This window comes from Helianthus annuus, chromosome 3, assembly GCF_002127325.2.
Source record: "Helianthus annuus cultivar XRQ/B chromosome 3, HanXRQr2.0-SUNRISE, whole genome shotgun sequence".
In the NCBI taxonomy this organism is placed as follows: domain Eukaryota; kingdom Viridiplantae; phylum Streptophyta; class Magnoliopsida; order Asterales; family Asteraceae; genus Helianthus; species Helianthus annuus.
Window position 1 is genome coordinate 84,894,465 of NC_035435.2, and position 72,089 is coordinate 84,966,553.

Consider the following 72,089-nt stretch of genomic DNA (forward strand, 5'->3'; position numbering starts at 1 on the left):
TTTCCCAGCCGTTGCCGAAATCGATGACACATGCCCGAAGCATGTCTTCAAGAGTTTGGATCGTTCGCTCAGACTGCCCGTCCGTCTGAGGATGATACGCTGTGCTCATGTCTAACCGTGAGCCGAAAGATTTGTGCATCGCTTGCCATAGCTCTGACGTAAATCGTGCATCACGATCCGAAATGATGGAGATGGGCACCCCGTGCCTTGAAACTACTTCTTTAAGATAAATGTCTGCGAGGGTGGAGAACTTATCCGTTTCCTTTATCGCCAGGAAGTGTGCAGACTTGGTGAGTCGATCCACGATCACCCATATCGTATCATTTCCGCGCTGAGATCTAGGTAAGCCCGTAACGAAATCCATGGAAATTTCTTCCCATTTCCACTGTGGTATCCTGGGTTGTTGAAGTAGGCCTGCGGGTTTCTGATATTCAACCTTGACTCTCGCACAGGTCAAACACTTGCCGACGTAAGTTGCAATGTGGGCCTTCATGCTAGGCCACCAATATGTAGTCTTGATGTCGTGGTACATTTTATCCGACCCTGGATGTATCGAGTAGCGAGACCTGTGAGCTTCATTCATTACAAGCTCTCGTAGACCGCCATAAAGTGGGACCCAAATACGCCCCGCTACATAGTAGGCGCCGTCTTCCTTTTGTTCCATTTGCTGCCTTGAACCACGTAAAGCTTCAGCCTTTACGTTTTCTGGTTTCAATGCTTCCACTTGAGCATCTCGTATCTGTGCAGGAAGACTAGACTGGATCGTAAGCTGTAACGCCCGCACGTGCTTAGGTAAGGTGTCCTTTCGACTGAGGGCGTCGGCCACAACATTGGCCTTGCCTGGATGATACTTGATGGCGCATTCGTAGTCATTTAGTAGTTCAACCCATCTTCGTTGACGCATGTTCAGATCCTTTTGCTTAAGAATATGCTCGAGACTCCTGTGATCGGTGTAAATCGTGCACCTGGTACCGTACAGGTAGTGTCGCCATATCTTAAGCGCGAAAACAACAGCTCCCAGCTCTAAATCGTGCGTCGTGTAGTTACGTTCATGAATCTTGAGTTGACGCGAAGCGTAGGCAATAACTTTATCCCGCTGCATCAATACGCAACCAAGTCCCTGTATCGATGCGTCACAATATACTACAAAATCTTCCGTGCCCTCTGGCAATGAGAGAATAGGTGCGTTGCAAAGCCTATCCTTTAAGTACTGAAAGGCGGTTTCCTGGGAATCTCCCCAACGGTAGGTGACACCCTTCTGCGTCAGCATGGTAAGTGGCTGCGCGATCTTCGAAAAGTCTTTGATAAACCGTCTGTAATAACCCGCCAAACCCAAGAATTGGCGTATTTCCGTTGGTGTACGCGGTGCAGGCCAGTTCCTGATCGAATCTACCTTAGATGGATCGACATGAATCCCATCCTTGTTCACCACGTGGCCTAAGAAGTGGACTTCACGAAGCCAGAAGTCACATTTCGAAAACTTGGCGTACAGTTGTTCCTTTCGAAGAAGTTCCAAAATCAATCGTAGGTGCTGCTCGTGCTCCTCCTGATTCTTGGAGTAAATCAGAATGTCGTCGATGAAGACAATGACGAACTTGTCGAGATAGGGTTTGCACACCCTGTTCATGATATCCATAAATACGGCAGGCGCTTTCGTTAACCCGAATGGCATGACAAGAAACTCGTAGTGACCGTAGCGAGTTCTGAAAGCGGTTTTAGAGACGTCCTCATCCCGGACTCTCAGCTGATGATAACCAGACCTCAAGTCTATCTTGGAGTAGTAACTCGACCCTTGCAACTGGTCGAATAAGTCGTCTATACGCGGAAGAGGATAACGGTTCTTCACCGTCACCTTGTTCAGTTCACGGTAGTCGATGCACATCCTGAAAGTGCCATCCTTCTTTTTCACGAAAAGTACTGGAGCTCCCCAAGGCGATGAGCTTGGACGAATAAAGCCCTTTTCCAAGAGCTCTTGTAGCTGCTTCGACAATTCTTCCAGTTCGGTTGGAGCTAAACGATACGGTGCGCGGGCTATTGGTGCTGCTCCAGGAGCTAACTCAATCTGGAATTCAACTTGACGATGAGGAGGTAATCCGGGTAGATCTTCAGGAAACACCTGAGGAAAGTCACGTACAACTGGAATATCCTCCAGCTTCTTTTCCTTTGCTGATGCGTCAGTGACTAGTGCCAGAATTGCAGTGTGCCCCTTACGTAAACATTTCTGCGCCTTTAGGAAAGAGATGATGCCAACCACAGCACCACTCTTGTCGCCTTGGACTTCGAGAGGTTCCTGACTAGAGCGTGGAATACGAATAACTTTTTCCTTGCATAAAATCTCTGCGTGATGTTGGGATAACCAATCCATACCGATGACGACGTCGAAACTACCCAAAACTATGGGTATAAGATCAATCGAGAAAGTCTGACCAGCTAGAACGATGTTACAACCCTTGATTACATGAGCCGCTTCTACACTCTTACCATTTGCTAGTTCTACGACGTGTTTGGTGTTTAGGGGTGTTGGTGTACGTTTTAACAATTTACTCATTTTCAATGACATATAGCTTGTATCAGCACCCGAATCAAATAAGACAGTAACATAAATATCGTCGAGAAGAAACTTACCCATAACCACGTTGGGATCATTCACTGCGTCACCCCGACCCAGCACGAACATACGACCACGAGCTTCGTTGCCATTGTTGTTGTTGTTTCCCCCGTTGTTGTTGTTAGTGTTGTTCCCGTTGCCCTGGTTGTTGTTGTTGTTGCGATTCTGGTTCTGGTTCAGTTGAGGGCAATCACGTTTGTAGTGGCCTTCAGCCCCACACTGGAAACATCCCCGGTTTCCACGCTGTGGCTGCTGCTGCTGGTTCTGTGGAGCTGGCGGTGGGAGTTGCTGGTTCTGGTTTGCTGGTCGAGAGCTTCTACAATCCTTAGCCTCATGACCCGGCTTGAGGCATCTTTGACAACGTTCCCTGCGACACCTTCCACTGTGGTGTTTGTTGCACCTGTTACACCACGGGTGAGTTCCCCTATAACCACTCTGCCCCTGACTGCCCGATGATTGCTGATTCGGACTCTGGTAATCGTTGGTGCGACGCTGCTGTGCTTGAGACTGAGCAGAAACTGATCCCTTGCTGGAATCCCCATCCCACTTTCTTTTGTTCTCGCTGGGTGTAGCAGAAGTAGTAGCTGGAGTAGCTGAAGGAGTGACTGTAGCAGTAGCGTTGACACGCTTAGGCAGTTTATTCTGGTCCACTGCCTGGTCGGTGATGCGATGAGCGAGGCGTTGAATAGCCTGGATGTTGTCGAGATTAGCCGATGTTACGTGGCTCTGGATTTCCGGTGCCAACCCTTTGAGATACATCTCGATGCGCTTGTATGGAGGGTCCACCATAGTTGGGCATAGCACAGCCAGCTCATTTGACCGTTTAGTATACGCTTCAATCTCTGACCCAACCATTTTCAGATTATACAGCTCGTCTTCCAGCTTGTGAATATCTTCACGCATGCAATACTCCCTCTTGATAAGTTCCTTAAAGTCGTTCCAGGGTGTGGCGTTAGCAGCTGCCAACCCAAGAATTTGCACCTGCGCGTTCCACCAGGTTAGCGCGATTCCTTCCAAGGTGCCAGTTGCATACTTGACCTTGCGAGCCTCAGGGCACTCGCACATTTCGAATACCGACTCTAGCTTTTCAAACCAATGGAGGAGTCCCACTGCCCCCTCGGTGCCACTGAAAGAATTTGGACGACAGTCCATGAAGTTCTTGAAAGTGCAGACAGGCTGCTGCGCGTGTTGACCTATTGTGTACGAATAGAACGAAGTTAAATACGAGAGTTAATGTAGGATCTAAAGATCCTAGTGTGTGCCTATACTGCAGGATATACTACCTGCTTGAGCGGCTGCAACTGCCGCAGCAACTTGAGCTTGAACGAGAGCCTCTAACTGGGCTTGAGTTATGTTAAGTCGTCCAGACATGATCTTCATAGCAAATGCAACATAAGTGAGAAAGGTTCGCAAATAGTGCGATGACAGAAGAGTGTAAGCACATAGGTGTTCTTAAGCAATAACAGGTAGTGAGCAAGAGTAAGGTAAGCATACTACGAGCAAAGTTCTAAGCAGTTCTAGTAAACAGGTAATAAACATAAACCTTGTTACCTAGGATGTCGAGTCTTGCACGTGGAGCGAAGCGTCGTTGTGGATCGTTGAGAGCACTGTTCTGGTTATAGTCTGGTTTTAATAAAAACGTTTTCCCATATTAAAACCAAGTTCTCTATAACCAATGGCTCTGATACCAATCTGTCACACCCCCAAAATCCACCTGCGGAGCACCACCGCTTGGGAGCGTGACGTGACCAGGATCAAGCCATCAATCATATTGAACATAGCATAATATATAAATAAATTAGTTCGTAAACCCAATTCAATACAATCGATGTTCTAAACCAAACATAGTATCAATAGCGGAAGCATAATCATGTAAACCCATAGTAAATCATAAGTTCAAATGTTCAAAACGTTAAACACAGTATTCTTGATCCGTTGCCCACAACGACCCGCTCCTCCAGTGCAAGCTCCATAAGTACCTAAGGTCCTGCAAGGCATGCAGCAGATAGTCAACAACTAGTTGAGCGAGTTCACAGTTAACAGTTTAGTAATAATACAGTGAGTAATAGTTTGTTCGTTCGTTTATATCATGTATCGTATTTCCATCGCGGCCTCCCAGGCAGGTGTGCGAAGATATTAGGGGATGTTCCTCCCAAGTGTTCTAGACTAGGTTTACTAGTATCGCGGCCTACCAGGCAGGTGTGCGAAGATGTTAGTAGGTTTAGTTCGCGGCCTTCCAAAGGCAGGTGTGCGAAGATGTCATAATATCGCGGCCAACCCTTGGCAGGTGTGCGAAGATCAGTTCAATAAGTGTTACTAGTCTAGTCGGTTCGTATTCGTTAGGTTCTACCGTCTGAGTATACACAATAATCCATTAAACCCCATCCCCACCCGGGAACCCATGCCTTGGCTGTGTGAACTCACCTTGGTTAGCTCGGTATGCTAAGTAGGTGCTCAAAGTAAATCAATCACGTCCTAGAGTATGCACGTATACAATCAGTTTGTATCCATGGAGTTGGCACGTAGGTATAAACACAGAAGTACTAGCATGTATCCAATATCACATAAGTCATGCACATCACTTAACAGCAGTTAGATAATCCAGTTAACATTTAACAGAGTTAAATCATGTTACTGTGCGACGTATTCAAATCGACGAAACACATTATTGACGAGACACTCCCTGTTTCGCCAACCACCCTTGGCGAAACACAACCCTGTTTCGTTGACTACTCTTGGCGAAACACAATCGTGTTTCGTCAAAAATCCCATCTCGTCAAGCATTCTAATTCGTCAAGTCTGTTTCGTGGTATCATTAGTTACGTCAAACATACAGTTACACGAGAATCATGCAGTTAGATACAGAAACCCTAATCATAGTTACTAGCCGTCATCAATCATCATCGATCATCACTATCATTCACCACACAGTAATCATACAGAAATCATCATACGTAATCATCATCATCATGTAGAATTATCATTATAAAGAAATCGATCCATACCGCACATCATTATCCATTTAACACAAAATCAGCAAGGCATAACTATGTAACAGATTCATAACATGTAACGTGTATTCATTCCGTATACATCAACGAGTTTTGCAACACTAAATCGATACTATAGACCATAGCCTAGTCAAACCATCAACCAACACATGAATACGGTCATAATCTAGCATGCTCCTTCATGGTTACAACAAGAACAGTAATGGATGATATAGACAAGCAATCACACATAGAGGAACACTAACCGTAAAGAACAAGGAAGCAACAAGATCGGTTCGGGGTTTCGGGTATGCGGGATCGCCGTCACAGAGAAAGGGAGTTCTAGGGTTTCAGTAGTTTTGACAAAAGTGACGAATGAATAGAGAGTTCGGTACATATATGATTACGTAACGTGTTGGGCCCTTACTGGGCTTCGGCGAGACTAGGCTCGGCGAAACACCCTGTCTCGTCGAGATTGGGTTTGGCGAATCAAGTTTCTGTTTCGTCGAGATGTTATTGGCGAGACACATTGTTTCTTTGTGAAGGTTATCCAGGACTTAAGGAGATCAAGTGTTTACTAGCAGGTTCACACTATAACATTAACACATATCCATATAATCATCACCATGCGTTTTATCATATATCACGTAATATATCCAACAATCATAATACGTTTCATTATAACATAACGTATGCAGTTACAAGTCAAACAAGTCAAACAGTCAAAGTCCATGGTCAAAGTCAACGTGCATTAAATACGAGTCAAAAGTTCGAGTTGTCACAGTGATACCTTTAGGAGTACGTAGTCACCAACTTCAAATTCAAGGGGCTTGCGTCTTTTATCGGCGTAACTTTTCTGTCTGTTCCGAGCTTTCACCAAGTTGTCTCTTATCTGGTGGATTTTGTCAGTCGTTTCTTGTAGAATCTCGGGACCGGTTAACTGGGAATGACCAATCTCATGCAACACAATAGGCGAACGACATCTACTACCATATAAGGCCTCGAATGGTGCCATCTGAATGCTGGAATGATAGCTGTTGTTATACGAGAATTCGACCAATGGCAGGTGTTTGCTCCAACTACCGCCAAAATCAATAACACACGCACGGAGCATGTCTTCAAGAGTACGGATCGTTCTTTCAGTCTGTCCGTCGGTTTGTGGATGGAATGCAGTACTCAAGTTCAGCGACGTACCAAGGGCCGCTTGAAATGTTTCCCACAATCTCGAAGTAAACCGAGCATCACGGTCAGAGATGATGTCTCGAGGCGTACCATGATTTCGAATGATCTCGTCGGTGTAGATTTGGGGTAGTTTGGCCACCTTATAGTCTTCTCGTATCGGCAGAAAGTGGGCTGATTTGGTCAGACGGTCGACTATAACCCAAATACTGTCATGACCTGATGGCGTGGTCGGAAGCTTAGTTATAAAGTCCATAGCTATGCTCTCCCACTTCCATATAGGTATCGGCGGTTGTTCGAGTAAGCCGGAAGGTCTTTGATGTTCAGCCTTAACTCTTGCACAGGTTAAGCAGCTACCAACATAAAGAGCGATATCCCGTTTCATCCCCGGCCACCAGTACTTGTAACGAAGATCCTGGTACATCTTTTCAGCACCGGGATGAATGGAGTATCGGGATTTGTGGGCTTCATTCATGATAATCTTTCGCAAATCGGTCCTCCTTGGGATCCAGATTCGGTCTAGATAGTAGAATATCCCATCGGGTTTGCTTACAAGTTGAGCTCCATCGTGATGAATCCTCTCTTTCTTAAATGTACGCTCATTAAAGCAAGCATGTTGAGCTTCACGGATGAGAGTTTCGAGATTATGCTGCGCTTGGATATTTCGGACACCAAGCACATAATTCTTTCTGCTGAGCGCGTCGGCAACCACATTCGCTTTGCCTGGGTGATAACGAATCTCACAGTCGTAATCGTTGAGGAGTTCTACCCATCGGCATTGATGCATGTTGAGTTCTCTCTGATCAAAGATGTGTTGTAAACTCCTGTGATCGGTGAAGATCGTACACTTGGTGCCATACAGGTAGTGTCGCCAAATCTTTAATGCAAAGACAACTGCGCCTAGCTCGAGGTCATGGGTTGTATAGTTCTTCTCGTGGATCTTGAGCTGTCGAGATGCGTAGGCTATAACCTTGTCTCGTTGCATGAGGACACAGCCAAGACCAAGGTTTGAAGCATCACAATAGACAACGAAGTCATTGCTTCCGTCGGGCAGCGTAAGAATCGGTGCATTGCACAGCATATGTTTGAGGGTTTGAAAGGCAGTCTCATGCGTGGTTCCCCACACAAAGGGCTTGTCTTTATGAGTAAGAGCGGTAAGCGGCACAGCGATTTTGGAGAATCCTTCGATAAATCGTCGGTAATAACCCGCTAGTCCGATAAAAGAACGAACTTCAGACGGGTTCTTAGGCGTAATCCAACTTTTAACTGCTTCAATCTTCGTGGGATCGACGTGTATACCTTGACTATTCACGATGTGACCCAGAAATTGAACCTCCTCCAGCCAAAATTCACACTTGGAGAACTTGGCGTAGAGTTGATTCCCCTGAAGTAACTCGAGAACCAAACGTAGATGTTGCGCGTGTTTGGTCTTCGACTTGGAATAGATTAAGACATCATCGATGAACACGATGACAAAACGGTCTAAGAAGGGCTTACACACGCGATTCATCAGATCCATGAAAACCGCGATCGTAATGGCCATAACGGGTTCAAAAAGTGGTTTTAGGGATGTCTTCCTCTTGAATCCGCAACTGATGATAGCCTGGGCATAGATCGATCTTTAAAAAACACTGAGCACCTTGCAGCTGGTCAAATAAATCATCGATTCGAGGCAAGGGGTATCGGTTCTTGATGGTTAGCTTATTCAACTCCCGATAGTCGATGCACATTCAGAACGACCCATCCTTCTTTTTGACGAAAAGGACTGGCGCGCCCCAAGGAGAAGTGCTCGGGCGAATAAAGCCTTTTCAAGCAATTCCTGGAGTTGGTTCGAGAGTTCTCGCATTTCGGATGGAGCGAGTCGATAAGGGGCTTTGGCAACAGGGTTAGCTCCAGGAATAAGGTCGATGCGAAAGTCGATATCACGACTTGGAGGTAATCCAGGGAGATCATCAGGGAACACCTGAGGAAACTCACGGACCACTGGGACATCTTTGACTTCAACTTTCTTTTTCATTCCCTCCTCCGCTACTACAATGTTGGCCAAGAAGGCTCGATATTCCTTGCGGAGATACTTGCTGGCTTGAATACACGACAGGAGTTTGAGGCCTTTCGTAGCAGTTTCACCATATACACATAGGAGATCACCATTGGCGAGTACGAATCGAATCATCTTATCGAAGCACACAACTTCAGCATGGTTTTCACGAAGAAAGTCCATGCCTACTATGACGTCGAAACTTCCGAGTTGCATCGGAATTAGGTCGATTGGGAAGATGTGATTGTTGAGCTCGAGAGTACAATCACGGAGTACAGAGTTAACGGCGACGGTCCTTCCAGTAGCGACTTCGACCTCGAATGATGACGAAAGATAAAAGCGCTTACGACTAAGGAGCTTCTCGAATTCAAACGACAAAAAGCAGTTATCGGCTCCAGTATCAAACAAACATGATGAATATATACCATTCACAAGGAACGTACCATTGACCACGTTGTTGTTAGCTTGAGCCTGACGGGCGTTGATGTTGAAGGTTCTGGCATGGGCTGCTTGCTGCTTTTGCTGAGGCTGCTGTTGTTGTTGCTGCTGGGGCTGTTGAGGCTCTTGCTTGACTACCCTGTTCGGGCACCGGTTTGCAGAGTGGTTAGGGTCACCACATGCAAAGCAGACTCGAGCATTGACTGCTGGTGCTTGAGCTGCTGGTTGACCTTGCGGGGCAGGGAGTAGAGCCTGGTTGACAATGGCTTGAGCTGGAGCCTGGCGGGGACCATAGCGACAGTTCGCAGTGAAATGCCTGTAGAGGTTGCAGTGAGCGCAGAATCGACAAGCCACACCCACTGGGTGGTGATAAGAACACGTCGGGCAGAGTGGGTGGGGGCCTGTGTATGCACGCTTCGCTGGCGGTGCATTGATCACTGGAGCTGAGCGCTGTGGTTGCTGCTGCTGGATTGGTACAACCTGGAGAGGAGCAGCAGTGGTTGCGGCAGCACAACTCTTGTTCTTCTTCCTCCTTCTTGAAGACTTGGAGGTTTGAGCAGTGGTGTTGTCGGTGGATGCTGTTGTGACTTGATGCAGAGACTTGGCTTGCTTATCCCAAAACCCAGACTTCACCCGCTTGTCGTTAATCTCAGCGGCAAGAAGGTAAGTCTCCTCGATTGATGCTGGCTTAGAAGCTTGAACAAAATCCGCTACACAGTCTGGAAGAGCGCGGATATACTTCTTGATGGTCATTTCTGGAGTCTTGACCTGATCGGGACAGATGATGCTTAACTGCTTGAAGCGAGCGGTGAGACCTGCGTTGTCTCCTTCCTTCTGCTTGATAACCCAAAATTCATCCTCCAGCTTTTGGCGTTCGTGGGGAGGACAGAACTCGTCGATCATGATTGCCTTTAGTTCCTCCCACGTCAACTCATAGGCTGCGTCGTTCCCACGCTTGTATCGTTCCGCAGTCCACCAGTCTAAAGCACGAGACTGGAAGACGCCAGTAGCATTGAGAGTGCGGAGATTTTCGGGGCATCCGCTTTGTCGGAGGGTGACTTCCACCGAGTCGAACCAATGAAACATGGCTGTAGGGCCATCCTCACCGGTGAACTCCTTTGGTCCACACGCTTTGAACTGCTTGAATCTAAAAGCAGTCTTGTTGGAATCTTTCGGAGGGTCAGCATGGGATACCTCAGACGACTTGCTAGATCGGTTAGCCCAACCGATCGGTTAGTCGCTTAATATGATCCCTTGGTAAGGTGTCACTCGATCGGGTGGCATGCTCGATCGGGTGGCACTCCAATGCTTTTAAAAAAAATGGTTAAGTGTTGAAGTATAGTATCTCATGATCCGAAGAGTAATGTCACAAATCGAGTGGTAGGTTCGATCGAACATCACTTCGTCAATACTACACTCCATGAAATTGTGGGTCCATGTGTTAGCCGATCGGCTGGCCCGGTCGATCGGCTCGGAAGTCCGTTCGGTTGGGCTGTCCGTTCGAACAGCCTAACCGTTCGGCCAGCATTTCTGACCTGGTTAGCCTATCCTCTAACACTTGGCCGTTTTGTTAACTTGTGGTGATTTTGAGATAGCTTGATAACGAGTTGAACCACAGGACATGAGTCCTTACTTGGTTCACTGGTTCGGGCAGGAATCACCCAAGTCCGGCCAGTGAACTGTTCGTAACTTCCGTTTAACGTTTAACCCGGAATCGGTGAACCTCGTAGGTAGAATCCGAATCTTGAACCATGTGTTTGTTTAGGATGATTTGTGAGTTGGTTCAAGCTCCGTTTTCACCGGTTTTAAAGTGTTGAGTGCAAAAGAGTTGAAAGATAGTTGAGAAATCCGTCTTTCAATCTTTTCCACCGTGAAATGTTAAGATCCTTGGTAGATTTTAGGTTGTTTATGTGGAAATCGGCTAGATCTAAGCTAATCATAGTGGAATGATGCCAAAATTTGATGTTCTTGAAGAACACCATGATGACATCACCCAAGAACACTTAGATCTTGGTGATTTCACGGTTAAAATCCAAGTTTTGAAAGGTAGAAAGGTGTAGAATCATTAAATGAACAAGATCGTACAAGAATTAGAGTGAAAACTTACCGAATCGGAGAGAAATCTGAGAAATAGTGAAGAATAAGGGCTGGTCGGTCAGAGCTTTCCAAAAGTGGTAAAGATGACAATGACAGCCCTATTTATAGGCTTCCAAAAGAGGAAAGGTGTAACCGATCGGCCAGGGTTGCACTGATCGGATGGGCTGGCCGATCGAACAGGACTGTTCGATCGGTTGGCCTGTTCGATCAGGTTGCCCTGTTCGATTGGCACAACCTTTTGAGTGTTTCGCGACGATTTTTGATATTTCGATTTCGATGAACGATGATTTGGGTATGATAGAGTTCCTAGTCAAATTACTTTAATCCCAACCACTATACTTAACATATAATCATCCTTACTTCATAATTCGGGCTCGATTTCGATTGAGTTCGATTACCTTTCGAGTTTCGATTTGATTCGATTGATTCACCACACATAACAACGTAAAATAAACATGCACAAGTAACACGTAAGGCACACACACACACACGTATAAAAGTACCAAATTCACATATCCGAGTTCGATGATTGATTCGATTAGCTTGATTATTGATTGATTAACTTTATTGCATTGTTACTTCCTGCTATTCAAGTCGATTATCGGTTCACATTCGATTAACTTTCGATTTATTTGATTATACAACACTTACTCCACATAATACAAAAATTAAAATAAATTAATTCCAATAACAGTCAATATTTGACTTTGACTTTGACATTTGGAAAACACGGGGTGTTACAACTACTTCGTCTACGTACAACTTGGCCAATCTTTCCATGCTAAAGGTTTCTTTCATCGGTAGAAAATGAGCTGATTTGGTTAATCGGTCCACAATTACCCAAATCGCATCATTACCTTTTCTGGTTTTGGGTAACTTAGTAACAAAATCCATTGTTATGAGTTCCCATTTCCATACAGGCATCTCCAATGGTTGTAGTAGTCCTGAAAGTCTCTGATGTTCGACTTTTACTTGTGAACAGGTTAGACACTTAGATACGTATTCAGCTATATCTTTTTTCATTCCTATCCACCAGAAATTGTTTCTTAAATCTTGGTACATCTTATTATTTCCTGGGTGCATAGTATACCTAGACTTGTGGGCTTCTTCTAAAATCTTATTTCTTGATTCTCCCTGCTTAGGTATCCAAATTCGTTTCTTGTGGAATCTCCAAATTCCATCATTTCCTTGTTCTAGTTCTTTTATATAACCTTTCATTCCTTCAGCATCATCCTTGATTGCTGTTTCCTGAATTTCCTTGATTTGTTCCATTAAATCTACTTGTAGATTTAATCTAAGAGCACGGACTCGTTTTTGCTTCTCATGATACTTACGACTTAAGGCATCTGCGACTATATTTGCTTTTCCTTCGCGATATTGAATATCACAGTCGTAATCGCTCAGGATTTTCATCCATCTTCTTTGCCTCATATTTAATTCTTTTTGCCCGAATATGTACCTTAAACTTTTATGATCTGTATAGATGGTAAACTTACTTCCATATAGATAATGTCTCCAGATTTTAAGGGAAAAAATTATGGCTCCTAATTCTAAATCAGGAGTCGTATAATTCTCTTCTTGCTTTTTCAATTGCCTAGAGGCATACGCAATTACCTTCTTGCACTGCATCAATACACATCCGTATCCTAATCTTGAAGCATCACAATATACTTCGAAATCTTCTGTTCCCTCGGGTAAAGCTAAAATTGGAGCATTTGACAATCTGTGCTTTAAAATCTTAAAAGCTTCTTCTTGTCTCGGTCCCCACTCAAACTTAACGGCCTTACAGGTCAACTTAGTTAAAGGTACAGCTATCTTAGAAAAATCCTTAATAAATCTTCTGTAGTATCCAGCTAAGCCTAGAAAACTTCTAATTTCCATAGCCGTTTGCTGGACCTTCCATTTAGTGATTGCTTCTATTTTAGCAGGATCTACATGGATACCTTCGTGATTTACTACGTGACCTAAGAATTGCACTTCTTGTAGCCAAAATTCACATTTTGAAAATTTAGCATAGAGCTTTTCTTTTCTTAACAAAGTTAAGAGTGCGTGTAAGTGCTCACAATGTTCCTTTTGACTTTTGGAGTAAATAAGTATATCGTCGATGAAAACGATCACAAATTTATCCAAGTATGGTTTACAGATTCGATTCATCATGTCCATAAATGTTGCTGGGGCATTTGTTAGTCCAAAGGGCATGACTGTAAACTCATAATGACCATACCTAGTTCTAAAAGCAGTTTTGGGTATGTCTTCTTCTTGTACTTTCAACTGGTGATATCCGGATCTTAAATCTATCTTTGAAAAATATCTAGCTCCTTGAAGTTGATCAAAAAGATCGTCAATCCTAGGTAACGGGTATCGGTTCTTAATGGTAACCTTATTCAATTCTCTATAATCGATACACATTCTCATTGATCCGTCTTTCTTTTTTCACAAACAACACTGGTGCTCCCCAAGGGGATGAACTAGGTTGTATGAATCCTTTACTTAGTAATTCATCTAATTGTTTTTTCAATTCTAGCATTTCAGTGGGTGCTAATCGATAAGGTGCTTTAGCTATTGGTGCAGTACCCGGAATTAAATGAATTCTAAACTCTACTTCTCTATCGGGTGGTAATCCAGGTAGTTCTTCTAGAAAAACATCTGGGTATTCTGAGACCACAGGGATGTTCTGAAGTTCCTTACCTTTAGCGTTAATGATTACGGAAATCATATACACCATTTCTTGTTTTCTCGAATAACTAGCCAATTTCATTACTGAGACGAATTTCAGTGGCTTTCGAGGTCTATCTCCTGTAATTAAAATTACCTCTCCTGTGGGGGTACGAATTTCTACAGAATTCTTATCACATAGGATTCGAGCATGGTTGGCTATTAACCAATCCATTCCTAGTACTATATCGAATCCGGCTAATTTCATAGGTAACAAGTTTGTAGAAAACTTATGGCCTAATAGTTCTATTATTCCTTCTTGCAAGACTTTATCTATGTTAACAGAATTTCCTTCTGCTGTTTCGACCGTAAAAATCTGCTTAAGAGTGGTTAAGGGTAGCTTAAGAGCTTGGCAAAATGAAGTATTAATAAAACTTTGGTTTGCACCAGAGTCAAATAATACTTTTGCAAATACGTCGTGAACTAGGAATGTACCAGCTATCACGTCTGGGATGAGTTCGGCTTCTTGAGTGGTCAGCTGGAATGCTCGTGCATTCTTCTTGGTTGTTCCGTTGGCCGTTTTAGCTTTATTGTCTGCTGGTTTAGCTAACTTAGGACATTCAGATTGGAAATGTCCCGTTTCTCTGCAGTTATAACAAACTCTTGTTTTCCTTCTGCAGTCTTCTTCACGATGTCCTCTTGCCTTGCAGAAGTTGCAAATTATATTGCATTGTCCATAGTTTTTCTTCTTGCAATTTCTGCAGAAAGGAGGTGATGAGGATTGTCCTGTTCCTCTTTTCTTAGTATTACCCACACGAAATCCTTGGGTAATCTTTTGAGCTAATTCCTTCTTTCGATCTTCTTCTCTTGTGCGCACCAGTTCATCTGTTAGGGTATTAGCTAATTCCACAGCACCGTCAATAGTACGAGGTCTCACAGCTTTAACGATGTTACGGATTTCACTAATTAATCCCCAAATGTAACGGGAAATGAGTACCGGTTCTGGCGAGGCCAGTGTTGGTACTACTCTAGCGTATTCAAAGAATGTCGAAGTATAACCGCGACAATCTACTCCCGTCATACGATGATTTAGGAACTTATTTGCCATTTGATCTTTTTCATATTCGGGACAGAATTTTCTTTCTACAAGACCCTTAAATTCTTCCCAGCTCATGGCATAGGCTATTCTTCTTCCCTTTGCCTGTAATACTGTGTTCCACCATTCTAGTGCCCCTTCTTTGAACAGATTTGAAGCATATATGACCTGATCTTCTTCGGCACATTTGCTTATTGCAATTACTGCTTCGGTTTTCTCTAACCAACGCAGTGTTGCAGTTGCCCCTTCGTTACCTGCAAATTTAGTGGGTTTGCAAGCAAGAAATTCTTTGTAAGTGCAACCAGGCGTTGCAGCTTTCATTTTCTTAGGAAGTGGGGCTTGTTGTGGATCATTATCATGATTGTCATGATTGCTTCCTCCATTTACACTATGGCTAAAATTGTCTTTCTGAGTACGTTTACTAGGAATGATTTGTTGCGGTTCAACAGGTTTCCTAGCAGCAGCCATGATTGCTGGAATAGCATTGGCTATCCCTTGAGTAATGATATTTTCAATATCTTGTCTAGTCATATACTGATTTTCCTGGTTTTGCTCAGATTTATTCTCTTCATTAACCGGCTCATTGTTAGCGTTTTCCATCTAATAATTTTTATAGATATCGACTTATTAGTTGATTGATAATTTAACAAAACAATTGCACGTAATCACATAATTTTATCACACATATCTATAGCCAAAATTGTCGATTTCTCGACTTCTATTTTGTGTTGTATATTGTATATGCATCCATACACACTGTATCTTACAAGGTTTTATTGCCCATTTTACAGAGTTCTAATTTTACTATTATGCTATTATACAACATACTTCCCCCGACTCCACCATTTTGTTGGTTAACTGACAGTTCTAGTAATGATGCTCCCATTCATCGTACTTCCAGGAAAGTTGTTCCCCCATTTCCCTGATCCTATTGCCTGTTCCTATCAGCTCTTCTCCGAACTGTCTAAGTTCGGCTAAGTTTTCATCGCTCATCGGAGGATTGGGGATAGGTTCTGGATCAAATTGTGGAAGGAAGGTGTAGGGACTATTAACTATGCTTTGGAATTGCCAGTCATTTGTCCACCATTCTTCCATTTCGCCGAATGGTCGGGTGTGGATTAAAGGGTCCGGAATAGCTGGTTCTAAGTTTAAGGGAAATTGAACTGTGGCCGGGTAAGGGTGCAGATTATTGCGGATAGGGCTTATGACATCACAGTTTGCCAGTAGACGGTCTATTTCGTCTTGGAACGTGATTCCTTCAGGTTGTTTTGAGCTCTCTCCAATCTCTATTCCCTTTTGCCTAATGTCTATCTCTGGCTGTTTAGAACTCTCTCCGGTCTCTATTTCTTTCCCTTTACTCACGGGATTTTCTATTTTAGGAGTCTCCTAGTTGTTGGTTTCCTCCTGCGCACTTTCCTCCATCCTACATATCTTCTTCTCTTTTTACGTTTTGCTTTTTCCAGCGGTGGAGCTTGGAATTCCAGGGGTTCCTCTATGTCAGCAATATAACCAGTAAAGTCGTGGGAGACTTCAATTGGTACTGGGTAGAGGTTGAGATTCTGGAACGCTTCCGATATCTCATTCATGCTGCATAGCATATATGCAAAATGCACAAAAATGCTAAGTTAAAACTTTGGAACAAAGTTTTACAAATAAACACTGAAGTTTTATTGCATATTAATTTGTACAGAGGACAACAGAAAGAAACACACTAGGATTTATTTATTTACTGGGTAGTAATTTTCTGCTAGGCCAGACTTATTGAAAATTTAGAGGTTTGTATTTTCTGCTACGGTAGCTAGCATATAAAGATCCCATTTTTCATCTAACTTATCTTCCCAAGGTGGACTATTGCCTAATTACTGGATTTCTGGATTAAACCTCACTTTCTTGACTTGGGGTTTCCGACTTTTCCTAATAATCGAATTTCTTTTCTCTGGGGTAAGAGGATTTTCATATTGTGCCTTTCGGACAAAAATCCCTTCTTCTAGGTCTGCTGGGTATTTGGAGGAAGAGGTTCCTTTTTCTGTGGATGCAGTATCTAATTTGTGGTAGATAGCAGAAAGCTTTTGTTTACCCATATTATATCTAACAATAATCCAGTTAATAAAACACATAATCACATAATGGCAATTAATAGAATTAAGTATTTTGTTAAATACTTAATTTATAGGCTTAAATCAGTGGCTCGATCAGTGGCTCTATTAGTAGCTCTGATACCACCTTTTCCTGTCACGACCCTCGGCCCCGGTTTGACCCGGTTCAAGAGCCGCGAGGCAGGAAACCCGTGGTATCTAATTTAGGCGACAACGGAAGTCTTTTAATACAGGATCTTTTAATACTGAAAATGCTCGTTTAATATATTACAGAAAGTTTTAGGGATAAAATCCCATAATTTACAAAAAAGTGATTTCACCGGGAAATCTTTATTTCTCAAAACATGTTTCTTTATTTGTTCATATTGAGCCACTTCTCTGAGCTTGTAGTGCTTCACGGCACTTTTCTTGGATCACAACAGATCACCTGAAACATGTTTGAAAAAGGTTTTGTCAGCAGGGAAATACTGAGTGAATCATTCAGTTTACTAAAACGACCCATTGGTTATAATTTACAGTATTAAGGGCGATTACAATGTTTCTGATATCAAACCAACTACCCACAGTATTTGTCACTCGACCATCCATTGGCTAGCCCATTTGTCCAATGGTGTCTGTGACTGTGGTCAGATCACCCCTTGGCCACCCGTTTGTCCAAGTGTGATGGGAAACAAGTAATGTATACAAAACCCCACATACCGGCTGTAATATGGTGATTACAAAGACTTAATCCCTGTAATTATAACTTCTGAAAATAATTTGGAGTTTTGTAAAACAATTGATAAAAAGAGAATGACTCACAAACTGTGAGAAAAGAGAATGACTCACATTGCAGTTTTAACGAGCAAGGTATAAGCCTACTGATTAACCGTGATTAACCTAATTTAAACACAATGCACACACAAACGGGTTAGTAACTAATACAGCAGTTACGACAATTCACGAGATCAAACCCACACAACGATTAACAAGTGCAATACTTAACAATTCAACGGATTCACGACGAATAACAGAGCATAGTCCGAATTCGAACAGCACTCAAATATTCAAGTCGAAATCACGATGAATAACAAAGTATAAGCTCAATTTGAGCAGCACTCAGACAATCGTTGGATAGTTACAATCGATCGGACGTTGAATCGTAATAGCGATTGAGTTATTACCCTGATTGCGGCAGCACTTCGTGAACTAGTGTGTGGTGTGGACTGTTGTTACTATAACTCGACGTACGTTCATAGAATTTCCGTCGTTTCAAACACATAAATCAAGTGCCAATGTCTGCTATTTATACTGATTTTTGGACACGCTTACGGACCGTATGCCTTATCCCTTACGGTCCGTAAGGGAAGCAGTCTAAATATAGGGTAGCTAGGTTTGGGACTAGCTATGCTGAGTTGACAGATTCTTCAAACGAAAATTAGACAGCGAGAATTATAGATAATCGTCACTAGGGTTTACCCCCCTTGAGTTTTAGGGGCCCTGATCCTGATTCCGATTGTTCTGGAAATTTTAGGGTTAATGCAGAATTACTTGGGTGTCTCAATTAGGGTTTCCTTAATAGATAATTACCATCCTAATTATGGATTTTAGTGAGAGTTGTTACACTAGTCGAAGGTTGTGTTTTAAAACTTAAATAACAAGTGTTTGTAATACTCAAATTTTATGAATGGATGAACATCGTTTGATCATGTAGTTGTTTATTACGATTGAATGCAATGATATTAAACCAGTCACACATCATACGCTTCCGCAAAAGTCAGAATGTGACATTGAAAGCTACGCCCCTGCTGGTGTAGTGGTAAATCCCTTTCTTTACCAACAAGAGGTTATGGGTTCAATTAGAGGTGTACAAATCGGGTTTTTTTTAAACCGGTCCGTTTTTTAACCGAACCGGCTTTTTTTCATCCATCCAAAACAAAAACCGGTTTTTTTTAATAACCGGTTTTTCAAGTTCAAAACAATAACCAGTGTAACCGGTTGGGATCGGTTTTTAACCATTTTTTAAAACCGGTTTCGGTTATTAACCGGTTTTTCAGATCAAGAATAGTAACCAGTCACCAACCGCCGGTTCGGTTCGGTTTTAAAATCGGTTAAAAAAACCGGCGGTATTTTTTCCGGTTACGGTTCTAAAACCGCTTTTTTACACCTTTAGGTTCAATCCTTTATAGCTCACTTTTCTCTTTTTTTTAAATTTAGTTCAAACCTCGCTATGACCCGATCCGAACGAGGACCGACCCGAAAAATTTAACGTTTTGTTATGAAAATTTTGAACATCGAAAAAAATGGACCTGTCGAAAAAAAAATTTGGATCCGCCACTGATTATAACATGGTATTAAACTAAAGTATTAAAATGGCCGGAGTGTTTGATTTTGCATAAAAGCCATTCTGGTTGGATCCTTAATTTAAAGTTTTGAACTATAACTAATATTTCAAGCAAGAAGGGTGATGGTTGAGTAAAATAAAATGGAACCTTAGGCCACTGGGGTGGCAAGTTATACTTCTGTGATAAGCCAAAAATAACGCGTGGAACACCTTTGTACACCGCCGCCACCACCTTATTTAACGCGTGAAGAATTGTGGAAACCATCACGCGTGGAGAAGAGATGACCGTTTTATTTTTTGACCGTTTGGCACAATATTACCGTTTGGGGTTTAATTTTTTTAGAGGTTTTTTATATAAAATCCAATTCATTCCCTCATCACTCAATCAAATAAATCAAAAAACTCTCCAATTCTACTAAAAAATTCTCCAATTCAACTCCAAAATTTTACATCTCAGTCTAAATAATTTAACAACAAACATGGAAGGTTCAAGCAAGAGAGGTGGGAGCTCGAAAAAAAGAGGTTCGGGTACGAAGAAAAATCCCGTAAGACCCAAGGTTCGAGCGAATCTTGGCGAGCCGATACGCTTTAGGTTGCAAGACGAACCCGAGCAAGTCACACCCTTTCAAACCCAACAATATCCACCCTTTCAAACCCAACAATATCCACCCTTTCAATCGCAAACGTATCAAAACCAACCGTTCGTTCCACTGTTTCAACCTCACCAATTTCAACCCCAATCGTTTCAACACTTTCAAACCCAACCCCAACAACTCGACCCACTACTAAAAGATAACACCCACATCCGTCAATTTGCAAATGCGTATCGTGAACCACAACCAAGTCTCGACGACGATGAAGATGATGATTACGTTCAATAACAACAAGAAGAAGAAAAAGAAGAAGAGGAAGAGGAAGAAGAACAAAATGATGATGTTCAAGAAATTGTCCCAACCATCCGACAACATTGGACGAGCGAGGAGGAAGTGGCCTTGTGAAGGCGTACTTGCACATCTTCGAGAACAAGAAACATGCCAACGAGCAAAGAAAGGATACGTTTTGGAGACGGTTCATTAATCATTTTAGCCGACTTCCCGATGCAAAGGAACGAAACATGGACCAAATGACGTCGAAATGGACGGATTTGAACGGGAAAATTAGTAAGTTCAACGGTTGTTTCATTCAAAAGGTATGTTCTTTTTATAAAGTTTAAATCTTTAAAAAAATTGTTATTTTGTAAAAAACTGTTATTTTAAAAAAAATCAAAAAAATGTTATTTAAAAAAAAAGAAACTGTTATTTTTTATAAAAACAAACGGAAAACAATTTTTTAAAAAAAACAGAAACTGTTTTATTTTTAAAAAACAGAAACAGTATTTTAAAAAAAAAACAGAAAACAATTTTTATTAAAAACATAAAACATTTATTTTTTATAAAAAAAGAAATTGTTTTTGTAAAAAAACAGAAAACAGTAATTTTTTTAATAAAAAACTGAAAAAATAATTTTTTTTAAATACATAAGTTTTTATATTTTTTGTAGAACCGTAATCCACAAAGTGGAGCGAGCGAGGCGACAATCATGCGACAAGCCACCGAAGAGTATTGCGAACTCTACAAAAAGAGGAGTTTTCCTCACGTGGCAGCATGGAAGGTTGCGAGGAATCACCCGAAGTGGGTCCCAGTTGATTTGGTCGACATGCGTGGTCCTACGGCTCCAAAAAAAAGAGGAGGTCCGAAAAGATCAAAGACATCCGATTCGGGGAACTACACGACTTCCGCGTCGGATAACTTGCCCCAAATGAATTTAAACGATGACCCCCTTGACGAACCCGATCAACCCATTGACGACCCTGTTGAAGAAGATACACCTACAAGGCCACGTCGCAGGAAAAGTGGTGAATCGTCAAGCAAAGGAAAGGAAGTGGTGGCAGAGTCGATCTTCAGAATCGAAGAGGCGAAAATGGCGCAATACAACGAGGCCAAACAAAGAAAAGAAAAAATTATGTCCATAAAAGTTGAACGTGAGCAGGCGTACATGGGACACTTGAAAACGATAGAAAGACAAAATGATTTAAAAATCTTGTGTGAAAAGCACGTTAATGTGTGAAATGTGTTTTAATTAAATTCAACAAGTTTTTAAAATTGGAAAAACCCGTAAACCACACACTACCGGCAAGTGTACCGGTCGTAAGTAGTAAAACAAGTAAGTCCAATGTATCGAACCGTGGACACAATCTAGCGACTCTTGATACTAAACCTCTACCGAGCCCTAGCCTAATAATTTGTTTGTCTGAAAGATTGGTTTTAACTAAATACTAAATAAACAAATAAATAAACTCAGATAAAACAGAGCAGAAGACTCAGGGAACTGAAGGAAAACTCAAATGCTAGGAAAAAACAGCTATCTAGGTCTAGAATCATACCCGTAACTTACAACTCTCGGAATTGGATAATGGAATGGCTACCAGGTTCCTAAAAATACGACTAACTCAAGAAAACCCTAAAGATTGCTAGATCACCTCCCGGTCTCACTAACACCTCTCGGACAATCCTAAAGTGGACGTGTAAATCACCGGTTACTAGATCAGATCACCTCCCGGTCTCACTTCACTAGGGAATGCTAAGGTACCCAAATGACTCGCTCACTTCCCGGTCTCGCTAATCACAACACACCCTAAGGTATGAAAGGGTAATCTAGGGTTGATGATAATAACTCAAATTTGCTAGGAGCTAAGGAAATCAAGCTAGGTTCACCTCCCGGTCTCACCTTTACCCAAAACCCAAGAACTAGACAAACTGACACTCTATCTCTTCCCGGTCTCAAGAGTGGCAAAACACTAATTTCAAAGACTCACAAGGTTGCTTATAGGGTTATCTAAGACAAGAAACCTCTAGATTATACCACTAACACAAAGTCTATGGAAAATCACGTGTAACACTAGATATGAGACTACCAAAGTAACAAATGTAGAGAAAACGCAAAGCAACAATCAAGTAAACCGATTACTATAAGCATTCATACGCATTATCATCAACAACACAAAGATATTTACCAAAACATTAAGCCAAAAAAAATATATTACCCAAAACCGAAAGTTATAAGTCACAAAATATTCATCAATACGATCTAGGTAGCATAAATATTTAGCTACTCATGTTCAAGAACGAAACAAGCATAGATTCTAAGTTCAACATAACAAAAAACATGTCCAAACAATTTATCAAAACTAGGTTCAACATGAAAGCTATGAAGAAACTATGGAAATACGCGTGTAAATTCGAACCCGTGACGTCTCTAGTTTTAATCTTTGACCTCCTAGCTTTTTCTTCTCTTTCTTGCGTGCCTTCTGCCGTCTGACCTCTATTGCTTTTCGAAAAACAAAACTAAAAATCCACCAAGTCCCGTCCACTTATATCTCCCTCATGGCCTTTAGGTTTTTTTCTTCTTTTATAATATTCAAAGCCCACAAATAATGTTTTCCAAATAAATTCAATGGGCACATGGGCTGTCATGCGCCCCCCCCCCCCCCCCCCCTCGTAATCAACAACTGACCCATTTTTTTGTTTATAATCCACTAGGTTCTTGGTTCAAGTAAATCTCTGATGTTCTCCTTTTCTATTCCCTGTGTGGTCAGCCCACCAATTATATATAAGCTGTCGATTTGTAGATTTTTTTTAAAGTAAACTTCATTAAAACACACCTCCAACCCAAGCGGGCAAAAGGCCAAACAACAAGACAACACCCTCGACCCAAACGGGCAAAGGGCAAACAATTACAGCATATACATCGGGTATTTACACCAATCCATCCAACTAATATCTATACAAGAAGATCTATTTTTAATCCACCCATAACCCCTCGACTTTACCTGTAACAACCCTCATTAAAAATTTCTATTTCTTATGATTTATTGTCCAAAAGGAAACCCTAATTAAGATCCCCAAGTGATTATGCACAAACCCTAAAATTTTCAGAACAATCAGAATTAGAATCAGGGCCCCTAAAACTCAGGGGGTATTCCCGACTTACGATTATCCTCATAAGTTGCTGTCAAACTCGAATTTAACATTTCCGTCGACTCAGCTAAGCTAGTTGCACACGTGGCTACCCTATGGTAGATTGAGACCCGTCGCGTCACGCGTAGCCCCAGGGTAACCCCTCGCGTCACGCGAGGAGGTCAAATTTTCAGTATAAATAGAGGGCATTGGCACTTAGAATTCTGCGTTGGAACGACGTACAAATTCGCTCTGTACGCTGAGATATCAATTGTTTACTCCAAAACACACACGATTACGAAACGTTGCCGCAAAACAGGGTAATAACTCGATCGCTATTACGATTCAATATCCGATCGATTGAAACTATCCGATGAATGTTTAAGTGCTGCTCAAATTAGGGTTATACTTTGTCATTCGTCGTGATTCCGACAGGATGTTTGAGTGTTGTCCGAACTCGGGCTATACTCTGTCATTCATTGCGAATCCGCTGGATGTTTAAGTATCGCACTTTGTCATTTGTTGTGAGGGTTTGATCTCGTGAGTTATCGTAAATGTGGTATTAAGTTACTTACCTAAGTTTCGTGTGCATCATTGTTTAAAATAGGTTATTAGCCTTATCAGTAAGCTAAACTCTACCCCATACACTTACAAATCAAAGTAGATAGCTCAAGTGACCATTTTGTTTATCTACCGAGAAAAGCAAAGGTGAGTTCACACTTTCTACAAGGCAAGGCCATCCTCCGTGGGTAGGATGCCAACAGTATTAATTCCTGCATATTCTCCTTGGGTAGGATATGTACGGCCATCCTCCATAGGTAGGATGCCAATATAAATCCTGCGTATTCTCCTTGGGTAGATTACGTACGTTCGTTCTCCTTGGGTAGGATAACTACAACTATGGGGTAACCCCCACGGCTAGTAAGCCAGCGAACCAACCGTGAATTCACTAACTTTGTTGTTGACTCGTTGTTACATGCCTTGCAGGTCGTTAGGTCCCTAGCTTAAGGAGCTTGCACGAGGAGGCGTGGTCGTTGTGGGAAAACATTTCAACTTATATTAAACTTATGTTTTGGTTTTATGCTTCCGCTGTAAACTTAAAATATGTTTTGACACCAATTGTATTGTGTTGAATTTTATAAACTACTTACATGCTTATTCAATATGATTGGTGGCTATGATCCTAGGCATGTCACGCCTCCAAGGCGGGGTGGGGTTTTTGGGGGTGTGACATTACCTCCCCTAAAATATCTTGCGGGCTTCGTCGAATCTGCTTGAAAACCAATTCATTTCTCCCTTTCCAGATACACCAACACGAAATAATTACCAGACCTTGAATAAGACTCTTAGCTTTCTTACCTTGTTCCGTGAAATTGTGTATCTCCATAATGTCTTTGAAGTTGAAAGAATATATCTGCGGCAATTTACACCAAGCACTGAAAGCTGACCAGACCCTCTCCACCACTGGACATGCAGTAAATAAGTGCTCCACCGTTTCCTCGAAGTCTTCACAATAAGGGCACATAACCGAAGTAACATTCACATTCCTTCTTCTCAAGTTAACTTTTGTAGCTAATCTATCCACATTACCTCTCCACGCCATAATATTGCATTTGAGTGGGACCCATTTACACCATTCAAAGTTAGGGGGTGACTAACTCCTCTATCCTCAATGAGAGCCAATTTGACGGATTTCACCGAGAATCCTTCCTGATTGTCTACATTCCACAACCATATATCCTCATTATTTGAAAAATACGTCCCACTGAGAACCTCCTGACATTCCTGCCATTCCTTAAGCTCTACGTCCAACTCTGGCTACCTAGACCAATTCCATACAAATCCGTTATTTCCTTGGTTCGCATCCGTTTTTTCAGCTACCCTACACATTTTAAACAATTTCAAACCAAACAAGTGTGGCCATCTTTCCACAAAAGGCATATCACCCATCCAAGTGTCCAACCAGAAACGAATCTCCTCCCCATTCCCAACCTTACCCAAAATCAGCCGGTTTATACCCTTCCCGTTAATTTTCAATTTAGATATCGTATTCACAATATTTTTCCAACAACCCTTAATTTTTCCATTAATCGGAAGGAAGTTCCTATGACTGTTTTTACCATGACACGCTTCCACCACCTTTCTCCACAAATTCTGATTTTCGACTCTGTACCTCCATCCCCATTTAAAAAGAAGCGCTAAATTGATCTCTTTGAGTCTGTTGATACCCAACCCCCTTTTTGATTTGGGCTATGTGATCCAATCCCAAGCCACCCAGTTCATTTTGTTATTTTCATTTGTTCCCGCCCAAAAAAAATTCTCATTTTCGCTTCAAGAATCTTAATAATTCCCACCGGAGCCTTATATAATGAGAAGTAATATACCGGGAGACTTTCCAACACAGAATTAATCAGAGTGAGTCTCCCCCCTATCGAAATAGATTTAGTTTTCCACACCGACAATCTTTTGTCGAAAACCTCAATAATCGGAGTCCAATTATTGATTATGTTCATGTTAGCTCCCACCGTAATCCCCAAATAAGATAGCGGGACTTTATCATAATTACACCCCACCACTGTAGCCATATCCCTTATCTCACAATCTTCCACTCCCAACCCGTATAAGTTAGATTTATGAAGATTAATTTTTAAACCCGAACATAAATAAAATATTCTCAAGCATCTTGTCACATTTAAAACATTATCCATATCCCAATCCCCCATCAAAAGAGCATCGTCCGCATAGAACAAATGAGATATTTTCGGACCATTATTAGGAGTTTGAATTCCTTTGAATAAACCTTCAGCCCCAGCTTTGCAAAAGATGCCGGATAGAGCTTCCATAACAAGAAGGAATAAAAATGGTGACAACGGATCTCCTTGCCTAACTCCTTTGGAACAACTAAACTCAAAGGTAGAAGACCCGTTCACAAGAAGTGAGGATCTAGCCATTATGTGTGCAGCCCATTTAAATAATTGTTCAAGCACAATTTCAACAACCACTTCAATGCAGACGTTTCCTCCTATAATTCAATTTCACTAGAAGTTAAATTTAAAAATCAAACTTAATTAACTCATAAAACTCATTTAATTTCATTCAATGGGTTTTTCCATGTGGATACGTCACTTTTGTTTCTACCCATTAAGCCTTCTAGCAAATTAGTAAATTTTACTAATAGTTAATTCTATCAATGTTGAAGACAATTCATCAGTTTTCTATTTTTTTAATCACCAACAACTTTTTTTATATATTAACAAACTTGATTTTTCAAATTACAAAGCATTTACTTCGTTTGTCAGTATGATCCAACCATTTAATCTTATATTTTTCACAACCAACCCAATCACAAATAATTCAATTTAAGAATAGAATTCCAACACTTTTGTCATAAAACCCATTCAAAATTCAAGGATAATTGTGTATAAAATATATATAAATTTAAGTATATCACACGTCCATCTCGACGAACCGTTTAAGTCAATTGTAATTCAACAAAAGCGCGAGATTTGCGAAAGGTGGGGTTGGGAGACGCCACCCGTTTAATTTAAGTTTTTTTCCAATGTTTAGTTGTTTTTTTATTTTGCTATGTAATTTGTTTTTTAATTTTAATGAAATTTATAATTCAGTGTTTTATTGTTAATTTCTAATTTTAAAATAAAAATTAAAAAAATTGTGAGTGATGAAATTCTATCACTAGTGACCACCGCTACTACAAAATGCTTGTGAGTGATAGAATAGTGGCTGATGACATGGCAGGAGATGATTGGATGTTTGTGACTGATAGAATTCTATCACTATTGACAGGGGCGGATGTAGCATGTACCGGGGGGCAACCCCCGCTACGGCTTGGCGCGAAAAAATTTGACGTTTTTAGTGTAAATTTTGGAAAAAATTGATGTTTTTTCGATTTCGTTACGGCTTATTTATAAAACGTTACGGCTTGGCGTGAATCCTAGATCCGCCACTGACTATTGACCACCCCCACTCCCCTTAGAGAAGAAATGGGTGATAGGTGGTATGGTTTGTACTAATGGGGTGGTGGTCCATTGCAAAGACAAAACCTTTAGAAACATCTAAGTTGGGAAGGAGAAGGTCTTGAGTTCATCAAACTTGTAAGCCTTTACAAGATAATCAGCTGGGATAAACTAGTGTTAACCAATATTTTATCAAACTTGTAAGCCTATTTATAAGCAAGCATGTTTTATCTTTTGATTACGAATGAATATATGAATAACGTAAGTGTATGGTCTCATAAAAAGTTCAGAACAAGATGTCAACCAACAATTAACCAAAGTAACTATCGAAAATTAACAAAATAAGGTATTAAATAATAAGGGGAATTGGCCTGTAATAATCCCACCAAGACCTTATTGGCCATTAATAATCCCATCTCAGAATATTCCTTCCACCAGTCCCACCTTTCACCTATTTTTCCTACAATGGTCTCCCGTTAAAAAAAAACTTAACGGAGTTAAGCTTTTTTCCAAATTACAAACAATTTTTTAGGGCTTTTGATCAGAACGATGATACGAATCCATTGATGTAAAACTTACTTCGAATTGATGTTCCAAGTGACTTGATTTTGGTTAATTGAAAAATTAAACACCCGAATTGAAGCGTCGTTTTCATCGTTTGGAGCATCGTTTCGAGGTAAGTTTTACATCAATGGACTCGTATCGTCGTACTAATCGAAAGCCCTAAAAAATCTGTATGTGATTTGGAAAAAAGCTTAACTCCGTTAAGGTATTTTAACGGGGGACCATTGTAGGAAAAATAGGTGAAAGGTGGGACTGGTGGGGGGAATATTCTGAGGTGTGATTATTAATGGCCAATAAGGTCTAGGTGGGATTATTACAGGCCAATTTCCCAAATAATAATAAACAAAAGCAAACAAATTAATAGAACAAGAAATTGAACTAACCTGAGCTAGAAGAGTCAAAGGCTCGAACAATTGAGTCCAAGAGGTTCTTCGTTCAACTCGATTCCGTGGTTTCGCCTAGGGTTGGCATAACGGGTCAACCCGATCTGTTAAGACACGAACACAATAAGACATAAACCCGAAACACGTAAACACGAACACGACATGAAATCTTATCGTGTCAGATTTTCGAAACAGGAACACGAACCTGTTAATATATAGGTTACACGAAACGACCTGTTAAGACACGAAAAAATTACCAACGTATCATACAACATGTTTAAGACACGAACACAACCTGTTAAGACACGAACATGTCCTGTTTAAGACACGAATACCACATGTTAAAACACAAACACGAACATGCCCCAGCCTTTTAAATCATTCTTTTAATTGTTACGTGAAGTGCATGCTCTCATATCTTCTAAACCTCAACCTACTCTGCGATCGAGATCGAAATCGAACTTCTGGCTATCCTCACATCTCGAAGAGTCCATGGAAACGAACTCAAGACTTTCGGTTGGCCCTCACCACTAGTATAACTCGGTAATTACATAATTTTGATTCTTGATATATATATATATATAGGGTAAGGATAGTGTAAAAAGGGCCTAAAGTGTGAGAAGTGTATTATAACACTATATATAATACTATATAACACCATATAAACACCGTATAACAATATGTAACACCATATAATACCATATAACACTATGTAACACTATATAACATTATATAACAAATATAACACTATACATCTATCATAGACATGCTATCAGACAAACTATAGTGTTATATTTGTTATATAATGATATATAGTGTTACATAGTGTTATATGGTGTTACATATTGTTATACGGTGTTTATATGGTGTTATATAGTATTATATATAGTGTTATAATACACTTCTCACACTTTGAGCACTTTTTACCGGATCCTCTCCCTATATATATATAGGGAGAAGATCATGCGAGAACCACCTCTTATTGTGAGAACCGCGAGAACCAATGTGAACACAAAAAATGCCTAAAAATAGCTAAAATCACACAAAAAAAAAAATTTTTTGAATTTTTTATAAAAAAATCGCTACTTTTCGAAGCCAAAAAACTTTTTTTTTAAATTTTGTTTTTTTTTTTTTAATTTTTTTTTGCTTCTAAAAGTAGCGATTTTAACATAAAAAATATAAAAGAATTAAAAAAAAATTAGATTTTTTTTTTTTGATTTTTTTAGGTTTTTTGGGGGTTTAGTTTTTAGCATTTTAGCTTGGGGGGGTGGTGGGGGGAGGGGTTTAGGTTTTTGGGGGGTGGGGGAGGAGGGTTTAGGTTTTTTTTTTTTTTGGGGGGGGGGGGTTAGGTTTTTTTTAGGTTTTTTTTAGCATTTACCTTGGGGGGTGGGGGGGGGGGGTTTAGGTTTTTTTTTTGGGGGGGGGGGTGGGGGTTAGGTTTTTTTAGCTATTTTAGGTTGTGTTCACATTGGTTCTCAAGGTTCTCACAATAAGAGTGGTTCTCGCATGAGTCCCTCCCTATATATATATATATATATATGTGTGTGTGTGTGTGTGTATGTGTGTGTATCTTGGATGCAATTGTTTGAATTACATGATGATCTGGTGATTACACGATGCTAGAGATCATGTGTTTATAATGTTCGGATCAACGAGAGTTCGGTTAAGCCACTAGGGTTTTTATTTTGGGTAAAAATCTTGCTTGTTGTGATATATATTAATGTTTAAGCATGATTCTATGGAGTGATAATGGCTGTGTATGCGGCTGTGTTCTATGATTAGTTTACTATAGTTGAAGTTGGGATGAATAGCGGGTTCGGGTATATCTCTCGGGTGTGGTTTATGGGTTTAACCCGGTGATTGGTGATAAATTAGTTACTATATGATCCTATTTATGTGTGAAACCTGCTGTGGATATTGGTTGTAAGTGGTATAGGGGGCATAAATAAATCGTTTGGTATATAAATGTCTCCGTCTTTGATTTGCATTAAGAAATATTTGTTATATAGTTTAAATTGTTCAACCCTATAACACAAGAGGAATTAACCTAGTATAAGGGATAAAGAAAAGTATCTAATCTAAATACGTAAATATTTTTCAAACTACCCAAATAGGTAAATATATAGATATTTTTTTGTATTTACACTAGTTTGAGAGACTATATTCGTTTTTAATAACACACCATATACTATAAATCTCATCAGTTTTGCTATATTTTTTTACATGAATAGCGAAAATCTGAGTTCAAAGTAGATTTGCCCTTGGAAAACTATAAAAAAAGAAACCGTCTGGTCATCTTCTCGACGCAAAACACATATGTATGTTATTAGTGGTTTCTACTCCTATTATAAGCAAGTGTTAATTGTGTAAGTTATTTATGTGTGTAAGTTTTGGTTTGTAGGTTGAGTGTGTATGGATTTCAATAGTTCTGTAGCTATGAGGAAAAGAAACAGGGTATGTAAATCATACACTTTAGCATACAAACCTACAGTTTGTGATAAAAAGAAAAAATAAAAAAATTTCTATTTTTAAACTACCGTTGGTCTGCATAATATTCAAATCGATGTTAAACATGATGAATAAACAGTACCTGAGGGTCGAGATTGGCGACGTAGGCTGTGAAATGACCTCAAGCTCTGATGAGAAACAGAGAGAGAGAGAGAGGGAAAATTGAAACCGTGGAGAGAGAGAGAATTAGAGTTTATGTTTGTTATGAGAATTTGAAATTGAAAAGAGCTTTATATACCTATATGGTTTGAATTTTAAATCTGGAGCCAGAACTTTGAAATTTGAATCTGGCCAGATGTTTGAAGCATGAGTGGAAGGCAGAGGTTTAAAACATGAATGAAAGGCAGATGTTTGATGAATGTGAGCCAAAGTTTTAAATTTTAAAGTGTTCTAATATTAAGCTTTATGATGTCACTATGGCTCCTTTATGGCTGCCACCTCATCGTTGATGACATAAGAAAAACATTGTTGGATAACCTCTATGGCTGTCACATAAGCTTTTCTTATGTCATTGATGATTCTTCTTTTATAGAAAGTATAGATAGAAGATTTGTTATATAGTTTAAATTGTTCAACCCGTGTAACACACGGGGAACTAACCTAGTATAAGGGATAAAGAAAAGTATCTAATCTAGATACATAAATATTTTTCAAACTACCCAAATAGGTCAAATATATATATTTTTGTATTTACACTAGTTTGGGAGACTATATTCGTTTTTAATAACACATCTATACTATATAATAAAAGAAACCTGTTTTGGAACACTTGTCATTCTCTCATTTAATTGATTAAAATTATTAATAATACTAAAAATAATAATATTTAATCTAAATTAATACAAATTCTTATTATTAATAATATTTAATCAAATCTAAAATCTTTCAATAATTATCATTTAGTTTAATATCTTCTAATTAGTTATAGATAATCTCCTACGAAATATTATTATGCATTCTCACAAATTTTTTCCCCGCCCTTTTTTCTCTAATTTAGATAATATCCTTAAATTACTCATAATCTTTTATTTTTTTAAATAAGTAATTCTTTTTCCACAAAATAATTAAAAGATAATTATACAATTGCATTGAATTTAATATAAATTTAACTATTAATTTACACTCACACACAAAAGTTTATCCCTATTATAATAAATTAAATAAGTATGGTTTGTCATTCTCTCATTTAATTGATTAAAATTATTAATAATACTAAAAATAATAATATTTAATCTAAATTAATACGAATTCTTATTATTAATAATATTTAATCAAATCTAAAATCTTTCAATAATTATCATTTAGTTTAATATCTTCTAATTAGTTATAGATAATCTCCTACGAAATATTATTATGCATTCTGACAAATTTTTTCCCCGCCCTTTTTTCTCTAATTTAGTTAATATCCTTAAATTACTCATAATATTTTATTTTTTTAAATAAGTAATTAATTTTCCACAAAATAATTAAAAGATAATTATACAATTGCATTGAATTTAATATAAATTTAACTATTAATTTTACACTCACACACAAAAGTTTATCCCTATTATAATAAATTAAATAAGTATGGTCTAGAAAAAAATTGTGGTTATTGCATTACGGTAATATTTATTAATACATTTTATGTGTTTCATAATGCTAAATATACATCTAATCTGTATCATTTCTAGGATGGTTATTAAATATCATGGATTTAATAGTATAAATTTTGTATAAATATCATTAGTTTTGTAATTTTTTTTCTAAACGGCAAATTTCTTTACATATGACGTCTTTAGGAATTGAACCCAAGACCTCCCCCTCTCCAAGTGTTTAAAGTTTTGTCTTTATCAATTGACCGTGTTCTTTATGTTTAAGTATTATTTATATATTTTCTAATTGATAGGTGTAGCACACGGGTACTTAAACATGTTATTTATATATTTCCTAACTAAATTCATAAAAGATAGCCGGCTTATAGCCTAGCGCTATCACGACGTCTAATAAACGTGTTTTTACAAAATATCTACAGAGCTACATAAAATACTGTTTCTACAAATTATGTACAAAACTGCATAAAATACTTTTATTGCTATTGTTGTTATCATCATTATTTTGCATCATATGTTATAATTTAGTGAGCCAAGATTTATTTGCCCTCTTATTTTACTCTGTTTCGGATTTTATTATTATTCAATTTTAAAATTTTTATTAAAAATCAATAATATCTTATCACAAAAACCATTTTATCATATTTTAATCTTCATTATTAACTATACGTATTTTATTTAACCCGTGTAATACACGGGGTTCTAACCTAGTCATATATATATATATATATATAAATCTCATCAAATTGGGAGACTATATTTATTTTTCATAACACATCATATACTATAAATCTCATAAGTTTTTGCTATATATTTTTTTTACATGAATAGCAAAAATCTCAGTTCAAAATAGATTTGCCCTTGGAAAACTATATATAAAAAAAGAAACCATCTGGTCATCTTCTCGGCGCAAAACACATCTGTATGTTAGTTGTGTAAGTTATTTATGTGTGTAAGTTTTGGTTTATAGGTTGAGCGTGTATATATGGATTTCAATAATTCTGTAGCTATGAGGAAAAGAAACAAGGTATGTAAATATTGCTTTTGTTTCTAATATACACAAACAAAACCTATCATCATGTATTTGATAATTGTGTTTAGTGTCAGGCTGACTTTGATGAAATAGCGGACAGAGTCAAAGAGGTACAAGCTTTTTTCGTCATGCGTTATGCTTATTTCAGTTTTGTCTTTGATAAGATCATGTCTTACAAACTACTCAATATATATAATCACAGATCGACTTATGTGATGAAGACCTCAATGATGCAGTGGACAACATTTGTAAGGTATAAATAACAAGGATTTTACTCATAAGTTGCTTTTGTTTTCACCCTTTGTATCTTCTATAAATTTTTTATAGGGTATCATGGATTACATCTGTTTGGTATGGTCGCCCGCTTTTCGTTATGATTTTGATCCTTACTTTAGAAAGAAACCCTGTTTTGATACTCGAGGAGGCAGCGGGTCAAGGTGCTCTCAGTTTCTGGCATTTTCCCAACACTATAGATCAAAGTTTGACAAGTTTATGAAGATCTATTCAAGAGTTGGTATTTACCCTAAAGAGGATGTGTTACCGGCTGCTAGACTTTCCCCCCCGATTGCAATTGACGAAGATGTGCTCGAAAGGTATAAAAGCTTCAAGAGGTTTGATACCGTTGTGGACCATTCAGATCATCTTTTTTCTAAGTTACCTATTGAGCAGGCAAGTTGTTGTCACTGAATTGCTAATGTTGCCTAATCAGTTTGACACACATACACATGATATGTTTCAGACAACAGAAGGCTGGGCTAAAAATATACGGGAAGAGTGGAGGATTCTTAGAAATGGCTTGCCTGGTATGCTTTTATTTATACTTGATCATGTTCAAATATAATTTTCTATAGTTTGGATACAGAGACAATATTTGTGAGGGCTTATGAATCAAGGATGGATCTATTAAGAGCTGTAATTATTGGAGCAAAGGGGACTCCGTATCACGATGGTCTCTTCGTCTTTGATGTGTATATTCCAAGCATGTATCCTCTTGTGTCGCCTGTATGTTGTCTTTTTTGTTCTTATATACATGTGTATATTTTGTCAATGGTATGATAATATTTATTATTATGTCTTATTTTCTTTAAGCTTGTGCGCTATCACTCTTTTGGCTTTGCTATCAATCCACATCTGTTCGAGTGTGGCGAACTTCGCATATACCTTAGCGAATCATTTGGCCAGTTTAGCAAGACACTCTGGCCGTCTGACGATTTAACTATGCTCCAATTTCTGGTCTCCATACAGGAACGGGTTCTGAACGCAGATCCTTTGTTCCACCAACCTGGATTTGTAGATTCTGGACCCTCTGTGGCTGCAAAATACTTGTCTTTACTATACAACGAGGACATCCTGATAAAATCACTCAAGACAATGATTTATATCATGAATAAACCACCCAAGGTTGTAAGTTTTTTTGTGTTTTTGTTCTTCTTGTGACTAGTGTGTGTGGTTGGTTAACTAATGAGATGTTTTGGATGATGCAGAACTTTGAGGCTTTTGTAGTTGGGCATTTTCGCAATCGTGTGGTTGATATTCTAATGGCTTGTAATGCTTATAGGGATGGCCTGGCGCAAGCCGGGGGTGGTGGGGGTAACAAGGAGGAGAGCTGCTGCTCAATGGAGTTCCAGAAGAAAGTTCATTTATGCATATATGACCTTGGAACTGCTTTTAGAAAGATCGGAGCAACTGAAGCTCTCGAGCACTTGTCGCCTCGCGCAACTTGTACCTGGCTTTATGGATATCGGCGCAACTGAAGCTCTCAAGCACAATGAGTGGACCGTTTATTGTTTTGTTTAGGTATATTTTTTGAATGCTTCTTCTTGATTAAGTGGAACTGGAGAGCTGCTCAATCAATTCTAAGTAAAGTAGTAGACACGAATTGATTATTAAACTGCTATTATGAAACTCGTACCTTGCTGAAACTTTAATTTGTTAAGCGCAACAATGTATTTCTCTTTTTTGCAATTCTTTATTTGGTATCCCCCCTAAGACCATGCGTAGTGGGTAAGATCCTGGGCGTTTTCCCCCCAATCACGCCTGAAAACGCCTAAGCCCCACCCCCGTGGGCGCGTTTCAGCGTTTTTTTGCAAAAAAAAAAAAAAAACCCTCCGGCGTGTTTTGAATCACGCTAGGAGCAAGTTTGAATAACCAATCACATTTAATCTTTCTTTTTTTGCCCAATAGATTTTTTTGTTGGTTTTTTTATTTTTAATTAATTCTCTACAACCTTTTAACATAATGTCCACATCCCCACTACACCCATTTTAGAAAAACGCCCAATAATGGCCCTTGCTGACTGGACTGTCACTTGGCAGAAAACGCCCAAGAGTGGGGGCATTATTCACCCAAACCACTACACATGGCCTAAGGATTATATATCTTTTTATTTTTACCAAACATGATTCACCATAAAGTGTATCTTAAATCTTTTGTCAAACTTACCTTACAATAGTAAAAGCAGGTGTCAAAAGTATATACTTTTCACAACCAAGTCATTTTTTCTGTTGATTTTGTGTATATGGACTATGGTGACTCAACGCTTTCACCTGCTAAGCCCTTTGCTTCAAACTACTAGAAATTTGTCCCTTTCTAACGCGTTTTTTCATCAGAAATGCGTTGCAAACTCCGGTTTGCTACACATGTGTGACAAAACCTTGATGTTGAAAAAAGCCCCGTTGGAAACAATTTACTACGGATTTACAACGCAATTTTTAACGTATTTTCAATGAAAAAATTGTGTTGGAAATTTGCAACGCATTTCCTACGCTATTTGCTAATTGTTATTTTTTGATTTGTGTCGCATTTGTGGCAGAATGAGTATATTTTTTGACGCATTTGTGACGGAATATAAACAAAAATAATAAAAATAAAATCTGGAAAATCCAGATTTTTTCTTTTAAAAATCTGCAGGAAAGATCACTAGATAAATTACAAAACCTGTATTAAATTCACCATATAACATCACAAATTAAACATAATACAAATATGACCGAAAATAACCGAACCAAACCCGTTTACAACTTGACCCGTAAACCAACAAATAGTCCATATGAACAAAACCTCAATCTCTACTATGACTAAAATGCCCCTTGCAAAGAGTTATTTCCTTGAATTCTCTCAGTTGTTCTTTGTTTTCAAGCATTTGTAACGTGTGATTTAAAATAATATTTCTATTTGGTGCAGGTTGTGAATAGTCACAATATCCTCAAAATTAATTGTTTCTGAAGTGGGCAGTAAGTACCCTGATTAATTTGTTGATTAATGTGAACCTCTATTGTAGGCTAAGGTTAGTGATGAAACACTGGTTAACACTAGGGCTAACCAGCTGGGTCGTCTTGTATGTGGGGTTCAATCTCCTTCCCTACTCGCTGATGACTGATATCCTGCAAAACAGAACACCAGTGACTCGCCACAAGGAGGAGAATAGGGGGGTTCTCCTTGTGACCACCCTCCGGCGTGAGCTGCTTTGAGGAGGAATAGTGTGTTTTGTAGGTGAAACGTAGTGAAAGCAGAATGTTTAACCTGAATGATGAAGGGTCCTATTTATAGCCGAAGGATGAAGGAGGGAGGAGAGACCTTTCCAGCTGCCACCGGGCGCCAGCTGTTCGACCAAGAGGAATATCCCGTTGGTCTCCTCTGTTGTGGTCAAGATAGTGGATGACGTGGCGCGTCGTTATTTGCCCAGGTAGGAGAATTAGTATTGCAGCTGTCGGTCTGCCCCTGGATCGTGCCGTAGGTCCACATGCGTCCGATTACTGGTGACACGTGTTGTCATTTTTGTCTGGAGGAGCATCTTTGGTGCCACCTTGATATCTTCCAGAAGCTTCTAAAAGCTTCTGGATTCGCTTGCTGATGTAGACGCCATGTTGGATGGAAAAGATGGTGTGGTCCCTCATGTGTGCATGGAATTGGGACCATACCTCTTCAGTTAGGGAACTTGATTCTGCATATGCTCATGTTAGCAGGCAGAAACACTTCTTTCCATTTCTGGGTGTAGACTCTTGGTCTTCAAATCTTTCCCCGTTAGGTTAATCATGAAAATGTTTGTGTTTAGCTATCTAATTGGATAAAACTGCAATAATCACTTGGTTTGAAAAGTTCACACCCATTGCATTCATGGTCTAATATTTTTCAAATACTAGTTAGTTGTGGCGCATCATGTAATGGCATCGCGCGATGCGATCTCAATGTACCATGTGATGTGTGCGTTATAATAAAACCAAGCCTGTTCATACGCAAGTGGCAAAAAATATTATTAAACATGCACGTATAATGCACTCTTCATCGGTTGCTTCAGCTTCTTCTGATAAAGGTGTCATTATTTCTCTCAACATAGAGGGTGAGCTAATTGTTCCCCCACGAAATTAATTCATTACGTTAGGGGGTAAACCCCAATAAAGTTTTTCACAACGTTACCCCCTCACCAAGTGTCACCCTAGTGTCGACCCCAGACACCACCTCACCCTCTACCGGTAAACATACGCATTTGCATGTAAGAAGTACAAATTTAAAATATGTACCATTGATAAAAAAAAAATGAAACGATTTAGGTTTATTGTGTGTGTTTGTTCACACAATAATATGTTGTTCTGTAATGAACCTCACCCATGAATAACGTTGTGAAAGAAGAGAATGTGACACTATCAAGTTTACCTATAAATGCTTAATCTACTTAAATTCATCGCGGGTCACCCTTCTTTTATGATAGCAAGACATGAACAGCTTCCGCATTTTCAATATGTCACTTCTTGAAATGCTTTAAAAACCAATCACATACAGAGACATCAAAGTGTATTCAATTGATTGATCACTGCTTCCACCTCACTGAAACAGCAGATGCAAGCATAATCTTTACCCGATGCCAGATAGATTCTAACTTATCTTGCCCAATTAACTCTCATTCAGCCCATTCTGATGAACATTCATGTCATCAAGAATGTCTCTGACTTCATCAATCTTTAAAGATGAAGCGCACAAACTTATCCATATAAAAGTGTAAATATCTCAAGAAACATTCTGGCTTTTTGCTTCTTTAACAACGTTCCACCTGCCCATCTGACATGTGTAGTGTGATCATCTCATGATCTCATTGTATGTTGTGGCCTTTGAAGTAAGTTTTGATGCAGCATACCCATTTGGTTGTTTTAGCATTAAGAGGTAAACTTTCAACCTAACGTTCGGCAGCATCTATATATACTAAATACTTTGGTCGATAAATCGATACAGATAATCATAATTCAAACTCGGATAACCACAAATGCAAATATGATAACATGTTTGATGTTTGAATCATGAGATCTAGCACATATTAAGGAAGCAAGAATCTTTTGTTGTTTCAAAAGAAAGAAAAAAGAGAAACAAAATTAGCAGTAACGATTAAACAAAAAGTGTAAAAACAATAATGTCAGAAGTGGGATTTGAACCCACGCCCTCTTTCGAAGACCAGAACTTGAGTCTGGCGCCTTAGACCACTCGGCCATCCTGACAATTTTGTTATTACTTACAAAATGTTAAATTTTATTTAATGTTCTTTAATAAATATTAAAATAGGAAATTAATGGTATAATGAATTAGATACGAAATTTATAGGGAGTAGTTGTATAGCTGGTCATAGTTATGAAATTTATTTGGACTCGAACGTCATTAATCTAAGTTCAGTTAATTTAGCATTTATATAAGACCCCGTGTGTTACACGGGTGGCCTAAAAAATATTATTTAACGGTGTTTTCATAAATCTTTTAATAAAAGATTTGTTTCGGTATCTATACTATAATTTGAGACAGAAACTTACTTTAAAAACTTCTAGAAAAACATTTTCTTCATAAAGATAGCAACACACTTTCATTTTACTTACCAGTAAGAGATATGAACCATTAAGAGGCAAATGTCAGACCAATTCAGATTAAAGGTCTTAACCATTCAGACTCTTTATAAATCTTAACCGTTCAGAGGCAAATGTCTGAACCATTCAGACATCTGCTCATGAAACATACAGTCTGAACCATTAAGTGTTGAACCAGTAAGAGGTCTAAACCATTAAAAGTCTCATTAAAAGATAAACAAACAACCCCTTACTCTTTCTCAGAGCCATCTAAAATTTCTTGCTACAACCATCACTATAGATTTGCAAATTAAAAGACAAACGTTATATAACATCACAATGTAACGAAGCTCCCAGTGAAAGATATGTTCACAAAAAAGTATAAAAAACAGAATCACTAATAAGATGTGCATATTTTTTCTAATATTCACATGTATATTCTATTAATTGATAGGCCAGCTTTTAATTGACCCATCTCTTATTCTCTTATAAAATATATTAATTATAATGCCTTAATGAAATTACATAGTAATTGACGTTACAATTAAGCAAAAAAATGTATGCTAAACTTTAAAAATGTAAAGATGGAAATTAAAAAGACTTTAAAAATAATAAAAAAGTGTAAAGAAATGATATTTTGTAGAAATTTGTATATTGATATTGTATATCTAACCTCCACTGGCACACATTTGCTACATGTCCTAAGATGAGCATTTTTTTAATGATGCCACAACAGTTAGAATCCATGCTTGATTACTTCTCTAGGTCTCAATTTTGTGTCCTCCAACCTAATACCTCCTGAAACAATCCCAAAACACTATTAAATAAGGAAATACCAATTATAAAATGACAATTAATAAATAACTAGACTTTACCTTGCTCGAGTTTGGAAAGATCAAGGATGTCATCAATAAAAAAAGGACTAAATCGCCTTTGCAAACAATTAAAACATTATTAAACATATTTAAACCACTTATTCATAGTTTGTGTGCAAATGCAAGTTGTCAAACGCTGCAAATTGCTACGCCTAGATTCCAAAAACCTAAAAAGGTCGAATCAGCAGTAGGGATGGTGTAACATGCTGGACAACCTATCTCAAGATTCATAAGCACAAAATATCTAATGCCAAGGTTGAGTTGAATAAAAGATAATATACTGGCAAACCATTTGTAGAAGATCGTGTTATGCCCTGAGAAGGGTGTCTAGAAGTTAAGGTCCCATTCTAATTGTTAACAAAAACTGCACAATTCAAGTAGAAACTAAAAAAACATCTTTGGGTGCATTAATCTAGGGATAAATTTTGCTCTTTTAATGATAAAATATCATATAACTTGCAGATCAAAAAAAATTTAAATGGCTCGACATGAGTCGAGAGGTGAAGAAATGAATCGAGTGGAGTCAAAATATAGAAAACGTAGCGACGAAAACAAAAGATGGATATGAAACATGATTGAAGTTTTAATGTATACATGGTCGATTGTCCACGGATGAGGGTCATGTTCTTTTGTATTACCATTCCACCATGACTATCGGACACCATCTTATGGGCTATCCCTGATGCTTCTTGGTGTTCCTTCACATATAAGTTTTCTCAAGTCTACTCCAACTTCTAGCCTGTACACAGGTTTCATTCTCAGTTTAAATGCTTTAAAGTGAACACAGAAGTATTGTCCATAAACGAAATACCAGCTAAAACCAATTACCATAAACCTTACAAAAAGATTACTGGGATTTCAAGTATTCATCAAAAGAAATATGGGATCTCAAGTATTCAACAAAAGAAATCTAATATATAAATTATTCACAAAAGGAATATTGTTATCTCAAGCATTCATGAAAAGAAACGCAAAATCTCAATTTTCCATTAAAAGAATTTTATATGAGATCAAAAGTGTTCAGCATGCAATTCATTCTATCTAATAATGAACCAAGATGCATGTTTACACAAAAAAAAATAGAGAAAACGTATTCCTTATCTTCATAAATAATTGAAGTATCAACTTCAGCAAAGTAAACATATCTTTACCTTTGGGTTCTTCAGCAAAGCAGAAAGCCTTACCCTTGTTATCAAACTTCGACAAAGAACTGCTACCTAGTACCATTTGAAAATCATATTATAATGGACCTCATGATTTAATCTTGCAAGTCTGCAACTTTTCTTTCATGATATATATATAAAGAAAAAGTTATCTAAGTTGACCACGGAATCAGTTGCAAAGAGGTTAACATTGCGGGCCTTGTTGGACAGAGTCGGCATACTAATCTCTTACATTATTAGTGATCCCATTGATCAGATTGGAGAAAAGTTTTCATCAAATAGAATCGTAGAATGAAATTCGACAAATTCCGTTCAAATCTTTCATATTTGAAAGTTTTTAAATAATTTTTAGAACCTTCAGGTTGGATCAACGGATTCTTATTTCTATGAATAGTTTTTTCAAAAATTCATGTTGACCACCGAAACAATCTTTTCTGACCCGTTTGACTGAAAATTTTGTGCATACCCCACCACGGGACACATCTGGTTTGTATAACATCTAAAAAAGAGATCATTTACTATTTGTAGGCACAAAGAGTAAAAATGAAATACATAAAATATAAAAGATAACAATAATCTTACCATGAAGAATCCAAACGCCAATCCAGTTCTTCCCATCACAACCATGTGTGGGCAGTTTCCAATTAAATCATATTGAGACATACAGTCCTTGAAAAAACATGTTAACTACAACTCAACTATCTAAAATACCCTTCAACCCGCCTAACTTTCTTGACCCATTGAATAAAAGATGCATACCAGAGAATAATCATTCTCAATAGCACGCAAACTTGCATAAGCCGGTCTAAAATGATAATAAAATAACCAGCAAGCTTTTAAGGAAAAAAAACAATGCACAAGGGAATTTTTTATTACCATAATCCTCAACCGAACCGAAACAAAAACTTTCAGTTAAAAGTTTTTAAAAACCCATTCGTCTCGGTTGACTCAGTTCATTTTGGCTTTAAGCCCCAAACCGAACCGAAACCAACACTTTTTCATTGAAAGTTGATAAAACCCTATAATTTCTACTCATTCCCTTGTTTAACTCAGATAGTTCAGTTATAATTCAGTTAATTACCCAACCCTAGGGTTTAAATCTAAGAACACTATTCACACAAATAATCAAGAAACATAAACAAACTAATAGATATACCGTCATCTTTTTGAGTCAGAGTAAAAACGCCTTCAACACGGGAAGTACCATTGAGAAGAAAACAGCTTTCTTAGTAGCGGTTGTTCCAAAACCAATGAGAATTTTCCAATTTTTAAATCAACAACAAAGTGAATAAACGTGATGCGAAATCAATGAAAAATTCCCAATTTGATATTACAGAAATTAGCAAAAAAGAAAAACTAACCAGGATCAATCAAGACGAAATAGATGAAGATGAAATCCACTGATGGACGCCTAAGTTAAAATCTCCAATGAACAAAACGACTCAGATTTGGGGTTTTGTTAGACGATTAACAAAACGCCGTGAATCTTATGGTGTCTAAACAAACCACCTTTGTCAGTGTGAAACAAAAATAGATCTCCAATCTTCAACAAAGAATCATCAATGAAACCCTCAACCCCAAATCAGATTTATGCCAATATCAAGAATATGTTTGAAATTCATAAAGACAACTTATTTTTTGTTTAACATTTCAAATTTGCCCACTTTATTATGTTTCCTATTTAACTCGTTACAGGTTTAACGGGTTCTGAAGAATCAATGAAAGTTAATGGAGGAACTAAAATCTTTTTTTAGTTAATGGAGGAACTAAAATCTTCAGTTTGTCATTCTCTAACCTGTTAAGGGCGAACCATCCCACGGTCCATGTTTTATGCATCTTTGCTGCGAATAAAAAAAACAGTTATAGTTCATACATTAAAAAAATGGTAATCAAATATACTAAATTAAGAACTGAAATGCAGATAATAAAGTTAAAAGGCTACCATCTTACATCTGAAACACTAAGCCTCGTTGAGTGAAAGAATCTAATCATTCTCGTATCATTATTAAGTCACTAAGAGATAATAAAAAGTAATCCAATGGTTTCGAGCAAGCTTCAAGACATTAATAATCCATGAAATACAAAATAACCAAAGTTAAGACACTTACTTTTCCAGATGATAAGTTCCCGGCTTGACATCGGTAAAGTGTCATTCCAACTCCTGAAGTAAACATATAATACTTTAATAACAACACAATTCTGCACAGTGGACCGGAAACATAATCTTTTAAATTTTGTGTACTCAGGTAGCTCATATGACATGAAACAACCACATGAAAAAGTCTAATTTAAGGGTCTTGAAAACTTTAAAGTTGTGGAGCATTTCTTAATTAACCCTCTGTGTAGTAGGCTAGTAGCCCAATGATAACGTTCCGACTCTAGAACTTCTCTAAGATTCATCCTCATTAGATGGTAAAATATCAAGCCAAAAACATAAAAACTAAACTAATGGAAAATAAGAGTCTTACCAAGGTTCATCAGTCTCGGATTCAATGACCAGGTTAAGTCAGCATCTTCTGTAAACTTGGCAAACACTATTGAAATGAGCAATCAGAGTCTTGGGTAGAGTTATTACCTTATTCGAAAAACCCATTTTTCCCTAAATTAAAGCATTTTCCATCTGGAAGACATCAACACAATTTTATTAGTTGTTATTAAAAGCTATTATTAAAAATAAAATTACATGAATAATTATAGCATTATAAATAGCTGATTGAACATACATTAATAAATCGAATGAAAATCCCAAATATGTGAAGCGATCTGAAACGACTGACGTATCAATCACCTGTTGTTAAAAGGAAAACATGAAAGTTATATAAATTTAAGTAAGAACTGGTTATAACTTGATCATACTTTGTAGCAAGTTTTACAAACAAACAATGAAAAGGGAGTCTCGATAGATACCTGGGTAATCTTCGATTGGTGTTGTGGAGAAGAAAACTTCAGATCCTCTAGATCTTACAAACCCGCTAAGTCCCTCCCTAATCACATCCATGAATCAACGCAAGAAAGTCAAAATTAGTAATCCTAAATCTATCTACCGGAGGGCTGACTCAACTATATTGGGGGGCCTAAAGCGAAACCGTAATTTGGGGCCCTTTTATAAGAAAATAATTATTTTACTTATGAGAAACAATGTAAAGAACGACAACAACTATTTTTTTTTTTGAACGGCGACCTTCATTAAGGCAATAACTAATAACAATCGGTACTCGCAATAATAAGAAAGAGACTTACAATCTGAGCTTCAAATTTAACGATGTTTCCGGTGTGTAAAATGCATTATTAATTATAAACACTTTTTACCCTGGTTCAACTTTAACATCAACTTGAGATAACATTAAAACCTCGCACACCATTTCGTCTATTTCAACACTGATACCTGACCTTCAATTAGTACAACAACACATGAAAGCTTAAACCATTGAAGTCTTAAACACTTCACATGAACAGTAAAAAAAATAGGAAACATGTGTTATTGAACCTATCAAAGTACGAAATAGTCATGGACAATGTAGCATTTTCCTACTTTCTTACACCATGACACTTACTCATCATGAGAGCCAGGGGCTTCAAATAGACTAAAAGAAAACAAAGACAAATAAACTTATAGAAAGTAATTGAAATGACTTATAATTAGAAATAAAAAAAAGAAAACAATATAACACTATATGTAGCTGAATCGAACCACAATTAGTTTCAATAAACTATTGAAACATTCAACCAAATATATATTATAAAGAAATGAAAGTGCTGTCAGATGCATAAATGATACTCACCAGGCCTCAGACTCAAAAACTTTGTGAGTTTAACAAAAATTCCAATTGCTGGAAATAAATCAAGAATCACGGTGCAATACTCATTTAATTCATTCATACACGAAACCACTACATAACAGAGGAGGATCAAATTTGCTACCTTTAGTTGGAGTGTTTGGATCTCTCAAAGACATAACAACGAATGCCCGTAAATCCAGACGATTTAACAGTGGCAGACATCAACGGATGAGAGGCTGATTTGGTAGTTCTGTTGCCGGTAGAAATCAACGGGTTAGAAGAAACAAAGCGAATATCCTCCATCCCCAATCCCACCTTGTAAAAGTATAAAGGAAAGGATTTGGATCAACTCGTTTTCAAATAACCAAAATAAACTCAATATTCACAAAGATAAACGAACCTTGTATCAGAAGATCGATCGGCTGGATTTGATTATGTTCTTCATCTCATTGCCTCGCAGTTAGGGTTTCGGTAGGGATAGATGGAAATCGGAAGGATGGCGTTTCATGGCTCGATCGGTTGAGATTTAGGATTTTCTGAAAATCGCCATTGATCAGTAGAGAATATTAGGGTTTGTGTTGAGAAAAGACTAAAGAGGCGATCATTGAAGGAAAGAGAATTAGGGTTTTTGATTGGAGAGAGAGTGAGCGTGTGTGAAGATAACAAAGAGAATAGAGTTTGGCGCCCATAAGTGAATTATCTTGATTAAGAGGATGTCCACATCATCAAAATGATTGGCTAAGAATAAACCTTGTTGCTTAAGAGAATTCATTTAGTATAATAGATAGACTAGTGGGATTACCCGCGCTTCACAGCGAGTTTCAGTCAGTACCAGTTCGGTTCAATAAGGTACCAACACTCAAATGCACAAGAATATATCGACACGTGTTTTACATCAATAGAAAACCATAAAAACGAATACCAAGATTGGTACCGTTGTTCTTCAGCTGGTAACGATTCGATTCGTCACGCTAAAATTAACAGACCGACACTCGTTATAGTTACGGTATAAAAATACTCTATTGCAAATACAAGTCTATTTTCAACAAACTTTATACCGCAACGTCAAGAAAATTATAAAAATAAATACAGTTTCGGTACCGATGTAGTTCAGATGATATGGGCCCAATTTCTCACGATAAAGATTTAAGATCGGCTATATTTGACTCGTTCAAATGCATAAACTTATAAACGAAAAACAATATACTTAATAATAATAACAATAATAACAATAATAATAATAAAGAAAATTTCAAAGTTAATAAAAAAAATAATAAAAACTATTAGTAAATGTAAAAGTAAAAAAAAAGACAATAACAATAAATTAGTAATTTATTGTTAGTTAAAGCTTGTTTAATACTTAAATAATAAAACTTAAATAAAATATATTTATAAATGTTATATTGTACATCCTCTTTGAAAGAAAATGTTAGGATATATAATATTACGTCTCCGACCCAAACAGGCAAAAAAACATACAAGGCATACCCCCGACCCAAACGGGCAAGGGGCCAACTACAACATATACAACAGGTATTTACACCAACCCGTCATCTAATATATTTACATGATGATCTATTTTTAAACCACCCAAAACCCCTCGATTTAATCTCCACTACAATATCTTGCGGACTATGATTTATCTGTTTGAAAATCAGCTCATTCCTTCCTTTTCAAATGCACCAACAGAAAATAATCACTAAGCCATGGATCTAATATGTGAGCTTTAAAATCGATTATTGATCTAATTGTTGAAGCAAATGTAACTCGTCTTGTAGATAGATAATGAAGGTGGTTGTAATAAGTTTTATCAAATTCTTAAGGGTTCAGGTCAGGGCATATCCCAATTGATGAAACTATAGTATAGATTTGTATTTTCATCACTAGTCGAGATAATAATCATAAACTAAAAACATTAACGGATACACAACAACTTAAGGTGGTTGTAATAAGTTTGATGAAATTCCAAAGGGTTCGGAGCATATCCAGATTGATGAAACTAAAGTGTATAGTCGAGATAATAATCATAAATAGAAAATTTTAATGAATACACAGTCTACCCCTCCCCCTTGCTTTGTCGCTTGACAAATCAAGAGAAGAAAATGTTGCACCCTTCCCGTTATAACTATGTGTATTGTATGTTTTTGGTGTTGTCAAACCCAAATCAATAATCCTAAAATATGGGAGAATGCGACGACTCAATTCCAAAAAAAGGCTTTGAAGTGGTTTTAGTTGCATGCTAGGTTAACTACTAAAAAACTAAAATCCTAAACTTGGCTCGTTGTAAATATAAAATCTCAACCTTTCAACGATGCTTTGATCCTTTATTAAATGTCTCTCTCTCCCTATATATATATATATATATATATAGGGTCAGGATTTAGGGAAAATGGTGAAAAGTGTGAGAACGATTATGGATCATCAGATCAAAACAATCTATGGACTAGATTGGCGTGGTGGCGTAATCGTAAATAACATCAATTTTATTACTTGAACGTGCTTCATTAAGGGTAAAAAGGGTAAACATCATTTCATACATAAAACGCCATTAAAAATCATAGAACGCCTAGTAATGTGTGATTTTTGCAATTAATTTTTATGACCAAGTTTTAAAAGTGGAACCCGCTAACTACACATAACGGCAAGTGAACCGGACGTGAAAGTAGTATAACTAGCAAGACCGAGTATCGAACCGTGGACTCTAGACTGACACCTATAATAATTAACCCTAATCACAATTCTAGTCCTAAATTGATTTTAAAAATTTTGGTTTTTATTTTAGAATTAATTAAATACTATTTTAACTAAATTTAATAGCTAACGAACCTAACGAACACGAAGGCAACTAAAAATGGTGAACTTAACCAGGAGAGATGAACAAACCACTTAGGTAGGAATCACTAATGACACGTGAAGACAACAATTTGACAAATGACTTAGGTTTCGATTTTCTAACTGACTACTCTCTTGTGAAAAAGAATAATTCCTATAGTAATTAGGTAACAAGGAAAGTGACCCACTAACTCAAGAATCTAAGAACCGACCAATAAAATAACCGAAATGGAGTGTTATAAGGAAATAAGCCTAATTAAAGGTCCCCAATCCTACAACTATCATATTGTAAAAGATTACCCTTAACCAACCCTCTAGATGTGAAGCAAACTATAAGATGATACATCAAAATCCTAGGAAGTAGACGAACCCCAAGTTATCAGGTGCTCAAAACTACCAAACAATGCACAAAATTACCTAGCAAATTCTAATTATCTTTCGAATCAAAGAAGATGTGTGCACACTAATGTCTAGCTGATTTTAAATTGATTTTATGTTATGACTTGTTACCAAGTTCAAACAATTAGATTGAAAATCGCGAATAAACAACCTAAAAGCGAGTTTTAACACAAACAGTGGTGACTTATTCCTACCGAAAGTGTTAAACTCATCAACCAAATCAATAAATCCAGCAAAACAATAATATACACAATCAATTCTAGCAACAACTTATAACCAATCTACACCAAAACGTTGTCAAAGTCATATAGTCAAAATAAACATCAAACACGCGTCAAAAAATCATCCAAACCTAAGTGGCTTTAAAAGTTTTAGCCTCTAAACATTATTTCAGATTCAAAACAAAGTGTACAAGATGAAAACATGTTCATAATTAATTAAAATAAAGAATAGAATACAGAACTGTTACGGGTTGCAATATTAGATCACGAACCGCACTCTTTATCTTCTGGTCTCGAACAAAACCATTGATTTTTTTCTCTTTTCAACCTTCTCGTATCTGCTTTCGTATGCTTCTGCCGTTCGTTCCTTTTCAAAATAGGTCTCTCCCCAAAGAAAATAACATGCGATCATATATATATATATATATCCTAGGGTTGTAAACGAGCCGAGCTAGACCCAGCTCAAGCTCGGCTCGAACTCGATTCGAGCTGGCTCGGCTCGAACTCGATTCGAGCTGGCTCGGCTCGAGCTCGAATTTCAAATCAAGCTGAGATTTGAGGCTCGAGCTCGACTCGATAAGAATTCGAGCTAGCTCGGTGTAACACCCACCCCGTAACCCGGGTGATTGTGCACAATTGATACACTTACAGCGGAAACAAACTAAACCTTCATTAAAACTTATAATAGTCTGAGTACAACACTTTATTTATTTACAAACTGTTGGCAACTAAGAACTCCTTGATTTTCTAAAACTCCACAACTGTCAAGTAGTTCCTATAGCTTTCCTCATGACTCACCTGTGATAAGTATACTCAAAACGACGTCAGATATACTGGTAAGCTCATACTATACAATTTTTATAAAGACAGACCACAGTTTACATTATATGCATACACAATATGGGCATGTGACCACATTATAGTCAGGTTGGGCCTCATTGAACCTTATAGGTCACATTTGACTTGTCACAAACCACCGTACAAGAGACATACTGGTCCTCCAGCTGTGTCCCCCTACGGCCGTCACATAGGTATGAGTGTGTGTCGCTGGACCTTATAAGCACGAAGTGCCTGTGGGTACAACACCTTATTACCCTTCCCAGAGTGACACACCTCATTAAGCATAATAGGATCCCATATACCCCTACTGACACATGCATATTGCAGCATTCTCATTATTACCAGTTATGGACGAGTATACTATCACAGTTTAAAAGACAAGTATGATGACTCACCTGATTAGCAATTGCTTAACAGCCGCTAGCACGACTGGGTTATGTCTCAAGGTCCTGACACAATTACATAATCCTAGGTTAGGTAATGGTACACCTAACTAGTCAATATCATGGTTGGATATTGGTTAACCCTACCTTGTTTAAGCATGGGTGATCAGTCCATGCCTAACTAAGGCTAGGCTACCCAATACCCGCCCCTGACAATAACCCTAGTACCTAATAATACTAACACTAAGTCTACTAATATATTATTACTAATAATAAGACTAATAACTACTAAAAATAAATAATAAATAACTAAACATAAACTTAAACGAGAGTATACCTCAAAACTATCTACGGCACGTTGATGTAGAGTTTCCCTACTCCTGCTCCTACTCGCGCTCCAAAAACGACTATTAACAACACCCAACGGGGTATCGTATACTCAGGATTCTCTATACTAGAGCATTCCCGTTAAAGAAACTGGTGCCTAAACAAACTACTGAGACTCCTATTTAAAGCAAGCAAGCAGGTACCTCAAATCCTTTTCTGTTCGATGTTCAAGTGACGTGCTTGCTAGCTAGCTTGACGTGCTAGCTAGCTAGCTTAGTTATATTAATTCAGCTGCTTAACTCGTTTTTCTTGTATAACTTTTAAAATATGACGTTTTATAAAACGACGAATATGTCAATAGAACGAGCATATTTTTATCTACGTTTTAACCTAAGTTTCATAAAAAACGCAGTAAGGTAAATAAAATAATATATTTAATTATTAATATTAACGGTCTCCTATATTGGCCAAGGTTTGTCAAGATATTTCACCTTTCACACAATCATCTTACTCGTTTAACAATATATGAAATATAAATTACATATTTCACACGTTTATAAACAGCACATTAAGATTCGGGGTATTACACTCGGCTCGGCTCGATCTAGCTCGAACTAACAAAAAACCGCACAATTTTCTACTTAAAAAAGCCTTTAAAAATGAATTTTTTCATAGACTAAGGGCCATAATTGCCATTTAATTTAACCATATGGCTAAATATGCAAGTATTAATAGTTAATTCACTTTGTACATTGTCTTTACCTTCTTTTATAGGGGAAATACTCCCTTAGTTTTTGTTTTATAAGCGATGTGGGACAAAAAAAATGAAGGATGTAAACCTTATCGAGCCAGCTCACGAGCTCACGAGTCGAGCCAGACCAAGCTCGAGCTCGGCTCGTTTACAAACCGAGCCGAGCCGAGCTGTCTCGTTAAAAACCGAGCCAATTTCGAGTTGAGCTTTTTTCGAGCGAGATTCGAGCGAGCTGCGAGCCACGAGTTTTTTGAACACCCCTAATATATCCGTAGGTAACCTTCTGTATCAAACACCCATTTTCATGCTAATGGGCCTCTTTATTAATTCCGAAAGTGTGATGGCCAGGTGTCTCGTGATAGCGCATAAGCCCAAAAACAATTAATAAAAGGTACAGTAAACTGCAATTTTACCCTCTGGGGTTTAGGCCAATTGGCACTCTGACCCCTCTAACGAAATAATTGCAATTTTCCCTCCCAACGTTGATGTTATGTTGCAATATTACCCCCTGCCGTCAGTCAACGGTTATTTAACTGTTATAGGCAAGGGTATTTTGGTAATCTTACCCCATATTTATTATTATTATTATTATTATTATTATTATTATTATTATTATTATTTATAACACACCTTCTTCTTCTTCAGCTGACCAACACCCCCACCATTGTTCACAGGGGCGGACCCACGTGATGTCGGTCGGGGTCCTCGGACCCCAATGTTTTTTAAAAATTTAATAGAACCGATATGTTAAATTTGTTAAGGACCCCATAAAAATAATTAGTTGGACCCCATAATGTCAAACGTGAAGCTGTTGCAGTGGGAAATTCCTTGTTTTCTAACAAGAAGGTCACAAGTTTGACTCCTAAATGTCCTGTCTTTTGCTTTCTACAACTCTTTCTGACTTGATTTTGTATTTTTTTTTAACAATCCCAAGAGGTTTAATGCTGTCATAATTGCTTATGGTATTGGGAACCCACATATATAGTAATACTATTTAATCCTTGTTTAATTTATACTTGTTATTTGTTAAGATTTATACCTTGGAAAGTGGTAATTCTAATTTATTTACTTAGTTATAAGATGTAGTATCATTCTGTGGAAAAAAAAATAGATCGAAATTCTGGAAATGGAATATGAATACGATAACTTAAATATAGAAGAAGAAAAAAGACCAATATTACATGTCGTCATTATTATGAGGTTGAAAATTTTAACACAATGTTAGATATGCAACTTTGAATATTTGTAATCTTTTCATTTCGTATGACGTCACATTTTTATTGTGTGTTTTCTAATGAGTAATGATTATAGAATTTATTTGATATTGTATTTTATTATCTTTCTCGCCCGCCCCAAATGACGACCGACCCAAAAATTATAACGTTTGGTTGTGAAATATGTTAACACAGAAAAAGGGGACCCCATTGGAAAAAAATCATGGGTCCGCCACTGATTGTTCATCATCTTCTTCAGGCGGTTAGTTGTTTATGGGAGGTGATGCGGTGGTTGCCGCCGCTGGCGTTGTTGTCTGCGGCGAAGATGTGTATTGGATGGAGAGATGTTAGTTAGCGGTTGTGGAAAGCTGCTGAAGAGCTTAGACTTAGGGTTCCGGCGATGTCTCCTCCGCCACAAACCCCCACCGTCTCCTCCGCCGTCTCCGTCGTTGACTGAACAACTTTTTCTAAATCAAAGCTTTTCAAGAACCCCAAAACATGGTTTTTTTTTTCCTTTTTGTTTGTGGGTTTCTGTTTATGATGAAGTTGTGGTACAATTTTGACCCTTTTAACCCAAACCCATGTGGGATTGTCCCCCAAAAGGTGAGTTTAAGCTTGATTCCAAACGGGGTTTTAAAATCTTTGAATAAAGATGAAGAAAAAGATGAAGAGTTGAAGGGGTTTTGGAAACAACCTGATAGGCTTGGGTATAGGCCTTGTTTGGATTTTAATAGTGAGTATAAGAAACAAAGTGTTGAGATTTTAAAAGATAGAACAAAGTATTTGGTGGTGGTTGTTTCCGGTGGTATGAATCAACAAAGAAACCAAATTGTTGATTCACCTCTTGTTTAGATTGTTCTATGTCAAAAGGAGTATAATAAATTTATTATTTTTCTATTTATTTTTTGATAAATATATACAAAATCCACTGTCTTTTGAGTTAATATTCATCTGCTTTTTTGTAAATTTCAAATGCTCTGCTACTAAAACTGTCCTTTTTCAATTAAATTGCCCTTTGAAACACCCTTTTGAGTTGTCATCATTGATCTTTCATGGTGTCAGGTTTATCTTAAATAATTTTTCAACAATTATTTACTGTCAAATAATATTCCATTTATCATAAAATGTTTAATCACCCTGTTGTTTTTTATCCAGCTGATCCCATTTTTTTCCTCAAAATGTAGCTATATGACAAGTTATTTCATTTTTGCAGTGAATTTTCAGATATATTTGATGCAGAACACTTCAAGGAAGCTCTAGCAGATGATGTGAGGATCATCTCATCATTACCATCTAACCATTTGATGTCAAGACCAGTGGAAGAGAAACACACTCCCCTTCATGTTTCCCCTCAATGGATTCAGGCTCGATACCTCAAAAGGGTAATTAATGATATATCTAAGGCTGTGATGTCGGGATTAGTAATATATATGGGTGGTGGCGGCTGATGATGGTGGAGGTGGATGATGGCGGCTGATGGTGGTTTAGGCGGGAAAGGGTTTTGGTTACTGTAGGGGGTAATACTGTTTCTTACAACAAAGTACAGGGAGTAATAGGAAAGGACAATTTAGTAATTTACCAGTGGGGGTAATTATGCGACATAACAAAAACGTTGGGGGGTAATATTAAAGGATAAGATAGTCATTTCACATTAAAGTTAACAGATTTGTTAACATAATTGACGCCAGGGGGTAAATGTGCGACATAACATCAACGTTGGGGGGAAATTGCAATTATTTTATTAAAGGGGGTCAGAGTGCCAATTGGCCTAAATCCCAAAGGGTAAAATTGCAGTTTACTCTAAAAGGTATGGTGGTGGCATTGTGTTGTAATTAATGGCTTTTATCGAGGGCAGTTTTGGAAATTCATCTAGTCAACACTATTCTTTCGGTCAACATAATTTCACTTTTTTCGTGACATGAAAAATTAATTTCAACTTTCAACATTTGGCAACATTAGTCCCCCATCTTTTGTAAATTATTTTTAAATAGCTTTCAACTTTATACACTTTAGTCCTTCGAGTTTATTTCATACTCCCGGTTCGTCATTTATCATTCATTTAAGCTCATTTATGATTCTTTTTCGCGCCAGGACTTATAATAAACAATCTAATCAAATAAAAGCTAAAAACTAATAAAACTATTTGAAGGGGTATGGTCCCAAAAAGCCGCGCAAACCTCCGCTCAGGTTGCGCGTGAGACCATACTCCTTATTTCAGCAAACTTATTAATAATATCCTCGCGCGGCCTACATCACGTTATGATCTATCCCGCGCGAGGCAAAGCCCACAAGAGGCTCAGATATCAACACTTAGCATAAATAATGGAACAAACGAGCATACTAAACCCGCGCGGGTTAGTTTGCTGTTCAACAAGAACCACACAGTAGGGAAGCGCACGGCTACCTACAGTGGTACACAAGGTACAAGTGGCAGTAAAAGGAGCCAATGAGCGTCCAGCAGGCTCTGGTCAATCGTGCGCCACGATCGCCTGACGAGAAGTACACAAGGACGTCTACGTGGCACCAATCAGAGGACGGAGACAACTGTCCCACGATCTCCACTTGTCTGCTGATGGCAGAAGGACAACAAGGCCGACAACAATGACATGTGGCTCCAATCAAGGTGCGCCAGCACCGATGAGCGTCTAGAAGCCACTAAGCGGTCGACGCCAGCGAGGCAAAGAGCATATCCGTTATGTTGTCCGTTTCCGGCCCAAGGCCCATCAGCCCATAACCTCTTACACCTCTCCGGCTATAAATAGAGACCTCATTCCACAGGTTAAACATTCTATTCCCTCTACTCTCACTCTTAGCACTTAATTATTCTCAAAGCAGTCGCTTATTCTCACGCCGGAGCCTGGTTAAGAGGGAAACCCCCACATTCCCCTCTTAACGAGTAACGGTGTTCTGTTTTGCAGGATCGGATTATCAAGTCGGAGCTCAAATATCCATAAGAAGATTAACCATTATGAAAGGAACATAAACCAAACTAATTAACTCCCTAATTAGATCAGTGTTTCTTCATTGGCGCCCACCGATTTTTTCTATAACCACCCTCATCTTCTTTTATTTGAGCCTTTGACATCTTTTCATCCTTCGACTATGGCTGGTCAAGTAACCATTCCAGAGTTCGGCTTCGGAGCCAACTCTAACGCGGCGTTGGGTGAAGGAATCCAAAACTTCCAAGCCCAACAAGTCGAGGAAATCGGTGAAGTTGAAATCACCAATACTGGGGGTCCGCGCGGGAGCATTACCCGCATCACCCAAGTGGCCACCCCAGGGAACAACGACGAAGGACCCTCGAATCCAGCGCCAGCTCAGAATGTTTCGGCATTGCTAGGCTTACCAGAAGGCGAAACCCCAGCTTCCTGGTATGCCAAGAACATTGCCACCATCAACGCAGCATACCAGTCGTTGATCGCGCAACAAGCAGTTTTGACGGCAGAACCGTCCCTGGTCACCCCTCAGAGTCAGGAGGTGCGCCAAATGCCCCCGCCACCTAACCAACAAGGCAGAACCAACAGGCCTCCCCCGACAAGACGCTTGAGCGTGTGATGTGCTGAAAATGGTCTAATTAAACTAATTAATTTTACTCTAAACTAGACACTCTAAGTTTTAAATTTATAAACTAAGACTCTCTTAAATCTAGACCACACAACCAGCAAGTGTACCGGTCAATGTAGTATAGCCTAAGTAAGTCCGAGTGTCGAACCCACGAGACTCTCTAATTACGTTGACTAGACTCGACTAACTTAACCGACCTAACTGAATTACTTGTTTTTATTGTTTTGGGGGGGATTTCTAACAGTCCTAAAATTGCAACTAAAATTAAATACTAATTAACTAAATAATTAAGACGCGACTTAGACAAAGATTGAGACCAGAGATGACGAATAACTACCTAGGTTAGAATCCTATTTAACTAGGAATGGATTTTTAACGGTTTTATTGTTGTATGGAGCCGGGATCGTAAAATACTAAACCTTAAGGTATTTCAATGCTAAGACTTCCCGACCCTTCTCAGGAAGAAACCTAGGAAACCCTACAAGGCTGTTATGGCTACCGACTGTTAGACTTCCTCTCAGTCCTCTAACTTCTTTAAAAGTGCCTTAATCCGACAATCTACCTCTCAGCGCGAAAGGATTTTAATTTAGTTTAATAGACACGAATAAGATTAGGGAACTAAGACCGATTTCTCTCAAAACCTAATCCTAGCTATATATCAAATCGAGACCTATTAATAACCTCGAGCCTCTCAGCGACAAGACTAGCAGAATATCAAGTTCTAAATATATTTTATTTACTGTTTCTAAGGTTATTGGCCAATTCACCCAACGACTACCCGAACCCGCAAAGACTCGAACAATCAACACAAACCTATCCTATGAAAGACATTCACCAAGGTTCATGTGAAACGAATAAATAATCAATAATCAAAACTAGATACGCATACGCACGAAATTAAAGGTTCCAAAGTTCTTTACTTTTTAAGAAAAACCCATACACACAATAATAAACGAAAAGAAATCCAAACTTTATTAAATATTCATCTAACCTAGATAGTTTGAAAAGTCTAGCCAAGAACCATAGCCAATAACAAGAAACAAGTCTCAAATAAATAACAAATCATAGTATCAAGTTGAAAGAAACACAAAGTTTTTAAAACTAAATACTAATAAATTGCAAACCCAGACTTAAATCTTGACCGCGGCTTGAACCCTCGCCAATCTTCTCCTTGTCTTTAAAATTCGTCCCTCTGATCACGTCTAAAACTTTCTGCCGTCGCCCCCAAGATAACGTCTGACCTGATGTTCCCCAAAATACCTTCTGTCGCGGCTCGATGATATTACTTTTTATTATGGCAGCCTCCTGTGTTTAATATTGCAGCCCACCAAAAAGCAAATAATGGGCCTCTCTCAATTAATGTTTGCCGTCCAATACATTATTTCGTCTAAAGAATAAATGGGCTGCGGCCCACATGATAACCGCCTCAATTCTTATGTGTAGCCGTCCACCTTCTTTCATATCATGGCAGCCACCACAAGTCAATATATTATGGCCTTTAATTGAGATTATTCACAATCTTCAAAGAGAATTTGGGCCAAGTCTCGTAATACATCAGCCCAAAAATAACAAAAGAATAGGCAGTAGCATTACATGTAATAAATTGATTTCATTGATGGCCTTTTAGTAATTTCAAGCATATATTAAAAGCCTCACGTGTCATAGCTGCCCTCTTTCCTTTTTGTCATTCAAATCGCCCTTTTAACTTACTTAGAGAGTGGCCTCGACCAAATCAAGGAAAATAGCGGCAATTTCAATTCGGTCACTGGCATCCCACTCTACCCAACTGACTGGTTATTTCCATATTACTCTTTCTTTCTCCATTTGCACCAGGACCTAGCCACAACACAAAATAATATAACATAACACTAAAACTAAAAAAGAAATAAATACAACACATACAAAAAATATACAATTTACACGGGATAAATATGTGTATTTTACCTCACATCAGCGTGCCAGACACGCGTGATACAAGAGGGGAAACGGATAGTCACTACGTCTATCCGTCAAACCTTCAACGAGGCCCTGTTCACAGCCGGCTCACGCCGCGCAATATGAACAACGAATGGGAAGAAACAGACCCGTATGATCCCACATGGGAAGATGACGAGGAATCGTCAGTCTTTAATCGTTTACCGAAAAACCATGAGTACTACAAGCCAAGACAACACATTGGCTACACAGAAGAAGCTGAAAGAGATTTCCGCCTGGCATACCGACCAGCGGAAGCTGCGGAGCACTCCAAGTTCATCCCGAAAATCGCACTCGCGCCGCTTTCACGAGAGAAACTACCCCCGACTGTCGGGAAGTTCAATGGATTGACTGATCCAGACGATCACGTCAGAACATTCACGAGTGTGGGCTGCATGGGAGGTTGGAACATGCCCATGTGGTGTCACTTGTTCATTCAAACTCTTACCGGGGCGGCTCGCGCCTGGTTCGACAGCCTTCCGCCTGGGAAGATTAAATCATGGACAGATTTCAAGACGCAATTCTTGAGCTACTTTAGCCAACAACGTCGCTACCAGCGCGACACAGCCGAAGTAGAAGATATTTGGCGAAGAGATGGTGAAGGTCTTGAGGACTTCATCACACGTTTTAACAAAGAATGTCTGGAAATAGGCGGCGTCAGTGAACAACTCATGCGTTGTCACTTCAAGAAGGCTATACGCTGCGATAGTCTCATTAGAACTATCACAGGCAAGGATGGAATGCCGAAGGAGTGGGATAAACTAATGGAGGCCGCAAAAATCGTCGCGCAAACTGAGGAGTCCCTTGCTGGTGGCAAGGGTTATTACTCTGAAGATCGATTCTCCAGAGGAAACACGCGCGACAACAACAACAAGCGTAACAAATACAAGAGTAACGACTGGAAGTCTGGGAGATCAAGAGGCCACGACGACAGGCCGCGCTACAGAGAAGACGCGCGAGAAACAATTGACCGAATTGGTTACAAGAAGGCGGTCAGAGACGACAATCGTGACAAACACTGGACTCCGCTCACAAAAACGCCAAAAGAGGTACTGATGACGGAAAATCACGATTTTAAGGCTCCCAGGCCGATGACAAACAAGAAGGGACAAGACCCAAACTTGTATTGCGATTTCATAAAGATTCAGGGCACTTGACCGACGACTGTTATAGTTTGCGCCAAGAGATTGAGAGAGCGCTCAAAAGCGGTAAGCTAAGCCATTTGGTGAAAAACGTGCGCAAGGAGACCCGTCAACTCCAGCGCCACGAGGAAGGAAACCACAAGAAAGTCCGATGACTAGAGACAAACATGGTCAACGGACCTAGATACAGCGCGAAAGAGAAAGGCAAGCGCCCCTACGAACCCTCTTGGCAAGAGCGGCAGGTCATATTCCCGGTAGTGCGCGGCGGTCCTTGCGCCACGCGTCCCGTCGTCATTACCAGTATAATCGGTCATTACGAAACAGAATACATATTCATTGACCCAGGAAGTACAGCTGACATCATTTACGAACAGTGTTTCAATCAATTTGATGAAGAAGATAAAGCGAGACTCGAGCCAGTCGATTATCCTTTGTCTGGGTTCTGCAACGAAATGGTTTTTCCACTCGGCCAGATCAGTTTCCCCGTCACGTTCTCTGACGGGAAACACTCACGAACAACAAATGTGAATTTCATGGTAATGCCAGTAAAATCGAGGCATGATGTACTTATTGGGAGGGAAACACAAGGCGAGCTAAACATGGTGACTTCAACGCCCCATTCTGCGATAGGTTTCCCAACCAAGACAGGAGTAGCAATCATATATGCCAAAAAGGAAGTAATGTCAACTGACGAACTGCGTCCAACAAAGGCGGCGAAGGTCTCCACGACCGAGCCAGAAAAATGGGTCTTAAACCGTAAATACCCAGACCAGACTGTGACAATTGGCCACGCCATTTCGTCAGACATCTGAACACGTCTAAAGCAATTGTTGTTTCGAAACATGGATATATTTGCCTGGACCCCGGCAGACATGACCGGTGTCCCGCGCAACATAACCGAGCATTGCTTAAACACGTACCCCTCTGTCGAACCGAAGGTTCAAAGAAGGCGCAGTCTAGGAGCAGATAAGACAAAAGCAATGAATGAGCAAGTATGTGAGTTGCTCAAAGCTGGGATCCTGCGAGAGGTAAGATATCAGAGTTGGGTTGCGAACCCAGTGATGGTCGAAAAGTCAAACGGCGGATGGCGCATGTGCGTAGACTACACCGATCTCAACAAGGCGTGCCCAAAGGATTGCTATTCCTTGCCTGAGATCGATAAAAAAAATAGACTCCCTCGCACCATACAGATGGAAGTGCTTTTTGGATTGCTACAAGGGGTGTCATCAAGTTCAGATGAAACTCGAAGATGAAGACAAGACAGCCTTCAGGACTGATCTTGGAATCTTCTGCTACACAAAGATGTCGTTCGGCTTAAAGAATGCAGGCGCAACATACCAACGCCTGATGGACAATACCTTTGCAGGAGACATCGGAAAGCATATTGAGGTTTACATCGATGATCTAGTGGTTAAAAGTCCCGAGGAGGACCAAATGTTGAAAGACATCGAGAAGACGTTTAACTCATTGCGCAGTGTAAATATGAAGCTAAATCCTGCCAAATGCTCTTTTGGTATGGAAGAAGGGAAATTTCTAGGCTTCATTGTTACAAACGGCGGTTTCAAGGTGAACCTAGAGAAAGTACAAGCCATAGAGCGAATGCCCTCACCGCGAAACATCAAAGAGATGCAACGACTGGCCGGCCGGCTGGCCGCGCTTAATCGTTTTCTCTCCAACCACGCCGCAAAATCTTATCCCTTCATCAGCACATTGCGCAACTGCGTAAAGAAGCAGGAGTTCAAGTGGACACCGGAGGCAGAAACAGCTTTTCAACAAATGAAAGCGTGTCTGATTGAACTCCCTACCCTGACTGCACCATTTGAAAAAGAACCCCTCGTACTGTACTTGTCCTCCTCGGATAAGGCAGTAGGGTCGGTATTATTGGTCGACAGAAACGGAATACAAACTCCGATCTACTATGTCAGCAGGGTACTCACCGACCCAGAAACAAGATATTCCACAATGGAAAAGCTGGTTCTTGCGCTACTACACGCCTCCCGAAGGCTGCGCCGATACTTCACAGGCCATGTGATAACTGTGCTTACAAACTTCCACATCGGCACTATACTGCAAAAGCCTGAGACATCAGGCAGGTTGGCAAAATGGGCCATTAAACTGGGAGGCCATAACATCTTGTACAGGCCGCGCCCAGCCATTAAGGGTCAGGTCCTAGCCGACTTCATCACAGAAGTGCCGGCCGATAAAATTAAAGAATGCGAGCTGATAGAGACTCCCGAGAATGATGCAACGGATGAGACTTGGATGCTTTACACCGACGGGGCATCAAATGAAGATGGCGCGGGAGCAGGATTGCGCCTAGTAAGCCCAGAGAATCACGAGTTTACTTACGCCATAAAGTTGGATTTCAAAAACACCAACAACGAGGCGGAGTACGAAGCATTTTTGGCAGGCTTACGCCTCGCCATCAAGATGGGAGCCAAAAGCTTGCGCGCACATGTTGACTCACTCCTGATAGCCAGTCAAGTCAATGGCATATACGACGCGAAGGGAGAAGTCATGGCTTTGTATCTGGAGCAAGCGAAAGAATTGCTCCAACAGTTCAAATCTCACAAGGTTATACACATCAATTGCTCCGAAAACAAGCCAGCTGATGCCTTGAGCAAGCTTGCCTCAACTTCCTTTCAACATCTTGCCAAAGATGTAAGGATAGAGGTACTCAAGAATCCATCCGTGCTGCTGCGACAAGTGAACGTGATCGAAACGGGCCAACCATCATGGATGACCCCGATAATCCAGTACTTGCAAGAATGGGTACTCCCTGAAAACAAAGCGGAAGCAAGAAAGATCCAAAACAAAGCCCTACACTATGAAATGAATGGTGGTATTTTGTACCGAAAATCCTTCTTGGGGCCACTACTGCGCTGCGTGGACCCCCAGGATGCGAACTACTTGATAAGGGAGATCCACGAAGGGATCTGCGGCATTCATTCCGGACCACGGATGGTTGTCGCAAAGATCATGAGCGCCGGTTACTACTGGCCTGGTATGCATGTCGACGCCCTCAAAGAGATCCGTAAATGTGACTCTTGCCAGAGACATTCTCCGAAAACGCTGCGCCCCAAGAATGACCTTATCCCTGTATCCACTGCATGGCCCTTCCAGCAGTGGGGAATTGACATGGTGGGACCCTTCCCGGATGCTCCCGGCGCCGTCAAATTCATCATAGTGGCCGTTGATTACTTCACAAAGTGGGTGGAGGCCAAAGCCCTTGCATCCACCACAGCTATGATGGTGCGCAAGTTCATCTGGGAGCACATCATATGCAGATTTGGCCTCCCGCTCAAAATTGTAACTGACAATGGCACCAACTTTGCATCAGAAGATCTCAAGAAATGGATGAAGGAGATGAAAATTGAACACACTTTCACATCTGTTGCGCACCCCCAAGGCAACGGACAAGTGGAAAGCGTGAACAAATACATCGTCGAGGGAATAAAGGCCAGATTGGGCACAAGGCGACGAGGATGGGTTGATGAGCTCCCGAGCATCTTATGGGCTCATCGAACCATGCCAAAAACGAGTACCGGCGAGACCCCTTTTAGCTTAGTCTATGGCTCAGAGGCGGTTATCCCGGCAGAGATTGGCCTACCCTCACCACGCATGGCAGCGGTCAACACGATTGACAATGAAGCGGAGAGACGCCTTGACTTGGACTTGTTAGAAGAAAGGCGCGAAATCGCGCGAATCAGAGAAGCCAAGTACAAGACCCAACTGGAGAGGTACTACAACACAAGGGTCTGCATTTGTACCTTCACCACAGGGGAATACATCTTCCGCGACAATGAAGCGTCAAATGCGGAACGTCCAGGAAAGTTGGCACCTAAATGGGAAGGCCCATATCTGATCCACGAGGTCCTGGGCAAAGGGGCCTACAAGTTACGCACCCTAGATGGCCACATCTTACCACGAACATGGAATGCGCAACAACTGCGCAAATGTTATATGTAACCTACTTCGGCGTTGCGCCCGTTTTACTTTCATATGCCGGCTATACGCCATTAGCAATTAATGTATGAAGGCCTAAGCGCCCATTTCAGACTTAATGAAAGCATACGACCTGTTTCCTATTACATTTTTTCGTTACAAATTCATGCTAAACTTTTGATTAGCGCGAAAACACTCCAGCATTTTAGAATTTGTTAAACCAGAACCGCCTCCAAGGTCCTCCGCGAACAAAGCGCGAGACCGGGCGGCCCCTTACTTGAAGACACTTCCATTTATTCGAGCTAATTTAACCTAAGTTTTGACAGCAATGCAATAATTGCAACGGAAAAAACAAAAGCGATTCATATAATATAAACATGCGCAACAGCGCAGCATCGTACAGTCAAGATTGCAAAAGCAAATTACAAGGCATAAACGCCTATCAACAGCCTACTCTATTCATCGCGCCGATCACCATCATCATCTCCGTCATCTTCGCCATCATCATCGTTGTCATCCTCATCACCATCTCCACCGTCATCACCAGCTGGCTCTTCATCGGATAATTCAACGGTAACTGGTGGATCGAGAACTGCTTTAAGTCGATGACACCAGTCATCTTTCTTCAAAGCTTCTACAACCAGATCCATAACTGGCAAGGTAAGGTTGTCATATGAATTCTCAGCATGTGCAAGCGCAACATCGGCCTGATCAGTCACTGAGCAATGGCTCACATCAAATTCTTGACCAAGCATTTGCTCAACATGACTGGCACATTCCAGGTAGCCCCCTCGATGACCCACCGCACGCGCGGCATCCGTGAGAGCAGCAACGGCGCGATCTAATTCGCCAGCATTAAGAATGGAGTTGGCAACCTTCAACAAAAGCAGAACATCAGAGGCAACTCAGATGAAAGTAGAAAGCACATAACAAAGTTACAAACTTACCAGCACTACTCCACGAGTGCGCATCCATTCCGCCTCAGACACAAGCTTGTCAACGATGCCTTGGGCCTCGGAGTAGTTGGTCTGGGCCACATTAAGCGCGACAGTGCTAATAGCACGCGCCTCCTCAGCTGTGGCAGCCTTAACCTTCTCAGCCTCCAGGTCGATCTCCAAAGACTCACATTTGTCAATCTGCTCATTCAAGCGACGTTTGAGCTCAGCAATCTCAACGTCCTTGGCTTGGAGATCCCTGTCCTTGTTGGACAACTGCACCTTGGCCTCAGACAACTCAACCTGGAAATTGACAAACTTAGGCCAGCTTATAAACAACATAGCAAGAAAAAGTGAATAAATAAACTAACCTCCATCTGCTGCTTGGCAGCCTGCTCACCATGCGCCTCCTCTACCTTCGATGTCAACTCAGCAACTTTAGCCTCGAGGTCAACAATCTTCTGCCGAGCCGCGTAAGCGCGCTCGTTGTCACGGGCACAGATGCGCTTGAACTCGGCCTTCTCCTTGGCCAGTTACTCCTCAACATTTTGGAGTTTCTTTTGCAGGCCCTCGCGGCCCCACTGTTCAGCCTTCTTATCGGCTTCAAATTTGGCTTTCTCCTCGTCAAAAACAGCCTTGGACTTGTCAAAATCAGCAATGCGCTTCAGCATGCGCTCACGATAACCTTCCCAGTCGGCTCGCTCCCTAACCATCGTTCGCCACTCGCGAACTATCTAGTGATTGGCAGCGCGAGCATTGGCTTCCCCAAGCACAAAGGTGCGATACAACAATTCATGAGACTTCGCCCTTTGCCGGTTAACCTCTGCATGAGTAAAGGAGTTCAAGAACCACTCGCGGCAAGGGCCGAATTCTTGAAAGGTATCCTTTTGCTTTAAGCTCTAGGGAGCTTGGTGAGGGGCGTCATCGCGTTCTTCTTCGATATAAGTTTTGTAATATATGTCTCCAACAGTGTCCTTAGCCCCAATCACGTTTGGGTTATAACCCCCAGCACCACCAGAGCTCGCGCCGCTAGAGGTGTACCGACCCGACCCCTTTGAAGTAATGACATGCGCGGAGTGGGCAGGTTTGGTGACCTCAGGCCCCTGAACATTAACAGGCTGATCCATAGCCTTCTTATGTTCCAACTCCTTCTCCAAGGCCTTCTTCTTCGCCTCTTCGGCTGCCTTCTCCTCCTCCGCCTTCTTTTTCCTCTCTTCTTCTTCTTTCCTCCTCTTCTCCTCCTCAATTCTCTTATTCCTTTCTTCTTTTCGTTTCTGATTCTCCTCTGCCTTTCGCTGCACTTCGGCAGCCTTCGCAGCATCCTGAGAAGCAGTGTCAGAAGACTTGATGGTAATCTTCGGCCTCTTCGACCCTGGCTCACTGAACTTGACACCCTTCTCAGGGGTCTTCTTCTTGATCTCTGTGTAAAAAATACAAGTACATCAAGCAATGAAAATAAAAGTAAAAAAGAGAAGCAAGGAACATACCAGGAGAAAACTTATACAACGAGCGCAGGTTGCTCGTTTTCCCAACCAAGGGAATTACAACAGCAGTAGGCGCAGAAGCCACACCAGCCATGGCTTCGCTTCTACCTCTTTTCCTGCCAATCAACTGGGCAGAAGCATCTTCTTCTTCTTCCGCCTCATCGTCTTCAGGCACAGATGGGGTCGCGCCAGCATCAGGGTTACGAGAACCCGCGCTCCCAGAGCTTTTTGAGCCACCTGCACCAGTTTTTGCCTTAGTTGTACGCGACAAGCCTTCAAATGAGTCACTGATTATCACATAATCATCTAAGTCACTTTGTCGAAGGCGAAGAGTACCTTTGACAGCAGCAGTAGTTGCGCGACTAGTGCCAGTCCCCTTGCTGGTCACCTCAAGATCAACCTTCTTTTTCTTCTTCAAGGGTTTCTTCTTCTTCTCTTCTGGGTTAATCCCCAGGTCGCGCAACACACCTGCAAAGATGTTAGACCACGAACTTAGCTCGCCGCTGGAAGACCCTACTGACTCCTCGCCGGAAAGATAGAGAATCTCTTTCCCAGCAGAAGTCACAGAGCGCAAAGGACGAGGTTTAGGGAATTGCGCACCTTCAGTAGTGGTTGGCGGCGAAGCAAAGGCACCATCAACCGGATACATGAAGTTGCCCTTGATCTGGTCATACCAGCTCTCTTCATCATCGCGCAATGGGCGCACGCCCATAGAACCACCAAACGTGGCGAAGGCAGCTTGATACAGTTGCGCCTCTACACGAAAATATACATAAGAAACAATTAAAGCAAAGTACTTGAAAAAAGAAAAAGGAGATAACTGACCTTGATCGCCGATCTTCAACACCGGAACCTCCTTGCTGTTGGGTGACCACTGGTCACTCATCTTTGCTGCTACTAACACGTTTTCCCCAAACACCCGATTTGGGGTTGGGTTCAACTGTTGATACCACCTAGCATTCTTAGGGATCGGAATGTCTTCCTTCGGTATCGTTTCAGTCCAATCCCTGAAAGGCATGGCGATCGGCAACACTTCTTCACGGATGAAGAAAAACTTGGGTTTCCAGTCATGGAAACTCTTTGGAGGGTTTAGCAAGATTTTCTTCGCTGCACCACGGCTTGCAAAAGAAAAGAAACCCATCGTCCTCTGCAACTGGTAGAAGGCCCGGAACTTCTCCACCGTTGGCTCAATGCCATGAGATTGGCATAAGAATTCGAAGTGACGAACCCTAACCATCCCAGGTGGGCTCATCTGTGACAGATGGAAGTTGTAATGATGAAGAATATGCCCCATAAAGTTTGTAGCCGGTAACCTAAAGTTACCCTGAAGAAAGAAATCTTCATATAGGGTAATATAACCCGGTGGTGCATCAGCCGCGGTCTGGCCCTGAGCCGGATACCGGGCGTCCCACTCCGTTGGGAATCGGAAACTCCGAACGATCTGTTCGAAGAGCCCTAGATCCCATTTGAGGACAGGAACTGGACCTTCCTCAGCAGCAACAACTTCTTGATGTTCCTCACTCATTATATCGAAAAAGAAATCTGGAAAAACTTGAAGAAAATCTTGAAGATTTGAAGAAAATCTTGAAGATGTGAAGAACTCTGAAGATTCAAAGAAGTTTGAGAGAGAAAGCAACGAAGAGAAGTGAGGATCTCTCACATCTCTTTGGATATATATACCCATCGCATTTAATGCGATGGGTAACCGTGCCGCTTTCGCCGCTAGGCTAACCAACGAGAGGCTGCCACGTCAAGCGGAAAACCAGGGGTGACGGTTACCACGCGCGCGTGGGCCTCACTCTCCTGACACGAAGTGCAACCGTCGCAGTCGGCATGATGACATCCGTGCCAGGGGTCAACTCAAACGTCGCACTCAACGACTTATCCCACCAACTTGTCAGAGTTCAAATTTCGAAGTTTCCCGCCATAAAAATTACAAATAGCTTCAGGCAAAAGTTACATGAGCCGCGCAAGCTAAACGTCGCCTTTAATAACCTTGCGCGCTTGATCGGACAAACAATAAGTCCCTCAAGACCTACCTTGGTAGCTGCGCAATTGAAAACAACAATTTCCACATGCGCCACACCAATCAGGATCAAAAGAACATTTCCCCTTTACTCTTATTTCTCTTATTTTTATTAAGTCCAGAGCTCCAACCACTTGCGTTGCGCATGGTGCAGCACTGGACTGGGGGGGCTTGAAGGGGTATGGTCCCAAAAAGCCGCGCAAACCTCCGCTCAGGTTGTGCGTGAGACCATACTCCTTATTTCAGCAAACTTATTAATAATATCCTCGCGCGGCCTACATCACGTTATGATCTATCCCGCGCGAGGCAAAGCCCACAAGAGGCTCAGATATCAACACTTAGCATAAATAATGGAACAAACGAGCATACTAAACCCGCGCGGGTTAGTTTGCTGTTCAACAAGAACCACACAGTAGGGAAGCGCACGGCTACCTACAGTGGTACACAAGGTACAGGTGGCAGTAAAAGGAGCCAATGAGCGTCCAACAGGCTCTGGTCAATCGTGCGCCACGATCGCCTGACGAGAAGTACACAAGGACGTCTACGTGGCACCAATCAGAGGACGAAGACAACTGTCCCACGATCTCCACTTGTCTGCTGATGGCAGAAGGACAACAAGGCCGACAACAATGACACGTGGCTCCAATCAAGGTGCGCCAGCACCGATGAGCGTCTAGAAGCCACTAAGCGGTCGACGCCAGCGAGGCAAAGAGCATATCCGTTATGTTGTCCGTTTCCGGCCCAAGGCCCATCAGCCCATAACCTCTTACACCTCTCCGGCTATAAATAGAGACCTCATTCCACAGGTTAAACATTCTATTCCCTCTACTCTCACTCTTAGCACTTAATTATTCTCAAAGCAGTCGCTTATTCTCACGCCGGAGCCTGGTTAAGAGGGAAACCCCCACATTCCCCTCTTAACGAGTAACGGTGTTCTGTTTTGCAGGATCGGATTATCAAGTCGGAGCTCAAATATCCATAAGAAGATTAACCATTATGAAAGGAATATAAACCAAACTAATTAACTCCCTAATTAGATCAGTGTTTCTTCACTATTCTAAAAATATTTAAAATAATACAATTTACATAAAATAAATGTATGTATTTTATAACACATCACCAAATAAATCCAAAACGCTAATTTTAGCCACTTAGTTTTTTCCTGTGTTTTAGTTAAGGTCTTGGACTATTAAAACGATATATAAACGGCAAGCCCTTTCAGGCCCATTGGATCTTGCGTAACCACCCTTCGAACTAATCACCGGCGAATTTCCGGCAAACTCTTCACTCTCCGGCGACCACTCCACACACATATGGCTCCGAAGAAGAAGCAACAACAGCAGCAGCAGCAGAAACAGAAGCAGAAGTCATCTTCTTCATCCAAAAACAAGCCACAGTCTTCCACCGGTCCTAAACTCCAAATTTCGGCGGAGAACGAAAACCGTCTCCGGCGGCTTTTACTCAACTCCGGCCGTTCAACGGCGGATCCGGTACACGAAGATTCTAATCTTACAAAGGCACAGAAGGCGAAGAAGCTACACTCCGTTTACGAGAAGCTCTCGTGCGAAGGCTTCACTGATGATCATATAGAACGTGCTCTTTCTCATCTCAAGGTATTTAATCAATCTCTGTTTAATAATATTGTAATTGAACTGATTGTAGAGGTTTCGCACAATGTTATATATATATATATATATGACTACACTGATATCTGCAGCAAGTATTTCAGTATCATTAGGAATAAGAAAATGTCGATTTTGCAACAAAATTTGTTGCAATTTTGCATTTGAAAATAGCTAGGGTTTATGATAGGATTTCAATTATAGCTAACTCGTGTATCTAATTCGATAGAAGATTAGTAGAGCATAAATTATAATTACCCTTCATTGTTAATTTCACATACTAAGGTTGTCGTTTGAAGTTTGAACGGTTTAAATCTTGCAATTGACACAGTAGAAGTTATATATTTCTTTTTTCGTGAAACATATTTGAAACAATTTTTTATCAGATGACTGCATACTTGACAATGCTTTCAACTTTTCAAGTAACTATGATATTTTCATTAGGTTTGTAGTTGTTGTTTGATGTTCGTGTCAAATGTGCAAAAGGACTAACTTGTCTGGTATTGGTGTACATTTGTTATATTGTTGACATTCATGTATGTGCTAGTTATTTCTTGTTCACAATGGGAATCCTGCACTGCTAAATAACTAGTCCAGATAGTGCAAATTTGAGTCGGTAACCCTGAATTTGTTAGAAAGATATACTTTAACTGCAGTTAAAACATGATATGATTTGTATATTGTTGTTAACTGAAGCAAATAAAAATGGGAAGTAGAGCTTCATAATGTATAAGAGGCTACAAATTTATCTATTTCTTTTGCTCAAAATATCAGAAAACTTGTCTGATATGTTCCCTTTTTATTTGTTGAAAAGGAAAGTGCTACTTTTGAAGCCGCTTTAGATTGGCTATGTTTGATTTTGCCACCAAATGAGCTGCCATTGAAGTTTCGCAGTAGTACTGCAGCTCTTCCAAGTGATGGTATGTAAAAGGCATTTCTCATGTACTTCTAATATAATCAATTTTATTGTTTCTCTTGTTTTACATGTTAGATATCATACATCTTGTGACTCATTTTGTTAATTTAGGTGGCTCTGTGGGCATCATATCAACTGCACGAGATGACTGGGCCCCTTTGCCGGATTCATCAGTTGCTACTGAACATGAAATCGAAGAAATATCATTCAAGAGTAAAGTGCAGCGAAAAGTTGATACATTGGATTCTTTCCAACAGTCTCAAGCAGATTGGATCCGTCAATATATGGAGCAACAGGAAGAGGTGGTAAATCATGTCATTTACCTTGTTGTATAACAAACCTAACTAGATTATGTATCATGATTCATCATTCATGCTGAAGTTATCTTTTACGTATGATTTGGTATAAATAACTACATGAGCATGTCCAAATGTTTTCTTTTGTTTCGTCACCGTAAATGCAAACTAATGAATCGCGTTCTGCATTATTCGTAGGATGAATATGAATCATGGGAAGATGCTGCAGTTGATGAGGTACTGTTGATGCTATATATTGGTCCGCTAGCATGATCTTTATATCGGAAACTTTCCTTGTTGTTTAAGCAACCTATTTAAACTTTCCTTATATTGTTTTCTCTTTTTAGGCATCAGAACCAAGAAGCTATGATATTATTCGAGAAGAATATCACAGTGCTCGGTTGCAAGCTATTAGTGCCAAAGAAAGAAAGGATAAGAAAGGCCAAGAACAATCTGGTCAAATAATTCGTAAACTTAAACAAGAGATGGCTGCCCTAGGTTAGTTCAAGTTTATATTTGATGTCGTACAATTTCATTTCCGTGTATACATTATGTAATGCGAATACTGCATGCAGGTATATCAGTTGATACATTAGCTGCCGAGTTTGAGAGTCGTCATCGTGCCATTGAGAACCAAAACGTTGAAGCTGTTACGGGTGGAGAAGATGGTTGCATAGAGTCTACAGTCGAGCAGGTGGGCCCGCAAGATAAAGAAACAGTTACAGAGAGTTGCTCTACGCAGGATGTTTTGCTAAGTGTTCGCAGTCAAGATGGAAGTGTTGCAGATGAGGACTCAGGAGATATTGAGCTTGGTGATATGTTTCTAGAAGATTCATCGTCTGATCAAGTTTTGCCACCGGAGATTGTGGAGTTGCAAAAGAAGGAGAAAATGAAAGAGTTAACAAGTGAAAAGAACTTGGAAAAGTTGGAGGGAATTTGGAAGAAGGTGATGCTTGCTTTCATGAGTTTGTTTTGGTGATAAAAGTGTTTCAGATTATGCTAATTTTTCGTGAGTTATGTTTATGGGGTGTTTATTAGAGGCGGCAACTGTGGGAAGGTTCGGCGGGTTGGATAATATGTCAAATAGAGTCATTTTTGGCACAGATCAGGTTAGGTTGATCCGGAATACTAGCTGTCCAGGTTCTTTAAAATTTGCAGCTAAAGTTAATGTCAAATATGATTACAAAATGTATAATATTTCAGCAGTGGGAGGTTCAATGGGAACACTAAAAAAGTAAAAGTGGGGAACCGACTCAAACGAACTCCGATTTGACTCATTCCAGCGGCATTGGAGCCGGCTCGACGAACCCTATAATATATATATATATATATATTTAGGGTTAGGGTTTAGCTTTAAGAATTTAGGGTTTGGCTTTTAGGGTTTATCATTTGGATCTAGAGCCTTAGGGTTTAGGGTTTAGCTTTAGGTTTTAGCCTTTAGGATTTATAGTTTAAATTTTACGGTTTAGCTTATGTTTTTGTCTTATGGTTTAGCTTTAGGGTTTAGGATTTAGAGTTTCTAGTTAGGGTTCGACGAGCCGGTTCCAATGCCGCTTCCAGTCGGAGTTCGTTTGAGTCGGTTCCCCACATTTTTAGTGTTCCCCATTAAACCCAAACCTTTTTCAGTAATAATCTAATTTTTAATTTTTTTTAATATATTAGTGTAGAAGGTTTACTTTTAACTTGTTTTGACTCATTTGACCTGTTTTCTAATTAGCTACTTCCTTTTATCACACATGTTTGACTTGTTAGAGAGAAACATAACTCAAGTTGATCTCATAAGTAAATGGTTTTAAATTGCCGCCTTTATTGTTTGTGTTGCCTCCATCTACCTTTTCTTTCTAGATTATCAGTTGCTTCATCACACTTTTCTATGATATATAACAATTTGCGGAACATAGATAGGGTAACACAAGCTACGGTGTGGATAGTACACGAAAACAAAAGATGTTCAATTCAGACGTGTAGAACGTAATGGAACAAGTAGATAGTACAATTCAGTTTCTAACA

At 39.6% G+C, this 72,089-nt stretch overlaps 3 protein-coding genes, 2 long non-coding RNA genes and 1 other non-coding gene across 12 annotated transcripts in view; 3 read left to right on the forward strand and 3 right to left on the reverse strand.

The window, feature by feature from the left end:
• Window positions 1–20,634: 20,634 nt before the first annotated feature.
• Window positions 20,635–21,626, forward strand: LOC110931352 (glutathione S-transferase T3-like). Its single transcript, XM_022174749.1, has 2 exons — window positions 20,635–20,709; window positions 21,060–21,626. Exons 1-2 carry the CDS (start codon window positions 20,635–20,637, stop codon window positions 21,624–21,626), a joined length of 642 nt encoding a protein of 213 aa, XP_022030441.1.
• A 1,653-nt stretch (window positions 21,627–23,279) lies between these two features.
• LOC110927618 lies at window positions 23,280–24,828 on the reverse strand. Its single transcript, XR_002585770.1, has 2 exons — window positions 24,753–24,828; window positions 23,280–23,388 (listed from the first exon to the last, which is right to left on the reverse strand). It is a non-coding gene; the product is annotated as an uncharacterized LOC110927618 (long non-coding RNA).
• Window positions 24,829–33,396: 8,568 nt separating this feature from the next.
• LOC110928845 (putative ubiquitin-conjugating enzyme E2 38) lies at window positions 33,397–35,502 on the forward strand. 2 transcript variants are annotated; one of them, XM_022171892.2, is made up of 8 exons: window positions 33,397–33,563; window positions 33,644–33,679; window positions 33,772–33,822; window positions 33,897–34,238; window positions 34,309–34,372; window positions 34,432–34,571; window positions 34,659–34,970; window positions 35,054–35,502. In XM_022171892.2, the coding sequence occupies exons 1-8, from the start codon at window positions 33,522–33,524 to the stop codon at window positions 35,321–35,323; spliced, it is 1,257 nt and encodes a 418-aa protein (XP_022027584.1). In that variant the 5' UTR covers window positions 33,397–33,521; the 3' UTR covers window positions 35,324–35,502. The 2 variants fall into 2 exon arrangements, with proteins under 2 accessions (XP_022027584.1, XP_022027583.1); XM_022171891.2 differs by having other exon boundaries at window positions 33,398–33,563; window positions 33,638–33,679.
• A 3,469-nt stretch (window positions 35,503–38,971) lies between these two features.
• TRNAL-CAA lies at window positions 38,972–39,055 on the reverse strand. Its single transcript has one exon. It is a non-coding gene; the product is annotated as a tRNA-Leu (tRNA).
• Window positions 39,056–39,905: 850 nt separating this feature from the next.
• LOC118490299 lies at window positions 39,906–45,856 on the reverse strand. 5 transcript variants are annotated; one of them, XR_004889087.1, is made up of 8 exons: window positions 45,609–45,856; window positions 45,351–45,523; window positions 44,337–44,413; window positions 44,153–44,217; window positions 43,898–44,049; window positions 43,380–43,590; window positions 41,418–43,270; window positions 39,906–41,005 (listed from the first exon to the last, which is right to left on the reverse strand). It is a non-coding gene; the product is annotated as an uncharacterized LOC118490299 (long non-coding RNA). The 5 variants fall into 5 exon arrangements; XR_004889088.1 differs by having other exon boundaries at window positions 41,418–41,483; window positions 42,012–43,270; window positions 44,337–45,523; XR_004889089.1 differs by having other exon boundaries at window positions 39,906–40,189; window positions 40,267–41,005; window positions 44,337–45,523.
• A 22,592-nt stretch (window positions 45,857–68,448) lies between these two features.
• LOC110928844 (DExH-box ATP-dependent RNA helicase DExH7, chloroplastic) overlaps window positions 68,449–72,089 on the forward strand; it is an 18,842-nt gene continuing 15,201 nt past the window's right edge. The window contains exons 1-6 of one of the 2 annotated variants that reach the window (XM_035987831.1): window positions 68,449–68,858; window positions 69,682–69,787; window positions 69,895–70,088; window positions 70,278–70,316; window positions 70,427–70,577; window positions 70,655–71,025. In XM_035987831.1, coding sequence (XP_035843724.1) covers window positions 68,559–68,858; window positions 69,682–69,787; window positions 69,895–70,088; window positions 70,278–70,316; window positions 70,427–70,577; window positions 70,655–71,025 — 1,161 coding nt within the window. In that variant the 5' untranslated portion in view covers window positions 68,449–68,558. The remainder of the gene's footprint in view (window positions 68,859–69,681; window positions 69,788–69,894; window positions 70,089–70,277; window positions 70,317–70,426; window positions 70,578–70,654; window positions 71,026–72,089) is intronic. The other variant, XM_022171889.2, reaches the window with a different exon arrangement.

Bases quoted from the DNA above. Each gene is read 5' to 3' on its own strand.
- LOC110931352 (XM_022174749.1), top strand. From the start codon at position 20,635: ATGGACCAAATGACGTCGAAATGGACGGATTTGAACGGGAAAATTAGT. The intron at 20,710-21,059 runs GTATGTTCTTTT...TATTTTTTGTAG, and splicing joins ACGGTTGTTTCATTCAAAAG to AACCGTAATCCACAAAGTGG.
- LOC110928845 (XM_022171891.2), top strand. From the start codon at position 33,522: ATGGATTTCAATAATTCTGTAGCTATGAGGAAAAGAAACAAG. The intron at 34,239-34,308 runs GCAAGTTGTTGT...GATATGTTTCAG, and splicing joins CTAAGTTACCTATTGAGCAG to ACAACAGAAGGCTGGGCTAA. The intron at 34,373-34,431 runs GTATGCTTTTAT...GTTTGGATACAG, and splicing joins TCTTAGAAATGGCTTGCCTG to AGACAATATTTGTGAGGGCT.